The sequence below is a fragment of the Eleutherodactylus coqui genome, chromosome 11, assembly GCF_035609145.1.
Source record: "Eleutherodactylus coqui strain aEleCoq1 chromosome 11, aEleCoq1.hap1, whole genome shotgun sequence".
Taxonomy (NCBI): Eukaryota; Metazoa; Chordata; class Amphibia; order Anura; family Eleutherodactylidae; genus Eleutherodactylus; species Eleutherodactylus coqui.
In genome coordinates this window covers 88,405,828-88,477,916 of record NC_089847.1, presented here as the reverse complement: position 1 = coordinate 88,477,916, position 72,089 = coordinate 88,405,828, and the positions used below count along the sequence as shown (strand labels likewise).

Genomic DNA, 72,089 nt, shown 5'->3' with positions numbered 1-72,089 from the left:
CTGCCGCGGGACAACCCCTTTAAGTTGCTCAAAAGAAAGAACTACTGCCATTTAACTGGAATGAAAATCAAATGAACTAACTATTTTTATGCCGGCTGAAACTCAGCAATAAGTGAACAAATTGTGCGCGACGGTCGCACGGTTACACGTAATGATTATCACTCTTTTGCTTGTCGTTTGAATGAATTTTTAGCGATAATCGTTGCGTGTAAATGGGCCTTTAGATAAGAAATTACATTTGCTATTCAGACAGACCTTCCAATCAGATCTGAACCTGGCATTACTATTTGCCGCCCTGGAACTCCTAAATTCAAACCAATAGTCCTTGTTTACTCCTTTTATTACATCCATTAACCTTTACGTCACAGGATGTAACTATACATTCTGTTAGGGGAGCATTCTATGCACAAGGACTTAAGGCCCATTTAGACTCAACGATTAATGCTCAAAATGCACTCAAAAGCCATCTTTTGAGCGATAACTGTTGCGTCTAAACACGTGGCCATTGTGCACTATTCGTACCATCAGTGCCGCCTGCTAAGAAGCTGATTTTCTTAGCAGGCGGCACTGATGGTATTCTTTCAGCTGGTATCCTGCTGGCAGTTCTCAGCGGGTCACCAGCTGAAAGCTCTGAGAACAATGCAGCTGTTTGTATATATAAAACAGCTGCTTTGTTCTCTGAGCTATCCTGGTATCCTGCTCCGCCTGCATTAACTCTTAATTAGCTAATTAGCTACTTAGTTATGCAAAGATAATCGCTCAAAACTGTCACTCAAACTGTCATTTGAGTGATCATTGTTCCGTATAAATGGGCCTTTAGACTTGCGTCCTGTGGATGACGTGAGCTCAAGATTTCTGTACTTGCAATTCATTATCACTCAACAATAGTGATTGCAATTCATGGCAGAACCGGACACCAGCGTATGGCGGTAGTTGCCATGCCAACCCATCGACCCTCTGCGGGGTTTTTTTTTCTGTTTTTTGTTTTGCTTTTTTGTTTGCGGGATGTCCTGTAGTTTCCGATAGTATCAATTTGGAATACATATGACTTTTTGATCGCTTTTTATTGCGTTTTTTTCGGACAACGTTCACCGTGCAGGAAAAATAATGCGTTACTTTGATAGATTGGACTTTTACGGATGCGGCGATACCAAATACATATTTTTATTTTATGATTTAGATTTTTTGATAATAGATATGGCAAAAGGGGGGTGATTTAAATTTTTATAACTTTTTTTTTATTTATTTTTTTTTACAATTAAAAAAACTTTATTGAATTTTTTTTAAACTTTACTTTGAAGTCCCCCTGGGGGACTTTAATATGCGATGCTTTGATTGCTCCTGCAGTATGACGTAATGCTATACCATTACGTCATACTGCTTTTTCACGGGCAGTCTCTCAAGCCAGCCCACCGGGATGGCTTGATAGGCAGTCTGCTAAGGCAGCCCTGGGACCTTTCTAAAGGCCCTCGGCTGCCATGACACCTGCATGGCTCCCCCGATCTCACCGCGGGGGGGGGGGGGGGGGGCGTGCGGGACCCCCGAACAGCGTTCGGGGGATTTAAATGCCGCTGTCAGAATTGACAGCGGCGATTAAAGGGTTAATAGCCGCGATCGGCCGAACGCCCGAGTGGGGCTATTGCCCGCGGGTGTCAGCTGTAATAAACAGCTGACGCCAGCGCTGTATGGAGGGAGATAGCGCCGCTACCTCCCTCCATACACATCCTGCAACAGCAGGACGTAGTTGTACGATAGCGCCGTCACTAAGGGGTTAAGCAATGCATCCTTGAAGTGATAGAAATGTAGTCTGGCCAAGCCATCCCTTAGAACACCGGAAGACAAGTTCTTAGGTGTAGGCACCCTGTGAGCGCAGTCGAGAGGTGTCTCATGTGCATCTGGAAGAATAGCAGCAAACTGAAGTCCTTGAGAAACTCAATGAGCTGAGAGTCCTTCAGTTTCTGGAAAGTTTCTAAAGTGGATATTGTTCCTTTTAGAAGGGGCGCCTCAATAAGCCAATTATAACCTAAGTGCTGCAAACTCCTTCTCAGTGTCGTTATGACCATCTACCAGGGACTGGGGGGACAATAGAGTGTAGCTTGTATATCAGCTAGCGCACTCATACCTTTTTGCTTTCCCTAAAAGTCTGATTAGTCCCCAGGAATCAAATCAAGTCATGGATTTTTAGGGGGACCAGCCCTAATATCTGGGTATTCTGTTGCTGATCCGAAATAAGGGGTAAAATAATGAATACAAAGAGAGCTACATACAAAAAATTGTCTTTAACTATACATACAAAAAAGTGTCTGAGTCTGGAAGGCAGTGTTGGCCAATATATGATATAAAGAACCACTGACTATTTCTGATCTGATGGATTCACTGAAATTTCTTTATATGCAGGTTGTCCCTGTACAATCTGTAGGCTGTAAAGCTAATAAGGAGGCTCTCAGACAATAAAAAGGAAGTGCCTTCCCAATCCAGTGATATCTTGGCACCATTGCGGTGTCAGGGTTTTCCACATGTCACACCAATACCTATACTGGTCTGGTGGATATGTGGTACCCGTAGTGAAATATGACCATGAGGTGTTAGGATTTCTGGTTCCTATCCAACTAGACTTCCACCTCACTCTATGTATATGTGTAAGTCTGTCCAAAATTTGTGTTTTAAAGTAATATTTAATAAAGTTAGTAATCTGAATTACATTTCTTTTTCGGTGACTAATTACACTTTACTAATTAGACTAATATACTGACCGATCACAGTAATCGCTGGGGCAGGACTGCTGTGACTGGTCACCCAGTGGCAAGTAGTGATTGGCTGCTGGCTATGTCAGCAGCTATCAGTAAAATGTTGCCATGATAATCAGTGGCGACTCTTTAAACACAGGACGTATGGCCCTACGTTCACTGGCGTTATGGTATCCACCGCGGGAGCAGGAGTTGGCAGGCTGACCGCGGAGTTCCGTCTATCTGATAGGCTGACCGTGGAGAATCGCGGCAATTTGCAGCATGCTGCAAATTGCTGGCCGCGAGCAGAGGATCGCAATGATTCTCCGCTCGTGAACAGGGGGCCGGCGCTTTCCATAGCAACACTATGCAAAGCTTCACACATGCCCGTGGACAGGGGGCCTAAGTTTACGTGCAGGTGCACTAAGTACTAAGTGCCCATGACATAAGTTTATGTCCTGTGTCGTTAAGGGCTTAAATGTTCTGATCAGCTAATTTATGACCAAAGTTTTCACCGTGAACAGAAATTAGCTGAATAAAAAGTGCAAAAGAAATGTCATCAGTCCAGCCTCACTGGCTGATCTCCTATTGGGACTTAGACTGCAGTGTCTATATACAGTGATATGTAGAAGCTGCGGAAGACAAATGGTACCAAATTTTTTATTAAACCCTATTGCAAAAATGATTGCACTGGTCAGCAACAATCATTTACAAAAGTCATGTTACTGAAATAAAAATTGTTAAATGACTAATTTTATGTGCTCAACACGACTTTTTGTAATCTGCAACAATTGTTTACATCATGAACTGCATTGCAATATAAATAGGCCTATGGTTAATACCTGTAAAAATCAGGTCATAGACTATGTCTTAGAATTCTTTGCCTGCCTCTTGTCCAGCTGTTCGGGAGCATCTCTGTAGGCTGTCCAGCAGTAGTCAGCCAGTATGGTAGTGGACCATTTTCCCTGGTATCTTTTGTTCTATTGTTTCGATATCCTGATGAAAACGTTCGCCATGTTCATCACTAACCATACCACAGTTGTCTGGAAAGAAATCCAGATGGGACTGGCGGAAGTTAGAGACATATTGCTGCCAAGTTTCTGATACTGCATCAGCATGTCTTGTACTAGATCCTTGTAGTTATCTGCCCTAACATGCCCGAGAAAGTTTGTAGACACTAGGCAGACAGCATTACATGCTTGTTTCGCATTACCCTGCAGCAAGTTGTTGAACCGGTCATCTTTGAAGAGCTCTCGAATCTGAGGACCCACAAAAACTCCCTCTTTAATCTTTGCCTCACTGAGTAGAGGGAATTTTTCATGAAGGTATCGGAAAGTTGAAGTCCGGTCCATGGTTTTCATGAAGTTCTTCATTAAACCTACTTTGATGTGAAGGGGAGGTAGCAGGATTTTGTGAGCCTTGACCAGAGCCGGGTGCTGAATATTCTTCTCTCCAACTGCTACTTTTTGTCTGTGAGTCCATTCCTTCCACAAGTAATGAAATTTCCTTACTCCGCTATCTCACTCAAATAAGAAACACATGTATATGCCTGCTGCAGTCCCATTAAAAGGGCAACTACCTTCAAATGACCACAGAGGTGCCACCTGTACTTGTTATACTCAATGGACTTTGGTAGCTGTGTAAGTTATAACTGTAAGGACGTTGTTACAGTCCTGGATAAATTTCCACGGTGAAACAGAAAATAAACTATATGCAATATCTTCAAAACGAGAGCTCATAAAAAAAAATTGTGGTCCTATTCGTGTTCAGCACACCGAGATGATACAGATTAGGACTAGAGATGAGCGAACACCAAAATGTTCGGGTGTTCGTTATTCGAAACGAACTTCCCGCGATGTTCGAGGGTTCGTTTCGAATAACGAACCCCATTGAAGTCAATGGGCGACCAGAGCATTTTTGTATTTCGCCGATGCTCGCTAAGGTTTTCATGTGTGAAAATCTGGGCAATTCAAGAAAGTGATGGGAATGACACAGAAACGGATAGGGCAGGCGAGGGGCTACATGTTGGGCTGCATCTCAAGTTCACAGGTCCCACTATTAAGCCACAATACCGGCAAGAGTGCCCCCCCCCCCCTCCCAACAACTTTTACTTCTGAAAAGCCCTCATTAGCATGGCATACCTTTGCTAAGCACCACACTAGCTACAACAAAGCACAATCACTGCCTGGATGACACTCCGCTGCCACTTCTCCTGGGTTACATGCTGACCAACCGCCCCCCCTCCCCCCCACAGCGCACACCAAAGTGTCCCTGCGCAGCCTTCAGCTGCCCTCATGCCACACCACCCTCATGTCTATTTAGAAGTGCGTCTGCCATGAGGAGGAACCGCAGGCACACACTGCAGAGGGTTGGCATGGCTAGGCAGCGACCCTCTTTAAAAGGGGCGGGGCGATAGTCCACAATGCTGTACAGAAGCAATGAGAAATATAATCCTGTGCCACCACCATCAGGAGCTGCACACGTGGGCATAGCAATGGGGAACCTATGTGCCACACACTATTCATTCTGTCAAGGTGTCTGCATGCCCCAGTCAGACTGGTAATATGTACCTTAACAGTAACCGCGTTGGTGGTAATGTGGTGGTGACTGTGGACCTAGTAGCATGGTTGTATTTTGTTGGTTTTCGGAATGCGGCCAGGATTAAGTGGGCCGTGGCGGGGGGATGGTGTGGGGGCTCTCTTGTTGTGTCGGTAAAGGTGAAATTCTTGGACTGCCACCAGACGAACCAATGCAAAGGCATTTGCCAAGAATGTTTTCCCTGTTGGAGGAGGAGGGGGATGTTTTTGAGGCACTACGTGTCCTCTCCACGTGTCCGTGGTTATATGCACCTTAACCGTAACCGCGTTGGTGGTAATGTGGTGGTGACTGCGGACCTAGTAGCACGGTTGTATTTTGTTGGTTTTCGGAATGCGGCCAGGATTAAGTGGGCCGTGGCGGGGGGATGGTGTGGGGGCTCTCTTGTTGTGTCGGTAAAGGTGAAATTCTTGGACTGCCACCAGACGAACCAATGCAAAGGCATTTGCCAAGAATGTTTTCCCTGTTGGAGGAGGAGGGGGATGTTTTTGAGGCACTACGTGTCCTCTCCACGTGTCCGTGGTTATATGCACCTTAACAGTAACCGCGTTGGTGGGAAATGGCCTCGCCGCCATCATGCCTTTGGGAAGCCTCTGTTTCCACACCCCAGAGACATACCATTAGCAGCGGTATAGGCAGAGCCCAGAATTCGTAACATTTCAGCCGTAGCATTAGGACAGGCCCCACTAACATATCAGTAGCAGCATTATAGGAGGAGCGCAGTCTTCGTTCCATGTCAGCAATAGTAGCACTCAAGACAGGTCCCAGTAACAATTCCGAAGCAGCAGTATAGCGGGAGCGCAGTCTTCGTTCCATGTCAGCAATAGTAGCACTCAAGACAGGCCCCAGTAACAATTCCGAAGCAGCAGTATAGCGGGAGCGCAGTCTTCGTTCCATGTCAGCAATAGTAGCACTCAAGACAGGCCCCAGTAACAATTCTGAAGCAGCAGTATAGTGGGAGCGCAGTCTTAGTTCCATTTCAGTAGCCTTAGTATAGCCAAGGCCCAAGTTACATTTATGTAGCTAAAGTGTAGGCCAACCCCACACACCTTTCTGTACCATGAGTGCAGGCGAAGAACATACAAATTGCTATGATTACACTGTAGGTGAGGGCCCCAAAAAATTGGTGTACCAACAGTACTAATGTACCTCAGTAAAAATTGGCCATGCCCAACCAAGATGGCAGGTGAATCGCTTTGGTTAATGTGGCTTAAGTGGTAACTAGGCCTGGAGGCAGCCCAGTGTAACGAAAAATTGGTTCAAGTTAAAGTTCCAACGCTTTTAAGCGCATTGAAACTTATAAAAATTGTTCAGAAAAATTATTTGAGTGAGCCTTGTGGCCCTAAGAAAAATTGCCCGTTCAGCGTGATTACGTGAGTTTTCAGGAGGAGGAGCAGGAGGAGGAGGAGGAATATTAGACACAGATTGATGAAGCAGAAATGTCCCCGTTTTGGATGGTGAGAGAGAACGTAGCTTCCATCCGCGGGTGCAGCCTACGTATTGCTTACGTATCGCTGCTGTCCGCTGGTGGAGAACAGAAGTCTGGGGAAATCCAGCCTTTGTTCATCTTGATGAGTGTTAGCCTGTCGGCACTGTCGGTTGACAAGCGGCTACGCTTATCTGTGATGATTCCCCCAGCCGCACTAAACACCCTCTCTCCGACAAGACGCTAGCCGCAGGACAAGCAAGCACCTCCAGGGCATACAGCGCTAGTTCAGGCCACGTGTCCAGCTTTGACACCCAGTAGTTGTAGGGGGCAGAGGCGTCACCGAGGATGGTCGTGCGATCGGCTATGTACTCCCTCACCATCCTTTTACAGTGCTCCCGCCGACTCAGCCTTGACTGGGGAGCGGTGACACAGTCTTGGTGGGGAGCCATAAAGCTGGCCAGGCCCTTAAAGACTGTTGCACTGCCTGGGATGTACATGCTGCTCGATCTCCGCACCTCCCCTGCTACCTTGCCCTCGGTACTGCGCCTTCTGCCACTAGCGCTGTCGGCTGGGAATTTTACCATCAGCTTGTCCGCAAGGGTCCTGTGGTATAGCAACACTCTCGAACCCCTTTCCTCTTCGGGAATGAGAGTGGGCAGGTTCTCCTTATAGCGTGGGTCGAGCAGTGTGTACACCCAGTAATCCGTCGTGGCCAGAATGCGTGTAACGCGAGGGTCACGAGAAAGGCATCCTAACATGAAGACAGCCATGTGTGCCAGGGTACCTGTACGCAACACATGGCTGTCTTCACTACGAAGATCACTGCCAGGATCCTCCTCCTCCTCCTCCTCAGGCCATACACGCTGAAAGGATGACAGGCAATCAGCCGGTGTACCGTCAGCAGCGGGCCAAGCTGTCTCTTCCCCCTCCTCCTCATCCTCCTCATGCTCCTCCTCCTCCTCCTGTACGCGCTGAGAAATAGACAGGAGGGTGCCCTGACTATCCAGCGGCATACTGTCTTCCACCGCCCCCGTTTCCGAGCGCAAAGCAGCTGCCTTTATGGTTTGCAGGGAATTTCTCAAGATGCATAGCAGAGGAATGGTGACGCTAATGATTGTAGCATCGCCGCTCACCACCTGGGTAGACTCCTCAAAATTACCAAGGACATGGCAGATGTCTGCCAACCAGGCCCACTCTTCTGAAAGGAATTGAGGAGGCTGACTCCCACTGCGCCGCCCATGTTGGAGTTGGTATTCGACTATAGCTCTACGCTGTTCATAGAGCCTGGCCAACATGTGGAGCGTAGAGTTCCACCGTGTGGGCACGTCGCACAGCAGTCGGTGCACTGGCAGCTTAAAGTGATGTTGCAGGGTGCGCAGGGTGGCAGCGTCCGTGTGGGACTTGCGGAAATGTGCGCAGAGCCGGCGCGCCTTTACGAGCAGGTCTGACAAGCGTGGGTAGCTTTTCAGAAAGCGCTGAACCACCAAATTAAAGACGTGGGGCAGGCATGGCACGTGCGTGAGGCTGCCGAGCTGCAGAGCCGCCACCAGGTTACGGCCGTTGTCACACACGACCATGCCCGGTTGGAGGCTCAGCGGCGCAAGCCAGCGGTCGGTCTGCTGTGTCAGACCCTGCAGCAGTTCGTGGGCCGTGTGCCTCTTATCGCCTAAGCTGAGTAGTTTCAGCACGGCCTGCTGACGCTTGCCCACCGCTGTGCTGCCACACCGCGCGATACCGACTGCTGGCGACATGCTGCTGCTAACACATCTTGATTGCGAGACAGAGGAGGAGGAGGAGGAGGGTGCTTTAGTGGAGGAAGCATACACCTCCGCAGATACCACCACCGAGCTGGGGCCCGCAATTCTGGGGGTGGGTAGGACGTGAGCGGTCCCAGGCTCTGACTCTGTCCCAGCCTCCACTAAATTCACCCAATGTGCCGTCAGGGAGATGTAGTGGCCCTGCCCGCCTGTGCTTGTCCACGTGTCCGTAGTTAAGTGGACCGTGGCAGTAACCGCGTTGGTGAGGGCGCGTACAATGTTGCGGGAGACGTGGTCGTGCAGGGCTAGGACGGCACATCGGGAAAAGTAGTGGCGACTGGGAACTGAGTAGCGCGGGGCCGCCGCCTCCATGATACTTTTGAAGGACTCCGTTTCCACAACCCTATACGGCAGCATCTCAAGGCTGATGAATTTTGCTATGCGGACGGTTAACGTTTGAGCGTGCGGGTGCGTGGCGGCGTACTTGCGCTTGCGCTCCAACAGTTGCGCAAGCGACGGCTGGACGGTGCGCTGAACTACACTGCTGGATGGGGCCGAGGACAGCGGAGATGAGGGTGTGGGTGCAGGCCATGAGGCGGTAGTGCCTGTGTCCTGAGAGGGAGGTTGCATCTGAGTGGCAGGTTGGGGCACAGGGGGAGAGGCAGCGGTGCAATCCGGAGGTGGTGAACAGCCTTCGTCCCACCTTGTGGGGTGCTTGGCCATCATATGTCTGCGCATGGTGGTGGTGGTGAGGCTGTTGGTGTTGGCTCCCCGGCTGAGCTTTGCGCGACAAAGGTTGCACACCACTGTTCGTCGGTCGTCAGGCGTCTCTGTGAAAAGCTGCCAGACCTTAGAGCACCTCGGCCTCTGCAGGGTGGCATGGCGCGAGGGGGCGCTTTGGGAAACAGTTGGTGGATTATTCGGTCTGGCCCTGCCTCTACCCCTGGCCACCGCACTGCCTCTTGCAACCTGCCCTGCTGATGCCCTTGACTCCCCCTCTGAAGACCTGTCCTCCTGAGTAAGCGTTGCACACCAGGTGGGGTCAGTCACCTCATCGTCCTGCTGCTCTTCCTCCGAATCCTCTGTGCGCTGCTCCCTCGCACTTACTGCCCTTACTACTACCTCACTGCAAGACAACTGTGTCTGATCGTCATCGTCCTCCTCACCCACAGAAAGTTGTTGAGACAGTTGGCGGAAGTCCCCAGCCTCTTCCCCCGGACCCCGGAAACTTTCGAATGGTTGGGCATCAGTGACGATAAACTCCTCTGGTGGGAGAGGAACCGCTGCTGCCCAATCTAAGCAGGGGCCCGAGAACAGTTCCTGGGAGTGTTCCCGCTCCTGAGCAGGTGTCATTGTAGTGGAGTGAGGAGGCTGGGAGGAAGGAGGAGCAGCAGACAGAGGATTCGGATTTGCAGCAGTGGACGGCGCAGAACTGCGTGTTGACGATAGGTTGCTCGAAGCACTTTCTGCCATCCAGGACAGGACCTGCTCACACTGCTCATTTTCTAATAACCGTCTCCCGCGTGGACCCATTAATTGGGCGATGAATGTGGGGACGCCAGAAACGTGCCTCTCTCCTAATCGCGCAGCAGTCGGCTGCGACACACCTGGATCAGGAGCTCGGCCTGTGCCCACACCCTCACTTGGCCCTCCGCGTCCTCGGCCGCGTCCACGTCCTCTAGGCCTACCCCTACCCCTCAGCATGCTGTATTACCAGTGATTTGATTTCCCAGGCAGGAAATAAATTGGCGCAAGCCTGCAGGCCAAATATAATTTTTTCCCTGCTTTTTTGCAAAGGGAAGGCCCCACTGCGGATATTCAATGAACAATACGTTTAATTAATAACTGTGGTGTGGCCCTGAAAAAGTGTCACACAACTTTAGTGTAGCAGAGTTATTAACTCTGGCAGAGCAGGTATTTGCCAGTCAGGAAAGACAATGGCGCAAGCCTGCAGTAAACCGTAGCTGGTTGCGTCTGATTTTTGTACGCTCTCCACGCAGCACACACGTACACGGAGACCTTAGGACTGACACAGGCAGGCCGAATATAATTTTTTCCCTGCTTTTTTGCAAACGGAGGGCCCCACTATGGATATTCAATGAACAATACGTTTAATTAATAACTGTGGTGTGGCCCTGAAAAAGTGTCACACAACTTTAGTGTAGCAGAGTTATTAACTCTGGCAGAGCAGGTATTTGCCAGTCAGGAAAGACAATGGTGCAAGCCTGCAGTAAACCGTAGCTGGTTGCGTTTGATTTTTGTACGTTCTCCACGCAGCACACACGTACACGGAGACCTTAGGACTGACACAGGCAGGCCAAATATAATTTTTTCCCTGCTTTTTTGCAAAGGGAGGGCCCCACTGCGGATATTCAATGAACAATAACTGTGTTGTGGCCCTGCCTACACAATTCTGTCCCTGTAGTATCAATGGAGGGTGCAATGCTCTGCACAGACGATTTTTAGAAAAAAAAAAAATGCAACACTGCTAACAGCAGCCAGCACAGTACTGCACACGGTTAAATTTGGCCCTAGAAAGGACCGTTGAGGTTCTTGAAGGCTACACTCACTCCTAACACTCTCCCTGCCTAAGCACCACTTCTGTCCCTAATGCCGGGTGCAATGCTCTGCACTGCCGATTTTGAGAAAAAAACAAAAAAAAACACTGCTAGCAGCAGCCTGCACACAGGTAGATGTGGCCCTAAGAAGGACCTTTGGGTTCTTGAAGCCTTCACTCACTACTAACACTCTCCCTACAGCAGCTCAGGCACCAGCAGCACTGTCCCTCAGCTAACTCACAAGGCATGTGTGGCGAGCCGCGGGAGGGGCCGACTTTTATACTCGGGTTACATCTGATCTTCCCAGCCACTCACAGCAGGGGGGTGGTATAGGGCTTGAATGTCACAGGGGGAAGTTGTAATGCCTTCCCTGTCTTTCAATTGGCGAGAAAAGCGCGCTAACGTCTCAGAGAGGAAACTGAAAGTAACCAGAACATCGCGTGGTACTCGTTACGAGTAACGAGCATCCCGAACACCCTAATATTCGCACGAATATCAAGCTCGGACGAGTACGTTCGCTCATCTCTAGTAGTGATAAAAAAAAAATCTTATTTGTATAGCGCCAACTAATTCTGTAGCGCTTTCAGGTAATTTATTACCGCCACCAAGCTGGGTACTCGTCTTACTGACCTTTAGCCCCTTAGTGACGAAGCCTGTTTGCGCCTTGACGGAGCCAAATTTTGGAAATCTGACATGCGTCGTTCAACGTAGCATAACTCTGTAAAGGCTTTACATATCCAAGTGATTCTGACATTGTTTTTTCGCCACATGTTGTACTTCATTTTGGTTGTAAAAAGAGACCGATCTAATTTGTGTATATTTATTAAAAGTACCAATATTGGAAAAATTTTGAAAAAATTGTCATTTTTTCACATTTTCAACTGTAATATCTCAAATATGTCCAAACATACTGTAAAAATTTTTGATAAGATCTATATTTCCATCTGTTTACTTTATTCTGAATGCACACTTGAAAAACGTGTTTGTTTTTTTTAACCATTTATATTACTTTTTGTTAAGTTTGCAAAGGCTCATGAGTGTCAGAATAATAGACCCCCCCCCAAATGACCCCATTTTAAAAACTACACCCCTTAATGTATCCACTGAGGGGTGTCATGAGTATTTTGACCCCACCAGTTTTTTTCAGAAATTAATTCAATTTAGAGGAGAAAAAATAAAATTTCATGTTTTTGCAAATATGTCATTTTAAAGACATTTTTTTCCTATAGTGCCCATGAAAATGAGGATTTACACCCCAAAATGGATACACCCATTTTTTCCGTGTTCAGAAACATACCCATTGTGGCCCTAATCTTATGTCTGGATGCACAACGGGACCCAAAATGAAAGGAGTAGTCTGTGTCTTTCAGAACATAATTTTTGCTTGAAGACGTTTTAGCCCCCCTTAGCACTTTTTGTAGAGCTCTTGAGCGGCCAAAACCAAAGAGAACCCCCACAAGTGACTCCATTTTGAAAACTAGACCCCTTAACAAATTTATCTCGAGGTTTACTGCCCATTTTGACCCCAGAATTTTTTAATTAATTCAAGCAAAGCAAAAGGAAAAAATGTGATTTTCGTTTTTTTGGCAATTCTGTCGTTTTAAAAACTGCTTTTTTTGTACAGCACACACATGAATGAAGACTTGCACCCCAAAATGGATACCCATGTTTGTCCCGTGTTCAGAGACATACCCAAAATGGGGCCCAAAATGAAAGGAGTAGTCGGTGGCTTTCAGTACAGAAATTTAGCATGAAGGTGATTTAGGCCCCATTGCCCACTTTTAGAGTTCTTGAGCGCCCAAAACCATATAGAACCCCCACACATGACCCCATTTTGAAAACTAGACCCCTTAAAGAATTCATCTAGGAGTGTACTGTATATTTTTACACTACAATTTTTGAATAAATCTAAGCAAAGCAGTAGGAAAAAAATTACAATTTTCATTTTTTTGTATCAATTTAAAAACGTTTTTTTTTGTACAGCACACATAGGAATGAAGCCTTTCACCCCAAAATGGATACCCCTGTTTGTCCTGTGTTGAAAAACATACCCCTTGTAGCCCTAATCTACTTACAGGGCCCATGGCAAGGCCTATAATGGAAGGAATACCCGTTGGATTGCAGGGCACAACTGAATAAATTCAAGGCACCATTGCTCATTTGTACGGAATAAAAATTGACTCCCTAAAAATATCCCCCCCTCCCCCCCCCCGCGCCCTTTTTGGCGTTCCCCAAATCTTAGATAAAAGTAATAATGTGAACTGTGTGGTATTTCCAAAGACGGGTAATTACGGAGGCTGGTTGGGATGGGTACATGGGGAAATAAAACCGTGTATCCCCTCTCCTCTCATGCTTTTTGGGGGTATTTCGTGACCTCAGTAGCGGGTATGGGGTGTAAAAAGTGGCGCTCTGTGAGTCTCCGTAAGCTTAATGAGGTTCGGCGGTCTCGCAAAGAAGACGCTCAACAAGGTGCTCCTGGAACTGCAGGAAGGCGAACGTTCCCGGGGCTTCTTGTAAATTGCGTATTACAGGTAGGCGTCTGAATAACGCCGGTCTCACGCAGCCGTAGGTGGAATCCGCTTGCCGAGGTCCGCAGCGGATCCCAGCTGTGAGCCCGGCTGTGACCCTGCGTACGGCCGCGTAATGTACTGCGCATAACTGCCTACTCACACAGGTGGTCATAAGCAGTACTTTTTTTTTGTTTGCATTCCCCGCATGGTCGCTTAGCGATGACACGGGTACCCGCAGCCCGTATACAAGGTAGTTGCGTATGAGCTGCGGGTATATCCGCGACCATGGAGCACAATGGGCTCTATGTTGCGGATATCTGCGGTAAAATAGAACCTGCTGCGTTCTCTTTTCTGCGAGTGTATTACGCAATTCCGACCCACTAATGTGAGCGGAATTGTGTAATCCAATGCGATTGATCTGCATATTACCGTGTATCAGATACATGCGGAATCCGTAATTCCTATAAAGGTAGATCGCTACCTTTTTTTCACGTGACCGGGGACCGCTGAATGAGGCCACCCGTCACTGCTCCAGGCTCTAGGTGACCATTGGTCGCTGGGAGCAAGGAGATTTTAAATTTCCTGGGCTCCCCGACTCCTGCATATGTGTCCGGTGTTTTGCCGGCGGTCGCATGTGCAGAATCCGGGAAAGTTCACAGGGGAAGATCGCGTCGGGGTGCAAATACGGAGGCCACCGGTAGAAAGTTTAATCTCCTCTCACTGATCGCATCGGTGAGGGGAGATGAACCTTCACCTTTTTTTTACTTTTACGTGATCGCCATTATCCATTGGATAACGGCGAACACGTGACGAGGAACCGCTCACCGCGGCCCCCCGTGAAATCTCCAGGCTCTCGGCTAAGTTTTGTAGCCAGGAGCAGGGAGATTTTAAATTATCCTGGCAATCCACGGCTTTTGTGCATGTGCCTGCCATTGTGGCGACGGGCGCGTGCGCAGAAGCTGGGGTAAGGTCCGCGGATAAATCCGCGGGCCTTAGGTACGTCATTTCATCCTCCCTCACGGATATGATCCGTGGGGGGAGATGAAACATAAGCTTTTTTAACTTTTTTTTAAACTTTTTTTTTTTACTTTTACACTTTTTTTTTTACTCTACATGATCACTGTTATCCATGGGATAACAGTGATCATGTCCCTGGTGACATCCCTTTTCTCCGGGCTACACATGGCAGCCAGGAGCAGAGGGATATTGAATTTCCCGGGGCTCGAGCCCGTCTTTGCACGCACCTGATGATTGACATCGGGCGCGCATGCGCAGACGGGGACTTTGGGTCCCGGGTCATCGGGACATCAGGGAGGACTTAAGTGAGTATTTTCACCTCCCCTCATGGATCCGATCCATGAGGGGAGGTGAAACTGACACTTTAAAAAAAACTTTTTAAACTTTTTCGCGATCGCTGCTATCCAATGAATAGCGGCGATCACGTGCCCGGGGCCTGGTAACACCTCCTGGTTCCCGGCTACCTTCAGGAGCTGGGAGCCAGGAGATTTCAACTTTTCCGGGGGCTCCCGGGCTTCTGCGCATGCGCGTGGGGACACAGCGGACAAGCCGGGTGAGTATTTTCAGCTGCCCTGATGGATCCGATCCTTATGGAGCTGTCACGTCCTCAGGCAAGTGGGCATTAATCCTAAGAGGACGCATAAAACTACGTCCTCTAGGAATAAAGCCCATTTGCTGAGGACGTAGAATCCTGATGGGGCCGTCGTTAAGGGATTAAAAAATGGAAGACTGAGTAAATCTTGAGCCGGCTACCTGAACCACACGGGGATTGAACCCACAACCTTCAGATCGTGAGCGAAAGCTTAGGACTGCTTTTCTGCAGCCTTAACACTCTGCGGCACATAGTGAGAATCTGAAAGATTATCGTTCAGTCTAAATGTATGCAGCAAAGTCTATCACTTCTCATTTGTCCAGCTTGTGCATTCAGAAAACTGAACAACGTATTAAACGACGGCCTGCTTATTATCGGTTATGAACGACGGCCTGCTTATTATCAGTTATGAACGACGGCCTGCTTATTATCAGTTATTAACTACTGCCTGTTTACTGTGAATGGAGGCAGAATTATCCCAGTCCCATTAAGTCAACGATGCTTGTTCCTGTGTAAAAGCACTGGAACGGTTATCGCTGGGACAGCCTGTAGGACATCATTGGCCCGACAGCTCATCCCGTGTAAAAGCACCCTAACTAAACTTTAAAATGTTTTCCACAAATAAATAGTATGAAAAACCAGAAATGCAGCAGTATCCGCGTGTACCTGGTACTTTCAGTTTTCATCTGTACTGCTTTTCCCGCGTCTTTTTGGAAATGTCCTAGCGGAAGGGCCATGTATCGGACGGCTTCCATGGACTTCAATAGAAGCTGTCTGTGAAAAAATGGAGCATGCTGCAATTTTTCCTCCGCTTGCGGAAAGCGTAATTGGTTTCCGCAAGTGCGGAGAAAGAATCGATTTCCCATAGCATGCTATGGGCGCTATTTGCTGTGGATCCCCACTATGGATTACGCAGCAAATATCCGGCCATTGGCAGGAGTCCTTCTATTTTGGGTTTCATTTTTTTTATGCATACAGCTTTAAAGGGGTTGTCCCGCGCCGAAACGTTTTTGTTTTTTTTTCAATAGCCCCCCCCCCGTTTGGCGCGAGACAAACCCGATGCAGGAATAAAAAAAAAACGGCCAGTACTTACCCGAATACCCGCGCTCCGGCGACTTCTTACTTACCTAAGTAAGATGGCCGCCGGGATCTTCACCCACGGTGCACCATGCGGTGCACCGTGCGGTCCATTGCCGATTCCAGCCTCCTGATTGGCTGGAATCGGCACACGTGAGGGGCGGAGCTACGAGGAGCCGCTCTCCGGCACGAGCGGCCCCATTCAGAAAGGAAGAAGACCGGACTGCGCAAGCGCGTCTAATCGGGCGATTAGACGCTGAAAATTAGACGGCACCATGGAGACGAGGACGCTAGCAACGGAACAGGTAAGTGAATAACTTCTGTATGGCTCATAATTAATGCACAATGTACATTACAAAGTGCATTAATATGGCCATACAGAAGTGTATACCCCCACTTTGTTTCGCGGGACAACCCCTTTAATTCATGCTTCTAGCGTTTTTTTGTTTTGCTTTTTTCTAGCTCATTTTTGTCTCTGGTCGGCAAAATTAGCATCTGTAATTTTCTAGTCCAGTTCTTGATTCTAGACTTGTAGCTCATTTTGCCTTTTCCTTTTTTGCTTTTCTTCTAGTTCAGCTCTGCTCTATTTGGTTTTCTTCTCACTGAATCCTAGTGAACACCACAAGCAGGATCACCAGAGGGGCTAGTGGGAGCTTGGTCAGCAGCAGGAACAATGTTCTGTCTCTTTACCTGAGTCAGCATCGGCAACCTGTAGGTCATCTGCTCTTTGGTGCAATAGTGGTGCATGAGGCGGTTGGGTGGACAGATGTAGTTATACCACATATCAATGCTTCAGGAATAACTTTACTTGAACTTGAAGAACAAGACTGAAATCAATCTTGCACAACAATGGTAGTACAAGCTATGTTTAGATCAATAATATTAAAGGAATGCAGTCTGATATCGGCAGCAGAGAACGGCAAGATAGTGACTGTGCACATGTTCCTCAGGATTACACGATGGCAAAGATCAGTTTGTAATACACTTACATTCTTTTTGTTTGCTTTGTCAGTGAAAATCAAGTTTGAAGTGGCGGCCACTATGGGATTCCCTTCCAGCACCTTTTCAATCTACTGCTGGTCCTTGGGCATTTTGCTTCACTAGTAACAGGGACACTGCTAGTTACTACATGCAACACGGGCAGGCATTCAGGTGCTGAGTCACTCAAACTCAGACAAACCCTAAGTTTCAGTTTCCTGCCTTGTGCCCTTGATCCCAATAACTGGGCAAAGTGGTTTCTTGGTTTACCTTGCTGACATCCATCACTGGAGGCTTACATCTGGCCAACCCTATCCAATTACTCCCCTGTTATATGCACAAATGCTTTTGAGAAAGCACATCCTCTTGTGGTATTGCTAGTCATTCATGGCTGCATAGTATTTGTAAATTCTGGATCTTGGGTACAAATGGACCTCTCCACCACATCTCATAAATTCTTGATTGGGCTCATGTGAGTATGTGTTAACCACCATTACTACTAACTCTCCAGATTGCTACTCTGGACAACTTGTGCCCGATGCATTATCCGACTGGAATATCCCATCATTTTGGGGGTACATGAAGTCCCTGAGGGGCTACAAAAGGTTACTAAGCAGTGAAATGTAGCTGGTGCTGGTCAATGATGTGTTTTAGGTGGACCAGTTGACTCAACCTATGCCAAGAGAACCTGTCACGTCTCTCTATTATGAAAGGCATGCAGAATGTCAAGTCTGAAAGAGGACAGATTGATTATTTCCATAATCTCATAAAGACCAATCAATTGGGGCGCCAACTTAAAATATCACAGAGTGATTGATCATTGGAACGAGTGAATGATGACCCAGTTGTTTGATCATTCAGTTGAGCATTGGTCTGTCAGGGAAGTAATATCACCCATCCCAGGTCTGCAAATGGCTGAATAATCACTTTTTACATGAAACAACTGGCACACCACAAGCCATAATCTTTATGTCTGCATAAAATGAACAGCAAACATTGAACAATTACCATTCAGTTTTGCACAATCCAACGATCAGTTGTAATCATTCCATGTAGAAAGGCTCTTATCCCTCTGGTTTCAATTCCCTTGGCCTCTAGTTTGCTCTTACCTTTTGACCTGTGTTTACTCAAGTAATCTATGGGGCAGTTGTGGTTTACTTCTCTCCCATAGAAAATATGTAAAACTTTGTTTGATTTTAGTAAAGAAGGCTTGTGGGATGTTCATGGGAATTGTCTGTAATACATACAATATTTTAGGCATTACATAAGCCTTCAGGTAAGCCTTCTTTCTGCCCATCTACGATATAAAGGGGAGTTTGGTTGACCCCAGTTGGCCATGGATCTTAATGAGTAGTGGTTCGAAGTTGGCAGTGTACAGGTCCTGCAGTGATCTTGGGAGCATAATGCCCAGATACTTTAAATATTTATCTGGCCACTTAAAGGTGGCTAGCTTTGGGAGGTCCACCAACTCCGACCACGGGGCGGAAATGTTCAGTATCTAAGATATAGTATAGTTTATTTGAAAATTTGAGGCAATACCAAATTGATTGAATATTCCAAATATCTAGGTTTTGGTTTAGAAATTATTAATAAAAGGCTATCGGCGAATGCTGTGGTCTTATGCATATAGCCACATGTCTCTATACCTCTTATCTCTTTGGTCTGTCTTATTTTTTGTATTAATGTTTCTATAACAAAGATGAAAAGGGAGGGGGAGAGCGGGCATCCCTGTCTTGTTCCATTAAAAATACGGAAAAGGGGAGAGAGGGTGCCATTAATTCTAAGTTGTGCAGAGGGGAATTTGTAAAGCGTGAGTATGGCTTGGATGCAGGGGCATGGGAAACCGAATCTGGTGAATGTAGCCTGCATGTAAGGTCAGCTGACTGTCAAATGCCTATTCAGTATCAGTACCTAACAGAGTTAGTGGAAGCCCATGGGACTTTGCGTAGTGTATTTAGGTTAATTAACCGTGAGGTATTGTGTTTACCCTCTTGTGGCTTAACAAAGCCCACTTGCTCTGGGTCTATTATTTTAGGTAGGAGGTCTCGCATTCTATATCCCAGCTGCTTTGCCCACCACTTCACATCAGCGTTAAGTAGTGAAATTAGGTGATAGCTGTCACATTCCTTGCTGTCCTTGCCTTCTTTGGGGTTAGGGAAATATGAGCCATCAAAGTTTGCTCTGTAAATTGCTCGCCATTCAGAAGAGAGTTACACAATGTCAGGAATCTCAGAGCTAGTATCTTTTATAGTAGCAGGTTGGCAAACCATCAGGACCAGGAGCCTTCCCACTGTCTAGGGATGATAGCACTTCCAAAATTTCATCTCTAGTAAATGCTTGGGTCCGGAGGTGTTTATCCTAGTCAGTGAGTGACGGGAGCTCAATCGAATCCAGGAAACTGGAGGTTAGAGTTTCTGTGTCTGGAGCTCCCCATGGTGGTGATCCCTGACTAACCTAACATTCCAGCCCTACCTATTCAGGCTCCAAGGGAGTCCTGGCAGGATGTTATATCCTGCTGGCCCAGAATAGCAGATCACCACATTGATTGAGACAGGCCCAAGAAGTCCTCAGCGTATGCTTGTGCTGGACTTGAAAGTTAATGTCCATTCCTGTTTCACATGTTCTGTGGTGCAATATTTGGTTATGTGCTTAGACTGAGTCATGAAGAAATGCCTGAGCTGATTGCTTTTTGACAATGTTGGTATTGTGGTATTACAATACATAACAGTTCATTTCAAGCTCCATATTCTCTGAGAGCCTTTAAAATATGTAACCAATTTGTTACATAGTTTTCTGGCGGGGTGGTGGGAGGGCGGGTCTGTTTTGGCACCCTAGACTTCTTTCCCCCTGGGCTGATGATACTTCAGTGTCGTCTATAACTGACCTAGAGTTGGTTTCCCACCCTGTGAGATTGGGATTCTATGCTCCGATCGACAGAATGAATGTCTTCGGTCATCCTACTTTATGTTCTTTTCCCTTCTATCTGTTTCTTCACTTTTCTCTTATTACTGCCTCGCTAGTCCCTTGCATGCTGGCTGCCACAAGAATTCTCCTTACAGTTTCTGAACCACCGCCATGACTAGCCTTTCTTTTTGTTCATATAATTTCAGGGGTCTGAATGCTTCTGCTAAGCGGAGCCAGATTCTGGTACATTTGCACAAGAAACAAGTCCTGATAGCCCTCTTTCAGGAGACACACTTGAGAGATGGCCATCTCCCCAAGGGGAATGACAGATATTACACAAGCTGGTATCATAGAGTGCATCCTGAAAGGAGGGTATGCGGAGTGTCTGTAGCAATCCATAAGAGCTTTCCACATAGAGTTATGAACTCCAGGGTGGATAGCAAGGATAGATTTATTTTCCTTAAACTGGATCTGGGATGTCGTATTCTCACAGTGGATAATATCTATTCTCCCAATACAGGTCAGGTTTCATTTGACTGTTGTATGCTGGGGGAGTTGGCGCAGTTTGCCTCGGGTTCCAATATCATTCTCAGAGGGGATTTCAATGTTGGCTTGGACCCTGATCTGGATACATCCTCGGGTAAGTCTGGGCCCTTCCTGGTGGCCCTGCATAGACTACGGAGACGATTGTCTGAGCTGTGACTCCTTGACCTTTGGAGGATTCTTCATCCTAGCGTCAGGGATTACAGCCATCACTTCGCCACTCATAATAGTTATGTTTGGACTACATTTTTGTCTCAGATGGTCTCCTGGACTTAGATCCTAGATGCTCCATGGGTAATTTTATATGGTCAGACCACACACCTGTCTATGGGGCCCTGCTGGGACAGGAGAGCAGGGGAAGGGGGGGGGGGTGAACCCTTGGAGACTCAACGACAATCTCTTAGGTGAGGCTTGCTGTCTTCAGGAGGTCAGACAGACAATAGAGACTTTTGCGGAGATCCACAAGACAGACACTACATGCCTGACTATCCAATGGGAAGCCTTGAAGTATGTTCTGAGGGGCATCTTTATCTCACACAGGGCAAGGCTCAAGAAGGATAGGATGGGTAAGTTGACGGACTTGATTTCTCAGCTGGATAAGACAGAACAAGCTAATAAGTCAAATGCTTCCCCATCTTTAAATGCAGAGATTTCGACTCTACAACAACAAATATTGAGGATTATGGATAGGGCACATTTGTGCATATGAGGTAGACTAAAGGGGGGGTTACAAGTACGGTAAGAAATGGTTGGAAAGGGCACTAAATCCTCTGGAAAAGCAGTCCTACATTTTTGCAATGAACTGATAAAGGGAAAATACATGCAACAAATGATATCCTAGAGTGCTTCAGCAGCTACTATGGCGAGTTATATAATATAGACAGAGTGGTGGATACGTCCGTGATCTATCAATATTTACAGAATGACGCTTTGTCTGTGATCACGGCAGAAAGATCGTCCACATTAGAGGAAGACATGCTAGAATCAGAAATTCTGAAGGAAATTAAGAACTTGAAAATAGGCCCTGATGGCTTTACCCCCAGATTTTATAAAACCTGCAGGGATCTCATAGTCTCTCCCCTGGGTAGGGCCTTTAACGTGGTATCGGGGAATTGCCCCTTTCCATCACAGGCCCTACAGACAATTATAACAATTATCCCGAAACCAGGCAGAGATCCCATGTCATGCGGGAATTATCACCCGGTTTCCCTCCTGAATGTAGATACTAAACTTTTTGCGAAAACTATTGCCACAGGAACAATTACTACAAAACTTTTACCACTCAGGTGCTCATTCATCGGTACCAGGTGGGATTTTTCCCTGGGAGAGAAGCCAGAGACAATACAATCAGGACACTTTCCTTGATAGGAAAAGTGAGAGAGATGAATAGCTTGCAAGTAATACCGAGAACACTTTTGACCAAGTAAGTTGGGCTTTTTTGAAGGCCAAGAATAGATAGGTTTAGGTAGCAGATTATTAAATTGGATAATGGCCCTATATAATATCCCCACGCCACAGGTCCAGTTAAATGGGAAAAGCTGTAAACCAATTAATATCAGTAATGGCACTCAGCAGGGGTGCCCACTCTCCCCAGCCTTATTCGTCCTGGTCATGGAATCATTGGCCAATGCATTAGAGATAACAAGGAGATAATGGCCTATAAAACAACCAAAAGTGAGCACGAAGTGGCATTGTTCGCAGATGACCTTCTGGTATATATCACAAACCCTAGATGGGCACTATCTGCTATCCTGCAAGAATTTGATAGGTACAGCCAGGTCAGCAATTTCAGGATTAATTTGAGCAAGTCGGAAATTCTAAACATAACACTCTCACCGTCAGAAATTGTGCAACTAAAGCCCCTGTTTCCCTTAAGCTGAAGGGAGGATCACATTATATACCTTGGGGTGATTCTACATCTTGACCTGGGAACTTTTTTTGAACTGAATTTTGAACCCATGTACTTCTCCTTAGCAAAATACTTCCATAGATGGAGATTGTTGACCCTCTCGTGGTTTGGTAGAATCAATACCATTGAAATGCACTCCCTCCCTAGGCTCCTTTACCTTTTTTCAGACGCTACCCATAAGGAAACTACTTTGTCCAACTTCGAAAAGTAGTGACACGTTATGTATGGAGGGGGGGGGGGGGGGGGAGAAGGACTAGGTCGCATCTCAGTTATAAATTACTTACCCAACAAAAAAAAAGGGAGGGACGGGCCTCCAATATGCAAAGTGGTTTTAAACTTAGTGCAGGGGGGACCATCCAAACTATGGGTCAAGTTGGAGGATGCCAGGGGACGGATTTAGGGACTCATACGAGGTATCAGGGTTTCTCCCTTTATGAATACCCTCCTGAAGATATTGAACGGTTTCGCACATTGGCATGATCTGATAATGACCCCGGGTCAATGGATGCATCTGGTGGGGAATCCGGACTTTCCTCAGGGAGACGTGGAACTACCTCTAATAGACAGGCAAGAGACTCAGCTTCCGAGGGTCCGGGACGTGGTTGGTGGGGATGGACTCTTGCCAGAATAGTCAGAATAGTCACAGGTTATAAATTTGTATACGGTAACTTGATGAAAGAATGGCTTATTTTGTTTTATGAGTACATTAACAAATAAAAACACAATAACTCAAGAGACTCTTAAAACTGTTTATTAGATGCTGTTTAGTTACTCAAATAAAGGATCCTTTTCTTATAGTTATTAGAACACTAAACCGAAGTATATTTGTGGATTCAAATCTGTTATACTGTGTACAATGCATAAAGTCTCTAAATAAAAATACATTTTGAACTAAAAAAAATATTTTATTGAAGAATTGCATGGTCCAGAAAGGAATGAGTTTAGATTCTATATAGGCACCAACAGTTGAATGATACAATGCCTTATTAGACTCAAACAGTTTAATTCTTCAGTTTTATTAGGTACAAACAGTATTAACAACAAAAATAGTTCTGTGTTCGCAACCAGGTGCGCTCAGAGCTTAACTTTATAACACAACACAATAGGAGGCGGAAGGAAAGGAAATATGTGTGTGGGGAGAAGAAGGAATCCTGCACACAGAAGAACTGGATTCCGCATGTGGAGTTCCGCAGCGGAATCTGGCCCTGGGAGCAGCTGCTTGCTTTGGTTTTCATCTGTACCGCAGATGGTCTACACGACAAGCTGTTGGACATGCACAGTACAGATTTTTTCTAAAAAATTTCTTTTCCTGCATCATCACCTAGCAATGAAGCAGAATCCACGCCCTTCTGCGATTGACATTGCGAATGGGCCGCGGATTGGACGGCTTCCATTGACTTCAATGGAAGCTGTCCGAATAGAATCTGCGGAAAAATCAGGGGCGGGAGTTATTAATGGTACCTACTCTGATTGGATCACTGTTACTAGTGGGGTACCACAGGGAGCAGTATTGGAGGGGTCACAGTTGAAGTCAATGGGTTCTATTCTTTTCATATTACGCACGCAAATACACCTGTGTGTAGTCGGTCTAAGAATATGATTTTAATTCGCTGGGATGTTTGATATGTATTTAAAAATAGGCCTTTGCTATGGTGGTTCCAGAAATATACAAAATCAGCTAACCAGCTTACTTAGGTACTTTGCCAGGATCTTACTGCTTATAGATAGAGATGAGTGAGCACACTCGTCCAAGCTTGATGCTCGTTCGAGTATTAGGGTACTGGAGATGCTCATTACTCGAGACGAACACCAAGCGGTACTCCAGTCAATTGTATTTCCTTCCCCACATGTTTATTGCCATTTGCTAGCCAATAAACATGCTGGGAAGGCATTACCACTTCCTGCTGTGACGTACCAGTCCTATCCCACCCCCTAGCAGTGAGTGGCTGGGCCGATCAGGTGACCGCCAAGCACTTAAACTGGTCCCGCCCTCGTCTCGCCTCAGATGCATGCTGGCAAAGGTTAGGGAAAGTGTTGCTGCTGTTATAGGGACAGTGTTACAGTAGGATCCTGTCGTCAAGAACCCCAACGGTCCTTCTTAGGGCTACTCCACATCATGTGCATTGCTGTTGTTGCTGGCTGGGAGCAGTAGTGCACCAATTTTTTTTTAAGCATCTCGGGCTGTGCAGGCCATTAGAACTATAGCATTCTCAGTCTGCAGTGTATTATGCAGAGTTTAAGAACAGAGCTGCCTATATAGGGAAAGTTTTACAGTCCTCCTGATCCTCTGTGCATGAACACCAATGGTCCTTCTTAGGGCTACATTTCACCGTGTGCATTATAGTTGTGGCTGGCTGGGAGCAGTAGTGCACCAACTTTTGTATTACGCATCTAGGCCTGTTCCCAGCCTTGCAGTTATAGCGTCCTCAGCCTGCAGTGCCTTACAACGAGCTCTCGCAGTGAAACTGCACTCTAAAATTTCCTAGCCTACTGCAAAGTAGTTCAGTTATACCGCTCTGTGTGTGCTGTGCATAATGCAGAGTTTAGGGACACAGTGACTTCTATAGGGAATGTTATACAGTCCTGATCCTCCATACAAGAACCCCAACGCACTTCTTAGGGCTACATCTGACCGTGTGCTTTACAGTTGTGGCTGGCTGGGAGCAATAGTGCATCAATTTTTGTATTACACATCTAGGCCTGTTCCCAGCCTTGCAGTTATAGCCTTCTTAGCCTGCAGTGCATAACGCAGAGTTTAGGGACAGAGCTGCTTCTATAGGGAAAGTTATACAGCCCTGATCCTCTGTACAAGAACCCCAACGGTCCTTCTCAGGGCTACATCTGACCGAGTGCATTACAGTTGTGGCTGACTGGGAGCAGTAGTGCGCGAACTTTTGTATTACGCATCTAGACCTGTTCTCAGCCTTTCAGTTATAGCGTTCTCAGCCTGCAGTGCAGTACAATGAGCCCTCACCATGAAACTGCACTCTAAAATTTCCTAGCCACTGCAAAGTATTTCAGTTATACTGTTCTGTGTCTGCAGTGCATTAGACAGAGGTCTCACCGCTAAACAGTACTGTAATATTTCCTGGGCCACTGCAAACTACTTCAGTTATACCGTTCTATGTCTGCAGTACATTAGACAGAGGTCTCACAGCTAAACAGTACTGTAATATTTCCTGGGCCACTGCAAAGTATTTCAGCTCCGCCGCTGTGCAGAGCACGTCACAATACCCTTTCCTTGGTGGGGTTGAGATAGCCGCAGTTACCAGCACTATCCACTGGCTTTAGAGTCTTCTCCCACTCCATACAGCCTCTCTTATCTACAAGTCTCTTCCTCTGCCACCTCTACCTCACAATTAAGATGTGTGAGCACGTCGCCAGCAGTCCTTAGCGCGCGGCTCTGTAGCTTAGCAGCCTCACACACGTGCCACGCCTGGCCCATGTTTTAAATCTGGTGGTTCAGCGGTTTCTGAACAACTACCCCCACTCACTGACCTGCTCAGCAAGGTGCGCCACATCTGTACACATTTCCCCAAGTCCACCACGGACGCTGCCACCCTGAGGCATGGATGGCAGATATCTGTCAGGTCCTCAAAAAACTTTGAGGAGTCTACCCATATGGTGAGAGGCGATGTGGTAATCATTAGCGTTACCATCCCGCAGCTTTGCCTGATGAGAAGATCGCTGCTAAGCATAAACGCCGACACTTTGCAGTTGGAACAAGAAACGGGGAATGACAGTATGTCGCTTGATAGCCAGACCACCCTCATGTCTATATCTCAACGTGTTTTGGAGGTTGAGGGGGAGGGGGAGAGGGAGGAGGAGAAGGAGGAGGGGGGGAGAGAGACAGCTGGCAACACTGCAGAGGGTACCTATGCTGCTTGCCTCCCATCTGTTCAGCTTGTATGGGCTGAAGAGGAGGAGGAGGAGGATCCTGAAAGTCATCTTCCTAGTGAGGACAGTGATGTGTTTCGTACTGGGACCCTGGCACACATGGCTGACTTCATGTTAGGCTGCCTATCCCCATGACCTTCGCGTTAGATGCATTTTGGCCGACAGGGATTACTGGGTGTACACCCTTCTTGACCCACAGTATAAGGAGACCCTTTCCATTCTCATTCCCGAGGAGGAAATGGGAACGAGAGTGATGCAATACCACAGGGCCCTGGTGGAAAAAGTGATGCTAAAGTTCCCATCTGACAGTGCTAGTGGCAGAAGACGCAGTTCAGAGGGCCAACTAGCAGCGGAGGCGCGCGGATCAGGCAGCATGTCCAGCACAGCAGGGGAACACTCTCCAAGGCCTTTGCCAGCTTTATGGTTCCCCAGCAAGGCTGTGTCACCACTTCCCAGTCAAGGCTGAGTTGAAGGGAGCACTGTAAAAAGATGGTGAGGGAGTACATAGCCGATCGTCCCACCGTCCTCTGTGGTGCCTCTACTCTATACAACTATTGGGTGTCAAAGCTGGACACGTGGCACGAACTTGCGCTGTACGCCCTGGAGGTGCTGACCTGCTCTGCGGCTAGTGTCTTGTCAGAGAGGGTGTTTAGTGCAGCTGGGGGAATCATCACAGATAAGCGTACCCGCTTGTCAGCTGACAGCGCCAACATGCTTACCCTCATAAGGATGAGCAAAGGCTGGATTTCCCCAGACTTCTCTTCTCCATGGGTGGAAAGCAGCGGATCCTAAGGAATCTTTTTGCTACAACAGGAGAAAAATGCATCCTCTATCACCCCAAAAAAGAGGAGAATTAGCTTTGTGTATCCCTCTCGGATATTATTACTCCTCCTCCTAAAACAGCATGTCATCACGCTGAACTGCCAATTTCTATGCGGCCCAAAATGCTCTGTTTAAAACTTTTATCAGTTTTTTGATTTTTAAAAGCTAACCTTAAACCAATTTTAGCGGAGGGCTGCCTCCAGGCTCTATTACAAATTAACCAATAACGAGCTGTATCTTCAAAAAATGTTTGTGGGTTTCACCTGCCCTCGGGGTTGAGCAATTTTTCAGGGGTACACTTGTACTCTTGGTACACCAATTTTTCAGACCATTGCCAATACTGTTGGCAAACTAATTTTTCCAGGCTTCGCCTATACTCCTGGTAAACAAATTTTTACAGGTGTTCGCCTATACTCTTGGAACACCAATGTTACTGTGGATTACCTATATTATTGCAACAGAAATGTTACTGGGGTCTGCCTACCCTCCGTCTACAGAAATGTTACTGGGGTCCGCCTATCCTCTTGCTACAGAAATGTTACTGGGGTCCACCTATACTTTGGCTACAGAAATATTACTGTGGTCTGCCTATACCTTTTCTACTGAATGGTTTAAAGGGTTCGCCTATACTCTTGCTACAGAAATGTTACAGGGGTTCGCCTATACCTTTGCTACAGAAATGTTACTGGTGTCCGCCTATACTTTTGCTACAGAAATGTTACAGGGTTCTGCGTATACTTTTGCTACAGAAATGTTACTGGGGTCCACCTACACTCTTGCTACAGAAATGTTACAGGGGTTCGCCTATACTTTTGCTACAGAAATGTTACTGGGGTCCACCTATACTCTTGCTACAGAAATGTTACAGGGGTTCGCCTATACTTTTGCTACAGAATTGTTACTGGGGTCTGCCTATACTCTTGATACAGAAATGTTACAGGGGGGTCATTCTGTGTCAGTTCAACCAAGGCTCCCGGTCGACCATCTTAGATTTTAATGAAACTTTGCACAAAGATAGACCCTGACCCTAAACTAAGATAGCCAGAATATTAGGCTTCAAAGTGCTTTGGTTCACGAGCTACAGGTCTTAATCTAGGGGGTTGTCATGTGATTACAGCGCGCAACCTGAAAAAAGTGGCGATTTCAATCCATTGCCAAGCCAGTTCCAATGACTCTAGAGCAATGAAACTTCACACACTAGGAGATCTTTTGGTGCTGAATCCAGCTAAGCTACTCAGGCTGCCACTCTTATCATCATTCTGCCACCATTGCATGTCAAAGTAGCTGAAAAATTCTATCGCGCAAAATAAAACTCATATTTTAAGCAGTAATAACTCATAATCAATGCAATCCAACTCAGCTCTGAATTTATCAATGTGTACTCCATAGAAATGTTTCTCATTATTCCCATTATGGGCCCAAAAGGATGCATAGCTCTTAAGATACAATGAGTCAAAAATGGCAAAAAACACTTTTTTGCTAATTTTTCCCTTTTTCAAAGGCGAAAATCGGAATGTACTCCATTTTTTTTTCTTTTCATTTTTGTTCTGTTTGGAAGAGAATTTTTTGCTCTACAAGATTCGATGTTTTTCATTTTGTTCCCAGACCTTCTAGATGGGAAAATATCAATGCCTGTGAAGGTCCTATGCACTCACGGAGGTCAAATAATAAAATAAGTGTAAGTTTTGCATGGATGTATAATTAGTTTAGAAATCATGAGAAGGTAAATTATTTTTGGAATGAGACAACTTTTTGTGCTCAAGAAACTTATGTGATCAAAGATTGCATGGTGAGTTCAGGTGAGCCACAAGCTTTGGCCTAAGATGGTCAGAATATCATTGAGTGTTGCATAATGATTGTGGTATATTATAGTGATCACTGGGCTTATTTAGCACTCTATCCATATTGGATACTAAGATTATCTAAGGCTAGCATTTGTGTAATAAATAACTAGCTAATTATTACACAAATGCTAGCCTTAGATAATCTTAGTATCCAATCTGGATAGAGTGCTAAATAAGCCCAGTGATCACTGTAATATACCACAATCATTATGCAACACTCAATGATATTCTGACCATCTTAAACCAAAGCTTGTGGCTCACCTGAACCCGCCATGCAATTTTTGATCACATAACTAGTTATTTATTACACAAATGCTAGCCTTAGATAATCTTAGTATCCAATATGGATAGAGGGCTAAATAAGCCCAGTGATCACTGTAATATACCACAATCATTATGCAACACTCAATGATATTCTGACCATCTTAGGCCAAAGCTTGTGGCTCACCTGAACTCGCCATGCAATTTTTGATCACATAAGTTTCTTGAGCACAAAAAGTTGTCTCATTCCAAAAATAATTTACCTTCTCATGATTTCTAAACTAATTATACATCCATGCAAAACTTACACTTATTTTATTATTTGACCTCCGCGAGTGCATAGGCCCTTCACAGGCATTGATATTTTCCCATCTAGAAGGTCTGGGAACAAAATGAAAAACATCGAATCTTGTAGAGCAAAAAATTCTCTTCCAAATAGAGCAAAAATGAAAAAAAATAAAAATGGAGTACATTCCGATTTTCGCCTTTGAAAAAGGGAAAAATTAGCAAAAAAGTGTTTTTTGCCATTTTTGACTCATTGTATCTTAAGAGCTATGCATCCTTTTGGGTCCATAATGGGAATAATGAGAAACATTTCTATGGAGTACACATTGATAAATTCAGAGCTGAGTTGGATTGCATTGATTATGAGTTATTACTGCTTAAAATATGAGTTTTATTTTGCGCGATAGAATTTTTCAGCTACTTTGACATGCAATGGTGGCAGAATGATGATAAGAGTGGCAGTCTACGTAGCTTAGCTGGATTCAGCACCAAAAGTTCTCCTAGTGTGTGAAGTTTCATTGCTCTAGAGTCATTGGAACTGGCTTGGCAATGGATTGAAATCGCCACTTTTTTCAGGTTGCGCGCTGTAATCACATGACAACCCCCTAGATTAAGACCTGTAGCTCGTGAACCAATGCACTTTGAAGCCTAATATTCTGGCTATCTTAGTTTAGGGTCAGGGTCTATCTTTGTGCAAAGTTTCATTGAAATCTGAGATGGTCGACCGGGAGCCTTGGTTGAACTGACACGGAATGACCCAGGGGTTTGCCTATACTTTGCTACAGAAAAGTTACTACGGTCTGCCTATACTTTGGCTTCAGAAATGTTACAGGGGTCTACCTATACAGTTTCTACTTAATGGTTTGAGGGGTTCGTCTATACTCTTGCTACAGAAATGTTACTGGGGTCCGCCTATACTTTGGCTACAAATATGTTACTGGGGTCTGCCTATACTTTTGCTACAGAAATGTTACTGGGGTCCGCCTATACGCCTGCTACAGAAATGTTACTGGGGTCCGGCTATACTCTTGCTACAGAAATGTTACAGGGGTCTGCCTATACGCCTGCTACAGAAATGTTACTGGGGTCCGCCTATACGCCTGCTACAGAAATGTTACTGGGGTCCGGCTATACTCTTGCTACAGAAATGTTACTGGGGTCTGCCTATACTCTTGCTACAGAAATGTTACAGGGGTCTGCCTATACGCCTGCTACAGAAATGTTACTGGGGTCCGCCTATACGCCTGCTACAGAAATGTTACTGGGGTCCGGCTATACTCTTGCTACAGAAATGTTACTGGGGTCTGCCTATACTTTTGCTACAGAAATGTTACTGGGGTCCGCCTATACGCCTGCTACAGAAATGTTACTGGGGTCCGGCTATACTCTTGCTACAGAAATGTTACAGGGGTCTGCCTATACGCCTGCTACAGAAATGTTACTGGGGTCCGCCTATACGCCTGCTACAGAAATGTTACTGGGGTCCGGCTATACTCTTGCTACAGAAATGTTACTGGGGTCTGCCTATACTCTTGCTACAGAAATGTTACAGGGGTCTGCCTATACGCCTGCTACAGAAATGTTACTGGGGTCCGCCTATACGCCTGCTACAGAAATGTTACTGGGGTCCGGCTATACTCTTGCTACAGAAATGTTACTGGGGTCTGCCTATACTTTTGCTACAGAAATGTTACTGGGGTCCGCCTATACGCCTGCTACAGAAATGTTACTGGGGTCCGGCTATACTCTTGCTACAGAAATGTTACAGGGGTCTGCCTATACTTTTGCTACAGAAATGTTACTGGGGTCCGCCTATACGCCTGCTACAGAAATGTTACTGGGGTCCGGCTATACTCTTGCTACAGAAATGTTACAGGGGTCTGCCTATACTTTTGCTACAGAAATGTTACAGGGGTCTGCCTATACTTTTGCTACAGAAATGTTACAGGGGTTCACCTATACTTTTGCTACAGAAATGTTACAGGGGTCAGCCTATGCTGTGGGTGCACAAAGACTTCTCATCGTGCTGTTTTACCTATCTGGCGCAAATAGACTAACTGACTAGGGCAGAAATGTGGGCTGACGCCGAGGTCCTTGGTGGGGTGAAACTCTGCCATGATTGGGCACTCTGATTTCTTCCTGTGTAATATCATCTTTGTGCACCGACAGCATAGGCGAGCCCAAGGAACTCAAAGACTTCCCATTGTGGTGTCGAGCTATTTGACACCTACACAGAATGAATTGTGTGGGGACACATGGATTTCCCATTGCTATGTAACTCACGGCACCTTGGGTCACACAAGGTAGAGGCTGGGACTGAGCCTGACCCAGGGCCCACTCACGCGCTTCCCACACGGAGTATTGCGGGTCCTACCTCGGTCATGGTTTCTCAGCCTTATTATGCCACCTACCCCTCCTGCTTGGGGTTTGGGAATCAGCGCTGGGCAACATGTTTTTTCTCTCGTGTTACCACAGTAATCTGAGACACTGGTTTTGGCCAAACAAAAGGAGCGTTACTGCATGAATGAGACGTTCACAGCTGCACTAGCAGCCAAGTCCGCTTTATGCCCACGATTGCTGAGGGTGTGAGCTAACATTGAGGTCCTTGGCAGGGTGAAACTGCCTTGTTTGGGCGCTCTGATTTCTTTATGTGTAATACTTTCCTTCTGTTCCAGGGGCTCGCCTATGCTGTGGGTGCACAAAGACTTCCCATTGCGTTGTTTTACCTGTCTGGCACAAATACACTGAATGACTAGGGCAGAAATGTGGGCCGAGGCTGAGGCCCTTAGCAGGGTGAAACTCTGATTTCCTCATGTGTAATACCACGTTTGAGTTCCTTGGGTTCTCCTATGCTGTGGGTGCACAAATACTTCCCATTGCGCTGTTTTACCTATCTGGCACAAATACATTGATTGACTAGGGCAGAAATATGGGCCGAGGCCGAGGTCCTTGGCAGGATGAAACTCTGCCATGTTTGGGCACTCTGATTTCTTCCTGTGTAATACCATCTTTGTGCACTAACAGCATAGGTAAGCCCAAGGAACTCAAAGACTTCCCATTGCAGTGTTGAGCTATCTGACACCTACGCAGAATGAATTGTGTGGGGACACATGGATTTCCCATTGCAATGTAACTCACGGCACCTTAGGTCACACAAGGTGGAGGCTGGGACCAAGCCTGACCCTGGGCCCGCTCACGTGCTTCCCACACAGAGTATTGCTGCATTGTGCAGATGTGTAGAAGTGCTGGCACCTGAGTCCCCTTTATGCCCATGTTTGCGGCTCCTGACAATTTTTTGATGGAGGTGGCACGGGATTGGAATGATAATCGTATGTCAATTTATCATCAATTCTCAACAGCATTGTGGGCTATCACCCACACTTTCAAAGAGGGTCGCTGCCTAGCCCTGCCAACCCTCTGCAGTGTGTGCCTCCGGTTTCTCCTCATCCATTACGCACCTATAAATACACATGAGGGTGGTGTGGCTATGAAGCGAGTATGTGGCATGAGGCCAGCTGAACGCTGCGCAGGGAAACTTTTGGGTGCGCTGTGGACGCTGGGTCGTGCGGGGCGGTTGGATAGCAATGCCTGCATGAAACCCAGAAGAAGAGGTAGCGGTGTCACCCGCAGGCTGTGATTGTCCTTGGTTGCAGGTAGTGTGGTGCTTAGCTAAGATGTGCCTGGGTGTGTGCCTTGCTAATGAGGGTTTGTCTGAAGTAAATTGTTAGGTGGGTGACGCCAGACTCTTGCTCCCATTTTGACTTAATAGTGGGACCTGAAAGCCTCAGATGCAACCATGCATGATGCCCCTGCCCTTCCCTATACGTTTCTGTGGTGTTTCCGTGACTTTCTGATGTTTTCTGGTGTTTGACAAGTCATCACCTATGCGGAGTATCAGTCCAATACAAAAATGCTCGAGTCGCCCATTGAGTTCAATGGGGTTCGTTACTCTCGAGCATTATGAAAAGTTCGACTCGAGTAACGAGCACCCGAGCATTTTGGTGCTGGCTCATCTCTACTTATAGACTAATTTCCTCCTCTAAGTACTTGTTGAACTAGTTTGTTCTCGGTTATCTCATCACTCACAACGCTCCATCAGGCACACAGGTACGTTGCTCCAAGCTCTATTACAATCCATTGTTTATTGTAGATAAACCTAATTTCTGAATTAACCTAAATTACTAGATTCTCTGGGACTCTCATATTTAGCTGGTTTTATCACTTTATATCTTTCACTGTAGCAAGTAAGTCCAAATTGTATTTAGAGAAACCTTGTCACTGTTTGGACCCTAAAACGTAACTTTTAGGCCGCCTGCACACGGGCGGAAATCCCGCGGGATTTGCGCCACTGAAAGTTTGCATAGGAGTGCATTACAATACGCACTCCTCTGCAGACGGCCGCATGAAATCTCGCGCGGCAAACAAACCGCGGCATGTCCTATTTTTGTGCGGGGCTCGCACTCACCCGGCCGCCGGCTACGGTCTGCGCATGCGCCGGCTGCGCGGCAGCCGGCACATGAAAGAGCTGGGGCCACCAGGCGCGGGTGAGTATGCGCTCGTCACTGCAGGCTCTCGGGTCGGGTCCCGCGGCGAGAATTCTCGCCGCCGGATCCGACCCGCTCATCTGCAGGCGGCCTTAATAATATATTTTTTTAATTTTTTAATAAAAACAAAACTTACAGACACACATATCGTACTTAAATTCGTGTATAGAAATAAAGGGATATATACTATCACGTTAATTAGTGTTTGATGGTATCACTTTTGTTTTTATTAAAAATTTAAAAAAATATGTTATTAAAAGTTACGTTTTAGGGTCCAAACAGTGACAAAGTTTTATCACTTTACATTTGTCTTGAGACGGGATTTTTTCGATAGATTAATCATTGTATGTGAGACGATATTAAGATGTTTGATATTTAGATTGGTAAATGAACTATAATACAGATTTCTACATAGTATATATGGGGAACCGCTGATGTTCAGCATTAGTATTCTAATTACATTTGTTCTTATATTTATAGTATGTAAACACCAATAATAGTCTTGATTTTACATATGATTGGGTGAATTACCGTATGATGCTGGTGGATTAAATAGTGGACTATATTGGATATCAATTATTTTATTCTTGTACGGCTTCAATATTTTAACAGATTCAAAATGCATACTGTTACAATAAAATCACTCAAAAAAGCCTAATTCCCACAGCCGGAAATCCGTGGTGTTTCACTTCAGCTATTAGGTTCTATTGAACCTAATAGTTCAATGTACATGCTGCGTATTTCCACCGCGGAATTCCGCAGCATGTTCTATTTGCTGCGAGTATACGCGCGGATGGCTACCATTGTAGTCAATGGAAGCCGCCTGTCACGCTATACTGCCGCTGTAGCACAGCGGAAGTATAGCGTGAATACGCGCTCCGCCCATTGCCGAGCGCGTCATATGCCGGAGCGTCGTGCTGGACTTTGCGCAGCGGATCGGGGGGTAAGTATGGGGTCTTTGGGGGGGCGCCATGATGGATTCCGCTGCGATATTCCGCTTGCGGAGCCCGTCACGGCCATGTGCATAAGGCCTAAATGGGAGCCTGTATTACAGCAATAATAATATTTTGAAGTGAAAGAATAATGTATTTTTATCATTAAATTTTCATCAAATTAATGATATGCTAATAATAATAATCGTATAATTTCTGGCCTCATTTAGTAGTGAAGTACATATTATTGTATCTCTAGTCGTACATTTTTCTGACTTGGACTTAAATAAATGTTTGGTGACTTATAATTCTAGTAATCATATTCGAACATCAGAGTCTAAAGTTATTTGCTACAAAGTATTTCTGTATTTTTGCTGTTACATATTTGCTGATAATAAGCGATAATCTATTGTTGCACTTGTTTCTGTCCATTACGTAACACCGCTACACGTTAAGCCACATAATTCATTCTTTCCTTTCTCATGGTACACTTAATTATAATTTAATATTAGAAGAAAATTGTGCAATTGCTTTTACATTAGTGAAACATTTTTAATAAATATGTATCTAGAGTAATTAGTCACAGAATGATGGAAGAAGCTGACAACTATGTAAATATTATATTATAGAATTCCCTAAATAGATGGAGACGTTCATTATTTCTTAAAGCAGCTCCTAAACAAGTTCTTATAGAAGAACCTAAAGCAGTGTTTGCCCATATCCATAAGCAAAACATGTTACCAAACGTTGTCATTTCTAGCAAATGCAAATGCCGACAGCAAACTGAGACCTTCGAGACACAACTAAGATCCGCTGTATTGTTTATACATGCACTGCCATATTACTATGCTATACACCCATGGGTGTTAACAGGACACAGGACTTCAGTGCAGTCATTGTCCCGATAATAAGTGCTCAGCGTACAATGCTAATGATATATAACAAGTACAGACCTGCTTCCTTTATAGACCGTACAGTTTTAACCCTTTCCAATCCAATTTGTATCCTGTTTTTCCTAGGGGGGCTTACTCTTTTTCTGCCGTTATACAACGGTGCCATCTGCTGGCTAAAGCCAGTACTGCATGAGGTGACACATTGGATAGGCTCCGACAGCAGAGAGGCTGGCAATATACAGTAAGAGAACCCTGACGAATGTCTTCCAACATCAGAGCTGTACAGCCTTAAATCATAATGTCTTCAGACGTCAGACAGTGGTTTAGAAAGAATTAATACTTTAGGGTGTCAGGATCTTGTTTGCATTTTTGATACAGTTGTTGTATCTTGTTTTGCTATTTTGTGTTTCATTGATGTTATACATTGGAACTATAAGATTTAGGCTGGGTTCGCATGGGGCGGAATTGCTGAGGAATTTCCATGCGGACTTTGCGCACGGAAATTCCATATGCATTCTTAAGCCTGAAACTAAGCAGAAAGTGGATGAGATCTGCAGAAACCTCCTCCACACGCTGCTGACAAGCCGCACGGAAATGGACATGTGGCACAGAATTCAAATCTGCGACATGTCAATTGTATCACTGTTTCCGGCCTCTCTTCTCTCTGTGGGGAGAGATTTCTGCAGCAGAATACAGGCGGACAAGGAGCTTCAAATCATTTTGAAGCAGCCTTTCCGCTGCGGAAACCTTGCGGAATGTTAGTGCTATCCCGCGGGATTTCCGCCCCTTGTGAACCCCGCCTTGTATGCGTAGCACCAACAATAAATTGTTTTGTTAAAAGGAACTTATATGAGACGTGTACTCACTTCAAATATAAATGTCATGTAAATTGTCATGATCGAACACAACATTAACCCTTTAAGGACCAAGCGGTGGTAAATGTATGGCACTTGGTCCTGAACTTTAATCCCCGTCGATAGCAGAAGTAGAGCGTGGGACTAAAGCTTCTGCTTTGCAATAAAGCAGGAGCAGTTCTGGTTCTCAGCTATTTGTCACAGTTGAGAACCCGGAGGAGAAGCAGTTTTTAATAGCTTCTGCCTTCTCCTTTCCCAGCTACATAGTGCTCAATGAGCGCTATGTACTGAGAAGTGAAAGCAGAAGTATTACTTCCACTATATGATCTGGCAATCACGTGACCGCCAGGTCTCCCCTGTTACAGCAGAACTACAGGGTCCTAGCAGACCCTGATCAGCTCTGTAAGTGACTATTGTCACTTAAGGAGGATGTTTTTTCCCTGTAACTTGGGCTCCTATGGATGCCTCAGCTTATAAAAAAAAGATAATGTGAATGACCCCTAGAGTTCTTATATCACACCATGAAATGAAAAAAGTAAAAAAAACTTTTTCTGCTCTTCTTTAGGGATTGCCTCGTTCTACACAAACTCCGGGTAACCCAAGTCCAAAGAAGGAAATTGATTAACATATAGAAATAAGAGGTGATCAACCTCTCTTTTACAAAGACAAATAAATAAAAAAATCCAATCTCCATATGCAACGTGTTTCGGCGTTAACAAACGCCTTTATCAAGCATAATAAACACTGACAATAATAACTATATATGATAAATTCAACATACCATGTGAGCTGTTAGAAGAGGATCAGCCTTAATTCCGCTCCAGTGTGCGGCGCCATTATGGGCGGTTGCTGATGACGGTCACCATATCGTGATGTCATCGCTATGCTGCTGGAACGCTCAATGCATTTCAAGGGGCATATCACGTGACTGCGTCACTCCGTGATACGGCCCCTCCCATTCAATCTTATCGGGCGCACATTGCGTTCCACCGGACTATGACGCGGGGCTCCAAGATAACACGCGACTCCTCAATAATGGGGACGTCACTATACTAATGGAATACTCCCTGCGCTGCACGGAGCGCACCATTTGCCCGCTAATCACCGCGTCACAGCCACTTGCATACATTCTTACATAACCAAACTCAATAACAATAAAAACATAACGATATTCATAATAAAAGGAAAAAGGCTATAGGACCAATGCTGCACATCCTACCCTTCATATAGATAAAATGCAACACTGTGTGTTATATCTAATTCTATCACAATATCTTTAAGTATCATTAGGATACCTCCAGCATATACAGGTCATTTTCACTTTGCACTGTCGGCGACCGCCTGCTAAGTTAGTGCCGTCTGGCCGACAGCACAAGCCAGAGAGGAGAGTAGGAGAAGGGATGGAGGAGGACTTGGAGAGAGGACACGGGAAGAGGAGGGGTGTGGGGGAAGCAGCAGAGAGGACACAGACACAGACTTACCGGCACACGGGCACAGCACAGCAAGGCATCGAGTGGCCCATGGATGATGTTATCTCCCTGCTGCTTCCCTCTGTATCCCATCTGTATGCTTTTAGCTGTCCTACTGATGCCAATGCATCCCTCTGGGCAGCAAGATGCACGGATCTCCTGTGCGGGGCCACATGCGGATTTTATAAATAAAATCCGCACATGGACATTGGCCCTCAGGCATAGATACGGGGCGATGGGGCGAGGGAGAAAAAGGGCCCGGGTGGGTGGGGGGGAGCTGAACTTTTGCACCCGGGCCCCTGAGCCTTTAGGTACGCCCCCGGGTAAAATCCCTAAAAAGTGTCTGGTCCTTTAGGTACAAAACAGCATGGCTATTAAGAGGTTAATATGTATCATGTATTGAGCGAAGACTGTGTCATTATATTGCTCATAACAAATGTCTCAATACTAATTAATGTACCTGCTGTCTTATTAAATTTAAGTATGCTTCATTTTTATCTTGTACACTGTGTCACAGATGACTCCACACCCTTTTAATACTCATGAATCTTTCATGCTGACATCTCATTTGCAATTCTTTGATAACTTTTACACAGTCACATAATACTATGATATACAGTGGTGCCTTGGGTTAAGAGTTTAATTCGTTCTGTGACGGAACTCTCAGCCCAAAACACTCGTAAGTCAAATCGATTTTCCACATTGAAATGAATGGAAAAGCCATTAATGCGTTCCAGATCGCGAAGCTCTCCCATTGATTTCAATGGGGATGCCGTTGCCTCATTGAAAGCAATAGGACGCTAGCACCCCCGCAGTGATTTTCGGTGAAGGGTTTTAAACATAATCCCTTCCCTGAAAATCATCCCTAGCTGTAGTAAAAAAATAAAAATATATACTTACCTGTCTGCTGCTGCCGGGGCTCAGGCATGTCTAGCCGCCACTTGTTCTCCCTGCACTGCTCTGTAGCTTTTTGGCAGGCGGGGATTCAAAATCCCTGCTTGCTGAAAGGGCTGCGTCTGCTTGGCTGATTCACTCAGCCAATCTGATACAGCCCTTTCAGCAGGCTGGGATTTTAAATCTCAGCCTACTGAAAAGCTTTAGAGCAGTGCAGAGAGAACAAACAGCAGCTAGACGCGCCTGAGCCCCGGCAGCGGCAGACAGGTAAGTATATATTTTTTTACCACAGCTAGACATGACTTTCAGGGAAGGGCTTATATTTAAAGCCCTTACCCAAAAATCACTGCAGGGGTTGCCGGCAGGCCATTGCTTTCAATGGAGCCACCGCCAGCAGCTGCGGCCCCATTGAGGGCAAGGCTTGTAACTAGAGATGAGCGAACGTACTCGGATAAGCACTACTCGTCCGAGTAATGTGCTTTATCCGAGTACCTCTCTGCTCGTCCTGAAAGATTCGGGACGCGCTGCGGAGCGGGGAGCTGCAGGGGAGAGCGGGGAGGAACGGAGGGGAAATCTTTCTCTCCTTCTCTCCCACCCGCTCTGCTCCGCTCCCCGCTGCGACTCACCTGTCAGTAGCGGAGCGCCCCGAATCTTTCAGGACGAGCGGAGAGATACTCGGATAAAGCACATTACTCGGACGAGTAGTGCTTATCCGAGTACGTTCGCTCATCTCTACTTGTAACCCAAGTTTTTGCTCTTAAATCAGAGCAAAAATTCTGGAGAGAACCTGCTCTCAATTAAAAAAGTTTGCAAGCTGAGGCACTCTTAAATCAAAGGTATCACTGTATTATGTTTAGCATGGGCTGAAAAGGAGGTTAGAGGTTATCAACTTGATACCTGCTTTTAACCTCTTTGATGGTCATGGTTAGCAGTGGAATCAGTTTAATAGGGTTTCTGTAAAAACAAAATAGCTAAAAAAACACAATAATTAGGGGGCAACACCCTGCCCACCCAGACAGAGAGAAACTATTGCTTCATCTGTCCCAGTGGATGATGATGATTGGGACTGTTGAGCCCATCTTAAAGCTCTCCCAACCAGACTAGAAATGGACAGCCCATTTGGAGTCTTTGTAGAAAGAAGTACATCATGTGGGTCACCATTTGGCGGAAGCTGAGAGTGCACTGGAACAGATATTTAATCAGCTTGATGTTGACCTAAAGGGGCTTCAGGCACATTTTCATCAGATTTCTGACATTCTTACCCACTTACATTACATAGAGAACCTTCATAGGCGCAATAACATTCGTATACGTGACCTAAGCGAGGAAATTGAGAATGCGCAATTAGAAAAGTGGACCCAAAAATACATCTGTGAATGACTGTGGAGGTCCTCTGAAGAACCTATTGAAATAGACAAGATACATAGATCACTGGGACCAAAATCATCTGATTTATGTTATCTGGAAGATATTATTTATTGTATTCATTTCTTCAAGGATAAAGAGGCCATCCTAAAAGTGAAGCAGGGCAGGGGTTCCTCCTCATCGTAGGGCACTACACTTAATATACTCCCTGATTTGGTCAGGCAAACCTTCAACTGCACAGGGCCCTGGAACCCCTCCTCACTGCTCTATGGGAGAGGAGGAATCCCTTATTGTTCGGGTTTTCCCCTTCAGCTTATAGCTAAACATGGAAGCAAGTCAGCAATCTTTGAGACTCTGGGAGATCTCTTTTAAATGTCTTGATTTTTCAAGTTGCCTATGATTGCACTTCCAGATTTACCCACTCCGGTTTCAGTTCCTATTCTTCTACCTTCGAGAGAAGTTGCAACCCACCAGGTCTTCTACACAAAATACTGGATGCCCTTGTTCTTCTCTCACCTGAAGATTTAGGAAAATAATTTAATTCTGCTTTTACTGCTGAGCCACGAGGAGACTGTTCTTCCGGCCACGATTAATCTTTACATTTATCATTTTGTTGTGTGTATGGGGAAATCTATTTAGTTCTTGCACCGCTTACATAAATATAATATGCCTTACTAATAGACTAACCGATAGTCTGTAGGACAAAGGTTCTGTTTGTATTTTTTTCATATACAGGTGAATTTTCACATCATATAGGGTTACCTACATTTTAGTCCTACTCTCTGTTTTGCTGAACGCCCGTACGACAGCCCATCTATCATCATGTTGTCTGGATAATTACTTACATTTTACTGCATTAGCCTTATCACTTTTCTCACCCACCTGAGAGGTGTGTTTTTGATGCTGGTGTTAGTAGGGGATTGAAGTCCTGGTCATCGACTTCCTCTCTCCCACTTAGGGAATGCAGCACTTAGGCCGCCTGCAGACGAGCGGGTCGGATCCGGCAGCGAGAATTCTCGCCGCGGGACCCGACCCGAGAGCCTGCAGTGACGAGCGCGTACTCACCTGCGCCTGGCGGCCCCGGCTCTTTCATGTGCCGGCTGCGGCGCAGCCGGCGCATGCGCAGACCGGAGCCGGCGGCTGGGTGAGTGCGAGCCCCGCACAAAAATAGGAAATGCCGCGGTTTGTTTGCTGCGCGAGATTTCGCGCGGCCAAACCACGGCCGTCTGCATAGGAGTGCGTATTGTAATGCACTCCTATGCAAACTTTCAGTGGCGGAAATCCCGCGGGAAATACCGCCGCGGGATTTCCGCCCGTGTGCAGGCGGCCTTAGTGTTGTTGTAGACATGAGTCGTATCTTAGTAGCTGGTACCAGTTGTGCTACATGCAACCTCTGTATTTACTTTTATCTGCCTTTTCTGCTATTGCTTCTCTCTTTTCTCTCTACTGTTTCTTTACTTTCTTGTTTTTGGTGCTCCTCCAATGGTGTTCTGTCTATTTTCACATGCTAGCGTACATACAAGAGTAATGACCCCATTAACCTTATGTACCTATAATTTTAGAGGCCTTCATAAATCTGAAAAGCGTATCCAGATTTTATAAAGGCTTCATGGGAAAAGAAAAACGATAGCTATATTCCAGGAAACCCATTTTGTAGCCTTTTACATTCCCAAATACACTATTAGGCCTTGTTCACAAGAGCGCTGTCTGCGCACAGTATAGGCATGTGAAAAGATTACGGCTATACTGCTCTAAGGAGCATGTGAAATGATGAATTCCAGCTATTTTGAATTAGCCAGTTCACACGATCTGAGGTGCGTGATACGTGTTTTCCAGCTCCCATAGGAGTCTATGGAAAGCACGCACCAAAGACAGATTAGGTCCTATCTTTTCTATCACGCTTCTATAGGAAACCATTGGTTCTTATGGAAGCGCTCTTTTCACGTGCCTTTAATGCACGCAGACAGTACTCATGTGAACAAGACCTTAAATACTATTTCACTTGGTTTCATAGCTCCCATCCAAATTGCAAAGTTCCTGGTGTTTCAATAGCGTTCCATAGATCTTTTCAACCCACCCTGATAGCCTTGGAGGTTGACACCACTGGAAGCTTTGAAATGCGTAGTCCAGGGCATATTTATATCCAATGGCACAGGACTGAAAAAAGAAAGCACTTCTAAACTGACTTCTCTTCGCCATACGCTTGACTAAGGGAAGCCTCTAATGAGGCACAATCTTCAGACCTACTAAGAGCTGAAATATCCTCACTATGACAGCAAATTCTAGAGATGCTCAACCAAAAATCACTCTGCCTTAGAGAAAAGTTAAGGGCCAGATATTATGAACATGGGGTAAATGCGGGAGCTAGCCAGGGCATTCCACCCTTGTATACATCAATCCAATATTTTTTCTGTTAGCACTTCTACTAAGGGGATGGTGCATCCACCAAGGAGATATTGGAGGAATTTTGTTCTTACTACTGCAAGCTTTAGAATAGTCATGAGCAACAATATTCCTCAGCAGCTCCATCACAAAGGGATATTAGTAATTATTTGGAGGGCAATGCCTCGGGAAATATCCCTACTCCTGCAACAGATACTCTAGATCAGGATTTCTATCCTACAGAACTAGCTCTGGTTATACAGGAGCTGAAGGTGGGGTAGAGTCCGGGACCTAACTCTGTGGTGAACTATTATATCTAGTCCTTTACTTTGGGCATTCAACACAGTTTCCCGTAGTTGTCTTTTCCATCATCAGTCCATACAGGCTTAGATCAATGTTATTTCAAAGCCAGGGAAAGATCTTTCAACCTGCAGCAGTTTTTGCCACATCTCATTAGTTAATGTGGATGTCAAGCTATTCTAAAAAAAAACAAAAACTGATAGCTCTTAGACTGAGTCCTTACATCCCGACTCCCATACAAAAAAGCAAGTGGAATTTGTACTGGGAACAATACCATAAAGACTCTATCACTGATCACGCAGGCTCACAGGACCAGTGACCCTTTATGCCTTCTAGCTGTTGATGCCAAAAATGCATTTGATAGAGTTCACTGGGGATTCCTGGAAGAGACACTTATGAAAGTAGGCTTGGCGCCATAAATGATGGCCTGGATCATGGCCCTTTATCATTAACCCTCACCACAAGTAAAGGTGACTAGCTCCTTATTGGCTCCCTTTCTGATTAGAAATGGGGCTGTCCCCTCTTCCCATACTTATACATTTTGGTCATAGAATCATTAGCTAATGCTGGAAAAATGACTGAATAGTGGGAATGAAGATGGGGATATGGAGCATAAATTGTCACTTTTTGCAGATGACTTGTTGATCTATGTGCCCTTCCCTAGAGTCCGTCTCCCAGCCATTCTTTAGGAATTCAATAGATTTGGTATAAATAGTATTTTTTGAGTAAATACCCAAAAGTCTGAGATACTGAACATTACCTTACTGACCCGAGAGATGAACTATCTTCAGAAAACATTTCCCTTTTTAATGGAGGGCTACATCAGTTAAATATCTAGGGATTCCTATCTCTGCAGATAGAAATCAGGTGTTCAAATTAAATTACAACCCTCTTCTGAATACTCTTGAATCTGATCTCACAGCTTGGGATCGGTTGCCATCTTGGTTTGACAGGTTTAATGCCCCGAATATGAACATCCTACCCAAGTTACTATATGTGTTTCAGATTGTTTCCTGGGATTTGCTTAGGAATCATCTTTTTAAATTGTGTAAGCTGGCAAGTCATTTCATTTGGAAGAACTCTACTTCATACCTAAGTTAAGGACTTCTAACTATGCCTTAAGCCCCTTTTACACGCACAGATGAATGGCAGATCGCATGAACTAACTGTCGGGCATTTTTGAGTAAATGACACGTGCAGATTAATGGCTGTAATCAGCTCCATTAACCCCCTTTAGTGGCACGCCCGGAATATCTCCGGGGCTTGCTGCACTGACCATGCAGTTAAACCCCAGAAGATTTCCGTGGACATCTCTAGTGCACTACGTGCAGAGCACTGAGCTGTCATCTGAAATCTACCGCGGTTTTTTACTGCATACTCAGTGCAGCAAGCCCCGAAGATTTCCCTGCAATATTACCCATAAAAGATGTTGCAATGTGATTGTTGCATTCCTTGATAAACACTTGCGAGATTAAATTGCATTGTTGAGTTATTTAAAAAACCTGCCCTGTTACATAGCATGTTAGGCTGAATGAAGACAATGTGCATCTAGTTCAGCCTGTTTTCGCCTCCCCCTTGTTGGTCCAGTTGAGGGCAAATTTGAGATAAACAACCCCGCTGGTCACCTAATGTCTATATCCTGTAATATCATAGCAGTCTAGAATACATCTAGTCCCTTCTTGAAATTTCTCTATGAATTTTGCCATCACCACGTCCTCAGGCAAAGAGTTCCGCAGTCTCACTGCTCTTACAGTAAAGAACCCCATTCCATGTCGGTGATGAAACCTGCTTTCTTCTAGACATAGAGGATGCCCTCTTGTTATCGTCGCAGTCCTGAGTATAAACAGATCATGGGAGAGATCCTTGTATTGTCCCCTCATGTATTTATACATAGTTATTTGATCACCCCTTAGCCGTCTTTTTTCCAAGGTAAATAATCCCAATTTTAATAGCCTCTCTGCGTATTCCAGTCCTTCCATTCTATTTATTAATTTAGTTGCCCTTCTTTGAAGCCCCTCAAGGACTGCAACATCCTTCCTGAGCAGCGGTGACCAAAACTGTGCACAGTATTCCATGTGGGGCCTGACAAGTGCCCTATATAGTAGAAGAATAATGTTCTCATCCCTCCCCCCTATACCTCTTTTAATGCACCCCAAGACTTTATTAGCTTTTGCAGCAGCTGACCGGCATTGATTGCTCCAGTTAAGTCTACAGTCCACTAGTACCCCAGGTCTTTTTCCATATCACTTTTCCCTGGCAGTATCCCATTTAGTGTATATTGATGATATCCGTTTTTCCTGTCCATGTGCATAACCTTACATTTATCAATATTGAACTTCATTTGACATTTTTCTGCCCAAGCCCCCCATTTATCTAGGTCCATTTGTACATTGTCCTCCATTGCATTAATTGTCTTGTATAATTTTGTATCATCTGCAAATATTGATACCAGCTATTATCACCCTCTCCTTTCTATCTCTGAGCCAGTTCCTTACCCAGATACACACATTTTCGCCCGTATTCATTTTATATATCAACCTATTATGCAGCACGGTGTCAAATGCTTTAGAGAAATACAGATATACAAGATCAATAGACTCTCCCATGCCCAACCTAGAACTTACTTCATCTTAGAAGCTGATCAGATTGGTCTCACATGATCAACCCCTCATGAACCCATGCTGATGAGGAGTTATGCCATTGTTTTCCTTGAGGTATTCTAGGATGGCGTCTCTCAGAAACCCATTGAATATTTTTCCAATTATTAAAGTGAGACTTACCGGCCTGTAGTTACCAGGCTCTTTTAGACCCCTTTTTGTATATTGAAACCACATTGGCAATGCGCCAATCCAGCGGTACAGCCCCGGTCTCAATAGTGTCCATTAATATAAGAAATAGCGGTCTAGCTATCATGTCCCTTAGTTCCCTTAGAACCCTTGGGTGTATTTCATCTGGGCGCAGCGATTTATTGATTTTTGCTCCTCTTTAACCATTCTGCACTTCCTCCTGTGTTAGGCATGCAATATTTAGTGGGGAGTTCATTTTATTCCCCTGCATCTCATGTGGCATTTCATTTTCATTTGTGAATACACTAGAAAAAAACTAATAGATTTGCCTTCCCCCCATCGTCTTTTATGGTTTCTCCTGCATTATTTGTTAGGAGGCCAGTGCTTTCAGTGCAAATCCTTCTACTGTTCATATAATTGAAGAATAGTTTAGGATTATTCTTGCTTTCTTTGGCGATCAGTCTTTCTGCCTCCTCCTTAGCAATATTGATCTTTTCTTTACATGATTTGTGTTTTTCCCTGTATGATTTTAGAGCTTCTTCGCTGCCTTCTTGTTTTAGTAGTTTAAATGTTTTTTGTTTTTTTTCCCGTTTATTGCCTCCCTTACAGTCTTGTCGAGCCACATTGGTTTCCTTTGTGGGAGATGGCCGATAGGTTCACCATTTTGTATGTATTTTCTGTATTTTTGTCAACTGTGAAGATGCTATGTTGTGTTTCTGGTCTGAACCTCTGGGGGAAGGGAACATCGTCCCCCCACCTCCACAAGAGCTGAAGGAGCAGTGATAAACTGGTCAAACTGGTTTTAACTGGCAAAAACCTATCTAGGAATGTCTTTGTCTTGAACAAGCAGAGAGGAGAAACAGGATGTTCTTCTCATGAGACCAAATTCAAGAATGAACTGAGCGTGCTCCCCAAAGTTCCTCCCAGATTGATAACATCACAATCTACCTCACAAATACCTCCCTCTTAGAATGACCTATCAGCTCACTAAATAATGTAACTGTATCCTAAATTACTTCCCTTCCTGTGTTGAAATTTTATTTAAACTTTACGCGCGTGAATAAAGATTCAGACTCTTTTGGGACACAGGATGTAGAGACGTGTGGTCTTTGAAAGGCTCTCCAGGCCTGTACATTATTTTTATCTAATTTGGACTGCACAGTATATCGAATAGTGATAAATTGCGCTAACAAATTTAGAGGCACTGCTGAGATAATGAAGATACAGAGATATGAAGATATTTCATCGTTATCCGGACACAAGGGGACTTCGAAGCAGAGACGGACAGATAATGAGCTCAAACAAGGTAATAAGCTTTATTTTTATACCTACACCATCTCTCCCTCTCTGCTATGATCCGCCCTACGCTGGGTGAGTTGAAATATGATAAGTCTGTATCAAAAGAACAATGAAGTAGATATACTGTGTGGTTTTTATGTTGTCTGTGAAGTAATGTCCTGAGTGTAAAAAGGTGTGAGCTATGGGGGGTTTATATTGTCTCTGTAGTAGTGAATGGTGTGAACAGACTGTGCAGGTTAGGTTTTAGGAATAACTGGCTAGTTTGGATGTAGAATCACTGTATAGTTGCATACCACATCAAGGGGGATTGGAAGCTGTCAGCTTCTATCTCAAACAAAGAGGAATCCAGTACAGAGCGCATGACACCATGCTCCTGGATATCCTCTCATTTGTTCTCACCAAAAATTATTTTTTATTCGAGGGGAAGTACTTCCACCAGCTCAGGGGTACCGCTATGGGGAGCCCTTGTGCCCCCAGTTATGCTAACCTGTACCTGGGCTGGTGGGAGGAAACCCTCGTCTTTTGTGAAACAAATGAAGAGTGGTTATTATCCATTGAGTTATGGATCCGCTATATAGATGATATTCTCATTCTATGGACAGGCTCAGTGGAGGGCTTCCACAGTTTCGTCCAGCATCTAAACCAGAATAACCTAAACTTATTCCTAACGGCAGAAATCAATCCCACGACAATCACCTTCCTTGACCTGAAAATCAACAAAATGGAAAACGGCTCCCTGGAGACAACGGTCCATCGTAAAAGTACTGCAACTAACACATTACTTCATTGGGAAAGCCACCATCCAATAACCCTGAAGCGCGGAATTCCTAAGGGTCAAATCATTAGAGTCAGAAGAAATTGTTCCTCTGACGAAGAATTCCAGTTAAAATCGAGAGAAATGTCCTCACGCTTCAGGGATAGAGGCTACCCGAATTCTGTTATATCACAAGCAAATGAATTCGTTAAAAACAAGCGGAGAGATGATTTCCTTCAGAAAAGGCAACAAACAGCGGGAGACAAACAAGTTCGAATCATCGGTACCTTTGACGACCGTGCTGGAGAGATACGAATGATTCTAAACAAATTTTGGCATATACTACGACGCGATACAGACCTACAAGACTTCATCCCAGAAAGACCTTTAATAACATACAAAAGAGGTAGAAATTTGGGTGATCGCTTGGTGCATAGTCACCTTGGACCAAATCCACAATCTCTAACTTGGTTAGCATCTGACCTACCAAAAGGTTGTTTCCCATGCGCTGGTTGTAAGGCGTGTAAATTCATCCAGCGAGGAAGCACCTTCAGAAGCGCGTCTACCGGCAAGGTATATACTATCCGCGACTTCATTAATTGTAGGTCCCAATGTGTTGTATATAAGGCCACCTGCCCCTGTCCCCTCGACTACATAGGTAAGACCGTCCAACAGTTACGCCGACGACTGTTGGCCCATATTGGGAATGTAGAGCGAGGGGAACATACCAGCTTGGCAACACACATTAGAGAATACCATCAAAATGACCCAAATGTCCTCAGATTTCAAGGGATTGAAATACTAAAAGACAATGGACGACGAGGTAATCGAGATCGGAGGCTCTTACAGAAAGAGAGTCAATGGATCTACAGACTCGATTCCGTCGCCCCAAAAGGTCTGAACGAATGCCAATCATTTTCATCCTTTATTTGATGTCCACCCTGCTGTTTCATGTTCCAGGTAAATTTATATATAGGCACTTATCGTGATCACATGCTGGGCCATTTGGGATAATACCCTCTTAATACAAACTGTGAGGCATGCATAATACTAGCATTCTATTATGTGAAGATTAGATTCCACCCTGTTTTGGATCACAGACATAGGATTGACTACTCCACATAAAAGCGACATGGTCATGTGGTTTGAGGTATGACTATGGTGTTCCTAATGGATACATAACAATGATGAATACATGTATGTATATATTCAGTCCACTTATATACTGGACTAGTGCATATGCACGAGCTAACTGATCCCATAAAGATACAGATTGGTATTATATCTGTACCAAATCTATGTATTGTCATGGTGTCTTCCATAATGATAAACATATATGCCTAATCCATCCTTACATCTAAGTAAGATTGGCATATAGGCAAATGGGTGCTTTGTATGCGCAAATCACTGCTAGATGTGGACCTACACTATTATCATATATAATATGCCTTCTGATAAATCTGCACTAATATACATGCACTGCATCCTAATCCTGGAATACCCTGATCCTATTTTATATCATCTTGATCCATAGAGTTTGATTATATTCAAACAATCCTCACTACAAGCACTATATCCAAATTAAATTATTGCATTGGGTATAGTTGACATCATGAGCAAATATACCTAACATCTATATCCTGCATGAACATGAATACTATCTATTCACAAACATGCTCACAACTAGATACCCCCTGGTAGCTGTAAACAGCAATGTGGTAACTACAGCAGCCTGCTTGCCCTATTGTGACATGATCTCTTCATGATTAGTTCATCTTTAATAGCCTATTTTACAATATTTACCTCTGCATAAAAGATATGAGCCATCACTAAGATTGATTTACCTCCTTCCATGCTACTCTATAATCGCCCATCTGCAAGGGTTTGAGGCACTGTGCTTCTCCCTGCCACCCCCTCCCTCTCCTACACTGCTGGGTTGCTATAGCGATACAATGCTCCCGACCGGCTGGACACCTGTCTGCTGCTTGGTTAGCAAGTGGTTGGCGTCTTCACGCTTGGGCTTCACTGCACATGTGCAGAACTCGCATAATATCGCGAGACTTCGGGAGAAGGTGTGTGGCAAGGCTGACAGCCTATTGGAAGCATAAGAGCCAATCCCCTTGCTTGGGAGGCGTGCCTAGGGCCATATAAACCTCTGCTGAGAGCTGAGTTACCATCTATGCTCATTTTGTTAACAGCCACTGTGCTGTTCAGATCAACTATCAGCCACTGCTCTTTGTGGCTTAAAAACTGTGCTGTTAGGATAGAATCCATCCTGATGACGCTGCTAGAAGTCCTCTGACAGCAGAAACGCGTAGATGGATAGAATTTCTGACTAAAGTGATAGACATCTATACCTGGCTTTTATGCCAGAGCTATCATTTAGGCACATAACTACCGGGACCAACAATCTTAGTGTCCCTTAACAGCAATTTAATATAAAGAGTGACTACCTAGGTGATTGATATCAATAGTTTGGCCTTGCACCAAATCAACCACCTAGGACTTATACTGTTGGACACAGAAACCTAAGTGTCCTTTACAGCTATCTAAGAGAAGCTATTTATACTCATAGCCTATTGATCTGCAGCATTAGTCCAGACGAATATTTTTGATCTATATCTTCATCCGAGATCACTATGTATCCGTCTTTGGACTTTTTAGAAGTTCTCTAATTATTTTATATCGATTCACACTGTGGTAGTTGATGAAAATCCTGCAATAGGTTATTCCCCAATGTGTGGGGCATACCTTGCATGACTCACTTTATCCACTATCCTTAAGTTAAACACAACACTTGTACTTGGGATGTACATCTACCCCTTGACGATTGTGGACATATATAAGCAATCTGCGTATGACTTCGATATACTTCTGAGCTTGGTGATATACTCACCGTGCTCAAGTCCGAGATAAGATTCCAGCACTCTATTATATATCTAGAGAAATACGTAGCCCAGTGTATGGCGGGAATACAGGGTTCTGGTTAATAATCTCCTCTGTGACTAGAACATCATAGATATACGTTACTATTCCCTTTCCCTCTATGTGAGAATACATAAGAACCTCCGATAGGGGAATATACTGATATCCTCTACTTTATAGAGGGGGGGAGAACGAGTAATAGAAAATAACAACTAATTCTAACTACTCAGTACCTTACGGATATTGCAAGAGGGTATAAAGATTTTTCCCCTCAAGGAATCATCTTGGCCTATGAAAATAATTGATAAAATCAAAGAGACTTCTTCTTTATTACTATTCGAGCATAGTTTTATCTCATCACCTTATATCGCACTATATTGTTTTTCTTTTGCTTTTTTATCTTAATTAATAAAAGTTATATTTTATTCTATTTTTCTGTGGTTCCCTACAGTGAAATACACTTGATTAACGGGAACTTAACTGCCTCGGTGATATTAGGTTTTAGGAATAAGGAACAAAGAATGTGTAGTATAACTTGTTAAAAGAAAGTAAAAAGGAAAGTTGATGTAAGCAATTTTAGCTGAAGGTTATAGTAGTGATTAACGTTGCTGGTTAAAAACAGTAGTGTGTCCATGCGGTGAGAGAGTTTCCATTGTTCAACATGTGGTTGATGAGGTCTTCCTTTGTTATATGGGGGGAGGGGTGCACATGGAATGCTTGTATTTGCCATGTTGGCATACATCAACTCAAAGGATTTTGGCTTGGAGTAATTGGTTCCAGACAGCAGAAAAGGCCTGTCTGATGAAAGATGTGGGCTAGCCAGAGAATCTCCTCCGATTATGGTAGGCCAAACGGACTGTTGAGGTTCCACAATGTGGTGCCAAAAGTACAGATCTGTGCCATAAGGTGCAGGAGTAGAGAATCTCAATTAATTAAAGATTTTTCCAATTACGACAAGAGTGCAGGGGCGAAATTGTAAGTGCTTATTAGTGAGATAAGCCAGACCTGTGTTGTGAGGTGTGGGAAAAATTAAGTATGACTCGCAAGCAAATTCAATGAGATGATGTTTGTAAACACAACTGGACACACAAAAATCGGTGAAGGAAAAAACAAGTCAATGAGTTAAGGAAAGGTAGAAGGTTTAATAATGAACGGTGATAATAGTTGCTATCTGGAGTGGTGAATATAAGTATGTGGGTGGAAATGGGCATAAGTTGTATTGTGTTTGTCATTGGATAGCCTGTGCTAAACAAAATATGTAAAAACCGCAGTACATAAGAGTTTTTCTTATATATATATACTTTGTTCAATATGGGGAGTCCTATGTACAGTAAATACAATCCCAATTTCCACTTCACATGAGATACTTATCAGTCTGTATATGAGTGAATGAAAACCCCAGTGAGGGTGAATTTGTGTGTATAAATGGATGGGCCCGTATGAGAGTTAGATTGTGTTATATGGTGTGTATACTGTCCAGTGGCTAGAAATGAAATGAGGAAAGAATGACCAAACACTGAGCCAGACCACAGGGGGTGGAGCTAGGTAATGTAAGGAGATGGAAGTGAAGAACAATAGGAAGAGGTCTTGCTCCACCCTTAACACAGACCAGTCTAGGTGAGACGTGTGTCTCCATTTAAGTGGATGTTGGTATATATATGTATATTGTGGTAATGTATAGAGGGAAGGTCACTCTTAGACTCCATGTTAAGTCTCTCACTTGAACAAATGTAGGTGACCAAAGGAGGGGCATCTAATTTTATTCCTGAGGGTAGTTGTATGAGATAATAGTCCAGGATTGCCACAGTATATATATATAGGTTCTTGGAGTATGTGGAGAATTTAAAAATATTGAGTTGTATTTATTTTGAATATCATTGAATTAAGATACTAAAATGAGAAAATTGTGTACTTGAAACACCCGTTAAAGGGGTTGTCACGCGGCAGCAAGTGGGTCTATACACTTCTGTATGGCCATATTAATGCACTTTGTAATGTACATTGTGCATTAATTATGAGCCATACAGAAGTTATAAGAAGTTTTTCACTTACCTGCTCCGTTGCTAGCGTCCTCGTTTCCATGGAGCCCGTCTAATTTTCGGCGTCTAATGGCCAAATTAGACGCGCTTGCGCAGTCCGGGTCTTCTTCTTTTCTCAATGGAGCCGCTCGTGCAGGATGCCGGCTCCGTGTAGCTCCGCCCCGTCACGTGCCGATTCCAGCCAATCAGGAGGCTGGAATCGGCAATGGACCGCACAGAAGCCCTGCGGTCCACCGAGGGAGAAGATCCCGGCGGCCATCTTCAGCAGGTAAGTAAGAAGTCACCGGAGTGCGGGGATTCAGGTAAGCGCTGTGCGGTGTTCTTTTTTAACCCCTGCATCGGGGTTGTACTTTAGTAACAAAAATTCTATTTTAGAGTGTATCTTATTTTCAATTAACAACATTATTTTACGTGAGGATTCTTACATTTAAAAAAAAAAAAGTTAATTTTTGATGCCAGAAATTGAGTATATCCCAAATTGTATCAGGGTTACTAGTCCCTTAATAAACCAGTAGTTAACCATCATTGGTGCAGTTGTTATGGTTGCAGATTGTAATAACAATATTTCTTCTGTTTGCAGTACGTTTTCGTACAGGTACCAGAGATGGTGTGGGGCCTCTTAATGTCATGCTCCCTCAAGGGGTCATAAAAATACTGCATAGAGTGCAAACTAAACATCTTTCAGCTTCTAGACTAACTATGTATGAGACTGCCCTGCTAGCACCCTCACATATCGCAATCAAGTAGGGTATAGTTCCAAATACCATTTCATATCTTTTACTGAATTCGGAAAGTCGAGAGGAAGGGGCAGCAGGCACAGACCATGACATTAAGTAGCAAGCACATGATTGTATGATTGTCGGAAGATTAATGAAAAGAGAAACTAGGGGTCCTAACAATAATGTTGAAACTGCCATGATTAATGTAAATCTTGAGTTTTTCCCATAAATGGTTTCAAATATCGTGGAAATGGACAAGCAAAACAGGCTATGCAGTGGTAACCGACAGAAAGAGGTAATTGTACAAAAAACACTCTTTTCCTCCTGAGACACTCAGTTACTCAGGAAATAGAGGTGATGGCGCTCACTGAAATATGTAAACTGGCTGCAGGTAAGACTGTTTATCTCTGCACCGACTTAAGGTACACATTTGGAATCGTACACGATTTCACATCTTATGTTGCACAGTGGAAGTTTCATGGGGTCCTTGAGTAAGCCAATCCAGAATACAGAAGCAGTGTCTTTGTTTTTCAAGGTTATAGCTCTTTCCGCACAGATGACATCATCAGAGTCCAGGCTTATGTCAAAGAGACAACTACTGAGACTGGAAGGAACCAGACAGCAGGCACCACAGCAGCCTGACATCCCTTGAATGAGGTAACGGCTGCTAACGTACTTGCACCTGAAACAGGTGTAGATATTTCTCTGTTGCTTAAATTGCAGGAACAGGCCTCAATAAGAAGAAAAAGGGAGAAGTGGAAAAGCGAGAGGAACGGTACTGGGGTCTGGCAGAAAGGTAAATGCCTGTGCCTCCCCTGCACGCTGTGCTTCATGATGTCACACCTGATCCAAGAGCTAACCAATTCATCCAAGGAGGTAATGTGTGGTATAGTGTCTTCTGCTTGGCTTACCCCAGGGTTCAACACTGCTGCGATAGGGTTTGTACAGGGATGCATTATATGCGCCCGTTACAACCCAGGCCAATTAGTCAAGGTACCTTCTCGGTGCGAGCCAGACTATCTGTTTCAGTGACTGCAGAATGATAGCATACAGCTACCACAGGTAGGTGTTTGGAGTTGTTGGTTTGCATAGACCTCTTTTCATGTTATTTGGAGGCGTGGCTTGAGAAATAAATAAATAAATAAAAATAATTTTTAACCCGCCAAGAATATGACCAAAGAATATGTTTTATGAAAGTAATTTTGAATATTTGGATACACCAGAAATAATAATAAATAATGGAGGTAAACATTTTATTAGTCATCTACTCGATTAGAACCACCCTAAATGTAAGACCAAGTTGCGTCCCTATGAAGGTTTTGTTTGGTAGGGCTCCTGTAATAGGCCTATGCTTATTCCAGGCCAAAAAGGAGGGCCTCACCTCCCATGTGAGTGCCTTATATCAGGAGTTATATCATCTGTCACCCATAAATGTGTATTCTCCTTGTTTCCAGATCAAGAGTCACATAGTTTGCTTTCAGGTGGTTGGGTTGTCCTAAAAAGACGCAAGGAAGCAATTGGTATCAAGATACAGAGAACCCTTTCAAGTGCTGTTAATCACAACAACCTCAGTGAAACTTGAAGAAAAGCTAATTTTGGTTCATTATCAAGGGAGAAGACAAATGTGGCCCATATTCTTTGTTATATGTAGGACCCTTGCGGTCATTGGGCTGTTATTTCTCTTCTTCCTCATAAGGGTAATAGACAACACAAATCCTGTGAAGAGGATTATACTGTTTCATATGTAATGTGCAGAGGCGTAACTTGAACTCCCGGGCCCCGCTGCAAAACTTGGAACAGGGCCCTGAACTATAATCCTTTACTTATAGTAGCGGGTTCCCTATATGGAGAAGAGCGGTCTTATGGGCCCTGAAAAGGCTCCTCGGCCAGGGTGCAACCGCATCCCCTGCATCCTCTATAGTTACACCCCTGGTAATGTGTCAAAGATCGGAAAAATGTCAACAGATACAATAAGGTAGCAGTAAGTGTACCAATGTTTCAGCCATATTGTGTAATCAGACCAATGTTAACATGTAACAAACAATATAACCTGAAATCACACCTTGGAAAGCCAGTCACATTCAACATGTTGTATCATCTAAACTATGAACAAGGTGGCTTATGCAGAAAAAGATAAATCTTTTAGAAGCCATCTACCTAGAATACCGTTGGGAAACTGTAACGTGTTGTGTGGTATTTTCCTTATCCTGGATATCACCCAGCAGTAGGAAGGGATAAGGTAGGAGATAGGGAAAGTGGGGTTGTCACCCTTGCGGGAGGCATTTCCCATGGTGGAGGTGACAGCTAGGGTCCCCTGTAGGCGGTAGGGAAAGGCCCGAGAACACAAATAGGAAGGAAAAAAACTATCCAGGAGAACGAAAATACACACAACAAAGGAGGGAATTGTGGGAGATGGCCGATAGGTTCACCATTTTGTATGTATTTTCTGTATTTTTGTCAACTGTGAAGATGCTATGTTGTGTTTCTGGTCTGAACCTCTGGGGGAAGGGAACATCGTCCCCCCACCTCCACAAGAACTGAAGGAGCAGTGATAAACTGGTCAAACTGATTTTACCTGGCAAAAACCTATCTAGGAATGTCTTTGTCTTGGACAAGCAGAGAGGAGAAACAGGATGTTCTTCTCATGAGACCAAATTCAAGAATGAACTGAGCGTGCTCACCGAAGTTCCTCCCAGATGGATGACATCACAAGCTACCTCACAAATACCTCCCTCTGAGAATGACCTATCAGCTCACTAAATAATGTAACTGTATCCTAAATTACTTCCCTTCCTGTGTTGAAATTTTATTTAAACTTTACGCGCGTGAATAAAGATTCAGACTCTTTTGGGACACATGATGTAGAGACGTGTGGTCTTTGAAAGGCTCTCCAGGCCTGTACATTATTTTTATCTAATTTGGACCACACAGTATATCGAATAGTGATAAATTGCGCTAACACCTTCTACTTGTGGTTCTTTTATTTTCAAAGGATATGAACTGCTCACATGAGGTCATTAGGATGTTTTTAAACGTCTCCATTTGTAGTCTGTACTGTTATTTTTGAGGACATTGTCCTAATTAATGTTACCAATAGTAGTTCTGAGCTGATTAAATTTTGCTTTACTAAAGTTAATGTTTTTTTGTCGCTCCATAATAAGGTTTCTTGTTAAATGACAGCTGGAAATTAGTTATATTGTAGTCACTTTTTCCCAAGTGTCCCTGCACCCCCGAGATTCTGTCTGGTTTGTTAGGTAATAATAAGTCCAGAGTGCCCCTCTTTCTACTTGGCTCCCACACAAGATGGATAAGGTAGTTATCATTAATTGTTCTCAAGAACTGATAACCCTTGTGAGATTTGCAGGTTTAGTCTTCCCATATTATAGCCGAATAATTGAAGTCCCCCATAATAATTACTTCATTGCGGTTTGACACCTTTTCTATTTGCCATAATAATTAGATTTCAGTTTCTTCTGTTGCTTTTGGTGGCCTATAGAAAAAAATATTTGATTATTTTTTTTCTCCCTGTATTTCTACCCAAAGAGATTCCATGCGTTCAACTCCTGCACCTATAGCTTCTCATAGTTTCGGCATTAAGTACACTTTGACATGCAGACACAATCCTCCTCCTTTCTGGTTTCCACAGTCTCTTCTGAAGAGATTGTAACCCTGTAAATTCACCACCCAATTGCACTTATCAAGCCATGTTTCCGTTATTCCTACTATATCGTAATTTTCATCAGTCATTCTCACTTCAAGCTCACCCACCTTACCGATCAGACTTCTTGCATTCGCATTTCAGGGTCAAGCCCCTTCGTCAGTTCAGCTGGATTAAACACAACAGGATGCCTGGGGGTGACACAATTCCAAAGGTTATTGAATGTTCCAGAAGTCTTGTATGTGACAGGGAGACAGGGAGGAAAGAGGTTCTATCGCATCTTGGACCTTTAGCTTTCAACTAGCTTAGAGTGCTGCGCCTTCACCATAGTATTTTATCACATTGTCTTTCATTAAGATATATGGGAGAGCTAAGATCTTTAGATCGCAATGCTATTTCCAACTTTTAGTTTCAACGGTTTTTATTGAAGGTTTTTTTCTCCAAGAGTGAGACAGTAACATACATACTCGTGTCCCCACGCATAGGGCTTAAGTTAAGCCTTCTGGTATAATTTAGCTTATAATGCAATCTTTTACTCTTGGCACATAATATTGGGAGGGGTTAACAGGGGGAACAGAACAGGGGGTCGTCAGGGATCCACATCTTCCCCATGTTACGATTTATTGAAGTACTTAAGTCAGTTTGCGTTATAAATTTTTAGGTGGTGGAGGATATATTATGTAGCCCTGGAACCGCTAGGTAATTTATCCATGGTTGCCATGTGGTCAGAAAATTTATTAACGTATCCGTCCGGATAGCATGGATTCTTTCGTATAGCATAATTGTAGAGATTCTGTTTGTCACCTCTGAAAAGGAGAGGTTCAGTGTTTTCCATTTGGAGGCGATGTGGATCCTTGCGGCCATACAAATAACTTGAATAAGCTTATGGGCTTTAAATCTAATTCCAGGTTCACGATTTCCCAGGAGGAGCATTGTGGGTGACTTAGGTATCAGGCCAATGAACATGCGTTTTAGCAGGTTGTGTATCTGTGTCCATAATTTTGCCACCTCCGGGCAGGGCCACCAGCTTGGCACCCCCTGAAGCTATTTCCAACTTTTATTCCACTTGGGCTACATGGATAGACTTTAGGGATTGATCTGCTTTTTCAACCTGACTATCCCGTTTTAAATCTTACTATGAAATAGATGTGTTATTAAACTAGCAAATGGACATAATCTTACTGACTAAGGAGGGCAGATTGCTGCATCCTCTCAACATGCAGGTAGCAGACTACCAAATGAGGGAGCTAATTACACCTGTGAGGAACACCGATAAGGCAGCCACTCACACAGCCTCTCAATATAGAGGGGTATGCAGGATTATTCTGCTGGAAAATGGCTCTTGGAAGCCGCCATGAGGGGCAGCAAATGTGGCTGCAGGATCTCCTAAACATATCACTGAGCTGTCCTTGTCCCTCGTACCACTAGGGGTGACCAACTGTTGCATGTGATGCCCCCCCCCCCCGCCATCCCATCACATCACGGGGCAGTATGCCGCTCCACAACAAAGGCAGGATTGAGGCGCTCACCCCTAGATCTCCAAACATGGCCGTCATCAGTGCCCAAACTAAACCTGGATTCGTCACTGAGAACAACCTGGTTCCACTCCATAGCAATCAAGTTTTGTTGTTCACGACACCACTACAAATGATGGTGTCAATGACAGTACACGTAATAAAAGGCACCGTGAACCAAATATCCTTCAGCCAAGCATCTGGAAACGGTTCTGACAGATACAGGGGCCTGCAACAATGGTACCACCTGTCTCTGGATGGCGGATAATGAAACAGTTGGAGCAGCTCATGCTTTTTGGACACTCAGAAGATCCTCTCTACTGGTGGTATGTTGAGAGTATCCTGAGCCCAGTTGCCCTATCTGTATGTGCTCTCATACTTCCACTGGTCTCAACATCTCCTAGCAGTCTGGTCAGAATAGTCCAGGTTGCAGGCAATTTGGAGATATGACCATCCAGCATTCTCGCATTCCAGCAATACACCCCCTCTGAAACTCTGTTAACTGGGCAAAGTCTCTTTGATTGCATCATAGAAGTATCTCTAGTCCCCCTGCCCCTTCCCAGGGTGCCCCACACCTTCCACCCTGCTATTGCATATGACTTCTACCCCTGTACCTCCTTACGGTTCCCACCCCATTTACTTCCTAATAACCGATTTCCACGCGTAATTGCCGTACTGCTTGTGTTCCCCCGTGCCTTATCTCCCCTCCCCATGTACCTCCTGTATCACCCCTACCCCTTTGTTTCAAAGTGATTGTATATCACACGTAATTGTTGTATTGTCTGTGTTCTCCCTCACTTGTCAGAAGAGCTTCTGTCTTAGCTCCAGAAAGTAAAGACTTTTATACTATCTTGGCACTAATGCCTCCGTGTCTGTTTCCTAGTCCGAATGACAGAATAATGCTAGTGTATTTTGTCATGCGAAAAAAAAAAAAAACATATAGTGTGCACACTGTTATACAACCATAAATGCCTCTTCCCAGACACACAATAAGCTTGACACTTCATTGTGCGCTAACCTTAAGACAAAATGTGATTGTTCTCAGTAAGAGAAACGACGTAGTCTTGTAGATATGATACCTTTTAATGGCTAACAAAAATACATGATGTAATAATAGCGAGCTTTCGTACCAACGCAGGGTACTTCTTCCGGCTTATGGATTGGATCTGAAGAGGCATGGATATTTATACACACTTATAACATACATACTTATGACAAGGCACAGATATGGATGTGATTGGTTCGCACTTAAAAGGAATTCTGCAACAGCAAACAAACTTTTTTTGTCTAGGCACTGATAGCGGAGTGAAAGTTTTCATTTGTTTTCATTAACCTTAAGACATGCACATCTAAACTTGTTATACAACCATAAATACTTTAGCTCTCTGCCAGAAGGACAGAAGGAAACTCAAAATTCATGCATGGCTAAAAAAACAGGTTGATGTCTAAATAATCACACAATAAGCATATTCCTGACACAGGCGGGCACTTGTGGTTGGCGACGTCTGTGCTTATGTGTGTGGGAACAGTAGCATAATGCCACACAGGCATTGTGCTAGGTTGGGCCTGTTGAAATAATGACGTGGTTAACATGCCTTGTGGTCAGTCTGCATGAGATAGTGAGTGACAGTGGGTTTGGCAGAGTGTCGCAAGTGACAAGTGTACCTGACCTGAGTGATAGCAGTCTGGAAGTCCTGGCAAAAAGAGAGTCCCAGCAGCACTCACACCCTAGCCCAATAAGGGAGAGTGGTAAATTAGTAGGAGAAATATGCAAAACCACCCAAGGAGTTGTGAACCCTCAACTCCAAAAGCTGTAGTAGAATTTAAGACAAGATGTGGCAGAATAAATGGTGAAAGAAGGTTTCTTTAAGCAAGAAACTTTGTTGTTCCATAGTCAAATTTATAGGCAACGTTTCAACCTTCCAGGTCTTTTTCAAGCCTCTATCTGACGGCACAGAACAGCAGGTCCATGCGCATTCTCCTCACGTGCATAATAAGTGGGTGAAAAACACAGCATGTCCTATTTTGGTGCTTATTACTATTTTTTCTCTATCCAGGCCAAGACCGCCATAACAATGTTTTCCAGCCACAACTCATGTCTGCACACTCTCTCCATTCTGGTGCTTTTACCCTTGTCAGTATTCCCCCATTCAATAGTGCCACCTCTGTGGCCTTATATAGTAACAGTTCACCAAATATGTCCCCAAATACTAATAGTGCCCCCACTAAATTAGTGTTCCCCTCGGTGGCCCCATTTATAATAGTGACCCTTCTGTGCCCCCAATCGGTAATATTGCACCTTTTGTGGCTTAAAGGGGTTGTCCCGCGAAAGCAATCGGGTCTATACACTTCTGTATGGCCATATTAATGCACTTTGTAATGTACATTGTGCCTTAATTATGAGCCATACAGAAGTTATAAGAAGTTATTCACTTACCTGTTCCGTTGCTAGCGTCCTCGTCTCCATGGTGCCGTCTAATTTTCAGCATCTAATCGCTAGATTAGACGCGCTTGCGCAGTCCGGGTCTTCTTCTTTGCTGAAGGGGCCGCTCGTGCCGGAGAGCGGCTCCTTGTAGCTCCGCCCCGTCACGTGCCGATTCCAGCCAATCAGGAGGCTGGAATCAGCAATGGACCGCACAGAAGCCCTGCGGTCCACCGAGGGAGAAGATCCCGGCGGCCATCTTCAGCAGGTAAGTAAGAAGTCACCGGAGCGCGGGGATTCAGGTAAGCACTGTGCGGTTTTTATTTTTAATCCCTGCATCGGGGTTGTCTCGCGCCGAACGGGGGGGCTGTTGAAAAAAAAAAAAACCCGTTTCGGCGCGGGACAACCCCTTTAATTTAGTAATAGTATTCCATTGTGGTCCTGATTACTGATAGTGCCCCCACTATGACTCTAATTAGTAATAGTGCCTCCACTGTGGTCCACTAATTAATAACAGTGCCCCCTGTGGCAGTATTCCCATCTGTGGCCCTAATGAGTAATAATGTTGCCATCTGTGAGTATTCCCCTCACTGAACAGCTGGCTGGCCAGCCAAGCAAACAACAATCTTTTGACAAGCAGCTTCTCTTGTCGCACTCAGGCTTCATTCACATGGTTTCATAACCACAGCGTGGGCGAAAATTGCGTGAACGAGAGGCCGGCAACCACGAAGTCTTGGCTGCAACTCGCGTTTTATGCCTGTTCAGATGGCCAAGGCTGCGGCGCATATATGCCGCAGCCCCGGGATACCATCGGCTAGGGGGTGGGAGTTTAATTCTGCTAAACTCTCACCCCCTTGTCGGCTTACGACAAGGGGAGGAGGTGGCAGCTTAGCAGAGCTAGTCTCTCACCCTCTCTGCTCCAGCCTATGGGAGCTGCGGGCAAGGGGGGGGCAGGACTTTAGCACACCAGCTCTCGCCCTGTCCCACCCCCTTCCATTGCTCATGCTGCTATACTCCCTCTTCTCTGTCAGCTGTCATAGACTCCCATAGGAATCTATGGCAGCGGCTGCCATATTCCAGCCAAAGATTATTCCAGAACTATCTTTTCTGGCCAGCGTAAAAATGTCCGTCCGGAATGCACACCGTTCACGCTATCTTTGCCGGCCGTTTTTACGCATCAGGAATACGCCCATCTAAACTGATTAATTGGAAACCAGTGAAAATGCGTCCGTTACATGCTCATGTGAAAGAGCCTTCACTGTGAGAAGTTCAGGCCACTTTAGGACAATTTCACTCTTCCCCCTTCTCCTGTCCTATGCTACACTATATGCAGGAGAAGGCTGAGAATTCATGTTAGTCTGAGCATAAAGCAGCATGTGTTGCAGCCAGAACTTCTCACAGTGAGGACTTATTCACATGAGCGTATATCAGCCGCCATTTTCAGAGCCTGCCAATATATGCTACAATCTGATGCATTGGATTCCAATGCATCAAATCACACAGGTGTATTCCCGCAGCATAAAAGTGCCCAGCCTGCAAATATAGCGCTGGGCGCTTTTACGCCGAGCAACAAAGATGGTCCTGGAACTATCTTTGTGCCCCTTCTCTCCTCTCCTCCGGCTGTTCGCAATGGGAGGGAGGAGGACAGGGACAGAGCTAAGCTCCCTCCCATTACAAACAGCTGGAGGGGAGGAGAGAAGAGGAGAGAAAGGGGAGGGAGTTTAGCAGCGCGACTGCTAAACTCCCTCTCCCCTCTCTCCTCCTCTCTCATCATGTGCAAAACAACCAAAAAGTATCTGAACAGAGCACTGAGTGTTAACCCATTAATGACATGGCCCTTTTTTCCATTTTTGTTTTTTTCCTCTCACCTTGTAAAAAGTTGTAAATTCTTTATTTATCGATCGATGTCGCTGTATGAAGGATTGTTTTTTGTGGTACGAATTGTATTTTTCAATGGTGCTATTTAGTTTGCACTGAGAAACTTTAAAAAATTTCTAAATGCAGTAAAATGAAAACAAAACTACATTCCGCCATCTTTTTGTGTGTCTTGTGTCAATGGCGCACAAACTGCAACAAAAATAACATGATAACCTTATTCTATGGGTCAGTACGATTACTACGATACCAAACATATATATATATATATATTTTTTTTTTGCTGTTCTACTTTTTTTTTTCAAAGACATTTAATTATTTTCTGCCTCCATCTTCTGCGCACAATAACTTTTTTATTTGTCTGTACTTGTGTGTACTTGTGTGAGCACTCAATTTTTGCCAGACATCCCGCAGTTTACGTTGGTACCATTTTGGAATATATATGACTTTTTTGAATGCTTTTTATCGCATTTTTTCTGGGAGACAGGGCGACTGAAAAAGTGCATTTCTGGTGGTTTTTCTTCGGACGACGTTCACTGCGTGGCATAAATAATGCACTACTCTGATAGATCAGACTTTTGTGGACGCGGCGATTCCAAATAACTATTTTTGTTTTATGATTTAGATTTTTTTTATTATAGAAATGGCAAAAAAGGGGATGATTTAAACTTTTATTACTTTTTTTTATAATTAGTAAAACTTTATTGACCTGATTTTAACTTTTTTTTTTAGTTCCCCACAGGGGACCACAACTAGTGATGCTTTGATCGCTCCTGCATTTTGATGTAATGCTACAGCATTACATCATAGCCCTATCAAAGAGGGGACTTAGAATAAAATAATAAACTTTATTAAATAATTTATTAAAATTGAATACCACATAGGACACAACAAATAACACAAAATGGCGTGTGTCGCAAACTGAGTAGGCGGCACACCCAATTATTTTAGGACAGACACAGATCAGTGGTGTGTGGTTCCCGACTCCACCCCTTGGAGCTGTATAACAGTTGATCACTGTATTTGCTGCATGTCACGTAATTTCATTGGTTTGTATGACCTTCTGATACCAGTCTTAGAGGGAAAGAGAGTTTGATGCGTTTAAATATGAAGGTCCCTTCAGATGGCAGAAGTTATATATCTGCCTATGATCACTACAAACTCGGTGGATCTTACGTGATGGGGCGTCGGAGCCACAAGATTTTGGTTACACAAACACCGATTATTTTATATAATTAAACACCTCCAAATGGATCTGTATGGATATTTTTCGGTTTCAGGAGGGGACTAGATCTGTAGTTTATGCAGTGTCCTTACTCCGATCGTCGGATCTATATTTATATAGCTATATCGATATCAGCTGGTGAGCTACTGGTTGATGGTGTTGCTTATACAGGGCTCAACAGCTGATAAGACTTCTTGTGTGATTATTGTGTTACTTTTTGCTCGAATTCTGATATAGCTGTATCACTATCAGTCGATAAACTGCTGATTGGCGAAAACTTAGTTTTCAGAATGTTTATTCTTGCACCATAAATAGTACTCAAACTCAACGCGTTTCACCACTCCATTGAGTGGATCCTCAGGAATGTTTCAGTGCTTAGAATTAATTTGTAAGGAGTATGCATAGGCAAAGTTTAATTACTTGTGTGCCAGGATAGCGTGTGTCCTAAACCCAAGTAAGATAGTAGTATACTACACTTCCAAATTCACAGAGAGGCAGCAAGTCTTTTCAAAATTATAAAAGCCCTGTCACAGAAAAGACGAACGTAAAAGAGATAAATGTTATTGAAGTTTCATTAAAAACTACACTTAGGGCACAACATATAACACACAGAAATGGTGTCGCCAAGACAGGAGGAAGTGGCGCACCTACTACACTTGGACAAACATTTACACATACGGTCTGAGCCCCACCGGCTAGAGGTTATTAATAATGTGTCGGATGAACTGAGGGTCCGACAGTAGGCTGCGGAGAGGCCTAGTGGTGAGTTAGAAGAAATGCCAATACGGGCTTAACAACTCGTTTATGGCCTCCACGCTTAAAGTCTTTCACTCAGACTAAAGACCCTTTGTTAAATTCATTCAGTAGAAATTGATAGGGTCTTGTTAATAGAGAGTGCCCGGGCTGGTGGGGCCTCGGATAGAAGTGTTTTAATTTCTAAAAAGACTGAATCTACGGTCTTATTTTCAAATAGAATGCTACAGAGAGTGTGTCTCCAAGTACCCCAATGGTATGTAAAGGTAAGTATGTTACTCCTGAGTAATGAATTTCAATGGAGAGTGTCTCTGTAGGTAACCAGCTCATTAAAAACTTCGTACAGATTGTGTATGCTGTGTGGTTAAACTCTTTAGTATATAAATCTGCTTGTTTACTTCAACTATAAACGGTTTCGACTCTACGCGTTTCGCCACTCCATGTGTGTGGCTCTTCAGGAGGATTCGTATTTTAGATATACAGAGCAGCTAAAGAAGAGTTTTAGTCTAATAGAGCTTAGAACAAGGTAGAATCAAAATCGAAGCAATGTTCGTCCAATGTTGAGCTTCTACTATCAAGATTCTCTCAAAGCTATAAGGGGATGAACTTAGATACTAGCTGGGGTGCGGATCATGTCCTAACCCTGTCTGGTTCACTGATGGGTTCTAGCTAATACAGAAGCCCATCTGGTCTCCAAACCCAATATACAATCTCTAAAAAGATTCAGAGAATATAGAGAAAAGACGAGAATAGCTCAATTGTTAGAGCTGTCCTCAGAGCTAGACTGAGTTCTTTTAATGTTGAAGCTTGTCAGTATATAAAGCTGAGTGAAAAAGGACTGTTAGGGGTATGAGACAAAATTAGTGCTCATGGCCTAAAGTCCTACGCATGGATACCGCAGCTTTTAGATTTCTGACATTAATCAGATAGTCAGGCTGTGTATAGGTAGCGTGGACCTGAAGGAGAGGATTATCCTCCTATCCAAAAATCCTTTCAATAAAGAGTACAGCCGCTGTCTGAATAGCTCAGTGCTGGGTCAAAAAATCTAGACCATCGAAGCTAGAAAGAATATCCCCATTAGATATAAGTAGCTTAAAGAGAGAGAGTAAAATAAAAAAAATGGTAGCTCCCACAGCCTTGATGGTAGGCCAGGGAATGACCAGACTCATAGAGTTGTCCTCCTTATATAGTCCTCAGCTCCACCTCTTCGGGAGTGATCAAAAGTCGCTGTCCAATCGTATATGCAATTATACACAGCCAGCGCATGTGTTGTAAACAAGATCAGGAATTAAAAGATGAGCCTAGTGTGGCGCAGAGTGTAAGCTCACACCTACGACCTGAAGGTTGCAAGTTTGAACTTCAAGTTCATACCCATGCTGTATGAAAAGAGATCGCGGGGCAACCTCTCTTTATACATACTCCGACGCTACATGACGTAAATGTACATCATATAGCGGGAAGCGGTTAAGGGGTTAAATGAAAGATCATTGTTTCATTGAGAAATATTTATATAACAGGATACAGTAATACCTCTACTAGCATTGACATAGTCCTATTTCGAATAAGGCTGTTTTTTTAGCCAAAATTTTATCTCTAGTAACATTGGTTGCCTCTAATAACACCGGCGTGTGCCAGCCTACATGACCTTGCTGCTGAACCCACATGATCCCCTGCTCTGCGTCTCCTCCTCCTAATGCAACCCACCCATCTCCATCGTCAGCAACGTGTAATACACTATGGCAGTACAGTACAATTGCACTCCAATGTAACAGCACAGAGAACCTAGTGATAACGCAGAAGAGAGATAATGATGTCACCTGCAGTCCTATGTACCACCACAGAGAACACAGTGATAACGCTGAGGACAGATGATGTAGTAGATGTGACCTGCAGTCCTATGTAACAGCGCAGAGAACACAGGGATAACACTGAGGGCAGATGATGTACTCTAGTACAGCAGATGTCACCTGCAGTCCTATGTAACAGCACAGAGAACACAGTGATAACGCTGAGGACAGATAATGATGTCACCTGCAGTCCTATAAAACACCACAGAGAACACAGTGATAAAGCTGAGGACATATGATGTAGTAGATGTTACCTGCAGTCCTATGTAACAGCGCAGAGAACACAGGAATAACACTGAGGACAGATGATGTACTGTAGTACAGCAGATGTCACCTGCAGTCCTATGTAACAGCACAGAGAACACACAGTAACATGTTAAAAAACATGTAAAATGTTCATTTATTTTTTACAGTAGTCTTTTAATTTATTGTTGTTTTTGGTATTAAAGGCCATATTTATTCTCCATTAAATGTGTTTTGTTGTGTTTTCTGGAATATCTAGAACAAATTAATTGGATTTATATTGATTCCAATGGAAATAATTACGTGTAGGTGACGTTCGCGGATTCTGCAATTGAAATTCGGTCGTGTGCAGGTGGCCTTAGAAAGGAGGTGATAACTGCAATGCTTAATAGTGGCAATAAAAAGGGTTTTCTGGGCAAATACTATTGATGACCTATCCTCAGGATAGTTCATCAATAGTTGATCCTCGGGAATCAGCTGATCATCAAGCCTGCTGACAGTGCAGTGTGGCTGGACGTCGTCATTTGCGTCAGAGCAGGAAGTCTCAGAGCCAGCTTCACTCCCTTTGAAATCAATGAGAGTAAAGCCGCCTATTACACATTCATCTCCATCCCCAGTGCAGAGCAGGAACTGTAATAGGCAGTTCCAAATATTGGGCTTCTTTCACATGAGCACATAAATGTCCACGTTTTTTTACCTGGCCGATATACGCGACCATCTGAGCCATTGGTTTCCAATGCATCCGTTCACACGGGCGAATATACAGCATGTAAAAACGTTGAACCCTGAACATTGGAACAAACGCAACCGAAATACGCTCCAACGCATATATGTTGGGCAAAAAGATAGTTCTGGAACTATCTTTTGGCCAATATATGCCTGCGGGTCCCATAGACTACTATGGGAGCAGGGGAAAAAAAGAAGGAGGAGGCATTTTTGCAGCAGCTATGCTGCAAAAAGCTTAAAGGTGCCTCTATATAGGCATCAGAAGACATTCAGAGGATTTAAGCTGAGCGAGAGTTTTCCGGTCGCAACGCATTTTTTCGCTGAAAAACCACACTCACAGTCATGTGAATGGATGAGAAAACGCTAATTACCCTAACGGAAAAAAGTCATTTCATATGATTTTACGGAGCCACTGAGAAAACCTAAAAACGCCTATGCTCGTGTAAAAGAGTTTTTATGGTGACATCCAACCCTACTACACCTGCACAGGCAGCAAACCAGACAATCAGCTGATCACCAGGGACCCCGAGCAGTAAATTCACAGCAATCAACTATTTATTTGTATTTACCAAGAAAAACCCATTAAAGTTCATTATTTATGTAAATATATTCTCTTTCTTTCTCCAATAGGTATCATACTTGTCAAAACGGGTCCGACCTCCATTTACAAGCTGCTCCATCAGTTCTGCTTTAATAAATGGAAAGCCAAGGGAAGACACTAACATTCCAGAAATGTTTTACGATCGTCATTGCACAAATCTGCCTTGCAATCATTTTATTTTCATACTACGATTATGCAAACCTCTCGATGTTCATTAATAAATTGGCATATACAAATATCAATCAAGAACCAGCTAAGTTGATCCTTGTTTGGGGCTGGCCATTTGGTAGTAAATTTCCACTTAATGACTGCCCGCCATACACTGATATTTCTGGATGCCTTTACACAGATAACAGAACATTGTACTCTTCTGCAGACACAGTTGTTTTCCATCACAGAGATGTATGCTATTCCAGAAAACAGTTACCTCAGGCACCAAGACCACCAAATCAGTATTGGGTGTGGTTCAACTTGGAGTCTCCATCCAATAGCCCAAACTTGTATCTTATGGATAATCTCATCAACCTCACAATGTCTTACAGAGCGGACTCAGATATTTTCTCACCTTATGGTTGGTTAGAACCCAATCAGCAAGAAGATAACTTCACCATACCTCCAAAGACCAAGCTGGTGGCCTGGGTAGTCACCAACTGGAAATCAAATTCTACAAGAGTGCGCTATTATCAGGAGCTAAAGAAATATCTATCTGTAGACGTATATGGAAGGCAGCATTTACCTCTTCCGGGAGATGACAATGGAAAAACACTGTCCAAGTACAAGTTTTACTTTTCTTTTGAAAACTCAATTCATAAAGACTATATAACAGAGAAACTCTGGATGAATGCATTAACATACGGGTGTGTACCAGTTGTACTGGGTCCTTCTCGTAAAAACTATGAGCGGTTTATTCCAAAAGAGTCTTTTATACATGTTGATGACTTCTCGACGGCTGAAGAGCTCGCTAAATATATCTTAAAGTTGGACAGAGATGAGGATGCTTACCAACAGTATTTTACATGGAGGTCCAGACTTCATCCCATTGGAAATCCTAATTGGCAGACTCATTACTGCCGAGTATGTAAGGCACTAAAAGAAGCTCCTAAGCACAAAACTATTTCAAAACTTGGAGAATGGTACAAATGATTTTAGGAGTTGTTTGATACTTTTATTTTATTTCTAAGTGAAGTGAAATTAAAAAAACCCTCAATTCCGCCATCTTTAGGGGAGTGGGGTCTTGTTTTCACGGCATACATGTTGCAGCAAAAATAACATGATAACTTTATTCTGAGGGACTGTACGATTATGAAGATACCAAAATTTCTATAGTTTTACTTTTACTGTTTTGCTTTCAAACAGTAAAATATGTTTACAAAAAAATAAAATTATTTTTGCCGCCATCTTCTGACAGCCATAACGTTTTTATTTTTCTGTTGATATAGTTATAGGGCACGTTTATTTTTCTATTATCCCATTTTGGAGTTGGGATAATAGATAATTTTTCGATCACTTTTTATTACACAATGTTTTCTTTTTCTCGACCAAAAAATGCAATTCTGGCATAATTTTTTTTCTGATGACGTTCACCATGTGGGATAAATATGTGTCACCGATTGGCTGCACTGGTCAGGTGACAGTGTGTGATGTCATCCTGCACAACAAACATCAGAAGATCAGCGAGGCCATAATGCTGGATCACAGTGGCTGAGGACAGGTAAGTACTGTGTCTTTTGGTATTTTAGCACCATAGTACCTGTACAGGGAATGGTGTGCGGTAACTGGACAACCCCTTTAAAAGTTGTAACCTTTACAGTATATTGTAGCATAGAAGACACATTATGATACTATATAATACAATAGATATGGATGATGTATCTGTTCTGTAATTATAAGAGTATTAGAAGTCATTACGTTCTGTGACCATCTCAAAGCACAATTATAGTGCATTATGCCTTATAAAACATACCTCAACTGCTGCAGAACCTCTTTCTGGATCCAGACCAAAAACCACAGTAGAAATCCACGGATTATGACATGATTTTTGATTTCACGTTTCTATGACACCGGAAAGTGAGAAAATTACATTCCGTACGTAAAATTTGGACGCTAATTCTTTTGTGCATAGAATTGAATAATCGAGTTGGGACCCATTAGCTTTTCCTATTTATGATATAATCAATGCTCGCGCTAAATTTCACGTTTCCATGACACCAGAAACTGAGAAAACTACATTCCGTACGTAAAATTTGGACGCTAATTCTTTTGCGCATAGAATTGAATAATCGAGTTGGGACCCATTAGCTTTTCCTATTTATGACATAATCAATGCTCGTGCCAAATTTCACGTTTCTATGACACCGGAAAGTTAGAAAAATACATTCCGTACGTAAAATTTGGACGCTAATTCTTTTGTGCATAGAATTTAATAATCGAGTTGGGACCCATTAGCTTTTCCTATTTATGACATAATCAATGCTCGTGCCAAATTTCACGTTTCTATGACACCGGAAAGTGAGAAAAATACATTCCGTACGTAAAATTTGGACGCTAATTCTTTTGCGCATAGAATTGAATAATCGAGTTGGGACCCATTAGCTTTTACTATTTATGACATATTCAATGCCTGTGTCAAATTTCACGTTTCTATGACACCGGGAAGTGAGAGAATTGGATTCCGTACCTAAAATTTAGACGCTAATTCTTTTGCGCATAGAATTAAATAATCGAGTTGGGACCCATTAGCTTTTCCTATTTATGACATATTCAATGCCCGTGTCACATTTCGAGTTTCTATGACACCGGGAAGTGAGAGGCTTAGATTCCGTACATAAAATTTGGACGCTAGTCCTTTTGCGCATAGAATTGAATAATCAAGTTGGGACCTATTAACTTTTCCAATTTATGACATAATCGATGCCCGTGCCAAATTTTAAGTTTCTATGACACCGGGAAGTGAGAGATTTAGATTATGTACGTAAAATTTGGATGCTAATTCTTTTGCGCATAGAATTGAATAATTGAGTTGGGACCCATTAGCTTTTCCTATTTATGACATAATCAATGCTCGTGCCAAATTTCACGTTTCTATGACACCGGAAAGTGAGAAAAATACATTCTGTACGTAAAATTTGGACGCTAATTCTTTTGCGCATAGAATTGAATAATCAAGTTGGGACCCTTTATCGTTTACTATTTATGACATATTCAATGCCCGTGACAAATTTCACGTTTCTATGACACCAAGAATTGAGAGAAATAGATTCCGAACGTACAATTTGGACGCTAATTCTTTTGCGCACAGAATTGAATAAATGAGTTGGGACCCATTAGCGTTTACTATTTATGACATATTCAATGCCCGTTCCAAAT

The 72,089-nt window shown here is 44.0% G+C and overlaps 1 protein-coding gene across 3 annotated transcripts; it reads left to right on the top strand.

Annotated features, from left to right (window-relative positions):
• The first annotated feature begins 33,336 nt into the window (after nt 1-33,336).
• LOC136582156 (4-galactosyl-N-acetylglucosaminide 3-alpha-L-fucosyltransferase FUT6-like) lies at nt 33,337-70,120 on the top strand. Of its 3 annotated transcripts, none has more exons than XM_066582983.1 (2): nt 33,337-33,357; nt 68,753-70,120. In XM_066582983.1, the coding sequence occupies exon 2, from the start codon at nt 68,820-68,822 to the stop codon at nt 69,864-69,866; it is 1,047 nt and encodes a 348-aa protein (XP_066439080.1). In that variant the 5' UTR covers nt 33,337-33,357; nt 68,753-68,819; the 3' UTR covers nt 69,867-70,120. The 3 variants fall into 3 exon arrangements, with proteins under 3 accessions (XP_066439080.1, XP_066439079.1, XP_066439078.1); XM_066582982.1 differs by lacking the exon at nt 33,337-33,357 and adding an exon at nt 33,667-33,811; XM_066582981.1 differs by lacking the exon at nt 33,337-33,357 and adding an exon at nt 53,336-54,516.
• The last annotated feature ends 1,969 nt before the right edge of the window (nt 70,121-72,089 follow it).

Excerpts from the sequence above, each read along its gene's own strand:
- LOC136582156 (XM_066582983.1), top strand. The coding sequence starts at position 68,820 with ATGGAAAGCCAAGGGAAGACACTAACATTCCAGAAATGTTTTACGATC.